Here is a 72,089-nt window from a genome sequence, read left to right as displayed (position 1 = left end):
GACCCTAAGTATAGAGGACGAGAGTGTTACCTTTTCTGTGGATAGAGCCATGCAACAACCGCAAACTGCAGATGATACATGTTATTATATTCAAACTATAGATTCACATGCAGAATTGTTAGAAGAATTTCCAGAATTACAAGGAACATGAGAATGTTCTTTAGGAGAAGGAACTGAACCAATTGATGAAGCTGAAATGTTAGCCTCACTTATAGCTAATGAATATGAACCAACAACAGAAGAACTTCAAATGTTAAAAGAGGAAGACAGATATCGATACAAATCATCGATAGAAGAACCACCGACATTAGAGTTAAAGTCACTTCCAAACAATTTGGAATATGCTTATTTACATGGTGAATCTGGATTACCTGTAATAATATCTTCTTCTCTTACGAAAAATAAAAAATCTCAACTCATTTCTGTGCTAAAAGCTCATAAACCAGCTATTGCATGAAAAATTCATGACATTAAAGGCATAAGTCCTTCGTTTTGCACACATAAAATCCTTATGGAAGAAGGTCATAAAACGTATGTGCAATGCCAACGAAGACTAAATCCAAATATGCAAGATGTTGTTAAGAAAGAAATTATTAAACTGCTAGATGCAGGTTTAATTTATCCAATCTCTGATAGTCCATGGGTAAGCCCAGTTCAATGCGTGCCTAAGAAGGGTGGCATGACTGTCATCACAAATAAAAAATGAGCTTATTCTACTAGGACTGTAACAGGATGTCGTATTTGTATTGATTATAGAAAATTAAATGACGCCACCAGAAAAAATCACTTTCCCTTACCTTTCATTGATCAAATGTTGGAAAGGTTAGCCAGAAATAGTTACTATTGTTTTCTTGACGGTTTCTCCAGATATTTTCAAATTCCAATAGCACCCGAGGACCAAGAGAAAACCACGTTCACGTGTCCTTATGGTACTTTTGCTTACAAACGCATGCCATTTGGACTTTGCAATGCCCTTGCAACCTTTCAAAGGTGTATGATGGCGATTTTTCACGACATGATAGAAGAATGCATGGAAATTTTCATAGATGACTTTTCAGTCTTCGGTGATACTTTTGAAACATGTCTAGTTAATCTTGAACGAATGCTTATTAGATGCGAACAATCAAATCTAGTTCTTAATTGGGAGAAATGCCATTTCATGGTTAAAGAAGGCATCGTTCTTGGTCATAAAATTTCAAAGGAAGGAATTGAAGTGGATAGAGCTAAGTAGATGTAATTGCTAAACTTCCACATCCCACCAATGTTAGAGGAGTTAGGAGTTTTCTAGGGCATGCCGGTTTTTACCGACGTTTCATAAAAGATTTTTCTAAAATTGCCACTCCTTTGAATAAACTCCTAGAAAAGGATGCTCCATTCATCTTTTCAGATGAATGCATCAAATATTTTAATATTCTTAAAGAAAAACTCACTAATACGCCGATCATGATAACTCCAAATTGGAATCTACCATTTGAACTTATGTGCGATGCAAGTGATTTTGCAATGGGAGGCGTTTTAGGACAAAGGATTGAAAAACGATTTCAACCTATTTATTACGCTAGTAAGACATTACAAGGAGCACAAACGAATTACACAACCACTGAAAAAGAACTCCTTGCTATTGTCTTTTCTTTTGATAAATTTCGTTCATATCTCGTTCTAGCTAAAACGGTGGTTTATACCGACCATTCTGCTCTTAGATACCTATTTTCAAAACAAGATGCCAAACCACGATTAATCCGTTAGATCTTACTCTTACAAGAGTTCGATATTGAGATCCGAGACAAAAAGGGAGCAGAGAATCTCGCCGCTGATCATCTTTCTAGTCTTGAAAATCTCGAATTAGAAGTTCTAAATGAATCGGCCATACAAGATAACTTTCCTGATTAATATCTATTGAAGATAGATTATAATGAAATTCCATGGTTTGCAGACTATGCAAACTACTTAGTATGTGAATTCCTTGAAAAAGGGTTGTCGTACCAAAAACGAAAGAAATTCTTTAGTGATATAAAACACTATTTCTGGGAAGATCCACATTTGTTTAAAAGTTGTCCCGATGGAATAATACGCCGATGTGTATTCAGAGATGAAGCTAGTCAAATCTTAAACCATTGTCACACAGGATCAACAGGAGGGCATTATGGGCCTCAACTCACAGCAAGAAAAGTTTACGATGCTGGGTTCTATTGGCCTACAATTTTCAAAGACGCACACCTTCTTTGTAAATCCTGTGATACTTGTCAAAGGGCCAGAAAAATAAGTCAACATGATGAAATGTCACAAAATGTCATTCAAGTATGTGAAGTATTTGACGTTTGGGGTATTGACTTTATGGGTCCATTTCCAAAATCTCATAATAATCTCTACATTCTCGTTGCCATTGATTATGTATCTAAATGGGCGGAAGCACAAGCTCTCCCAACTAATGATGCACGAGTTGTAGTCAACTTCTTAAAATGACTTTTTACAAGGTTAGGAACACCGAAAGCTTTAATAAGTGATCGGGGTACTCATTTTTGTAATATTCAACTTGAGAAAGTTCTCAAAAGATATGGAGTAACTCATAAAATATCAATCGTTTATCATCCACAAACAAGTGGACAAGTTGAAAATACCAACCGAGCATTAAAGCGTATTCTAGAGAAAACCGTAGGATCAAATCCGAAGGAATGGTCCATGAAATTGGAGGATGCACTCTGGGCTTTTAGAACAGCCTACAAAACTCCAATTGGCACCACACCTTTTAAACTCGTTTATGGAAAAGCATGTCACCTTCCAGTAGAAATTGAGCACAAAGCATTTTGGGCTTTGAAGACATGTAATCTTGATTTACATGAAGCTGGATGTCTACGGTTAAGTCAACTAAATGAATTAGAAGAATTAAGATATGAAGCATATGAAAATTCGTTAATATATAAAGAAAGAACGAAGAAATGGCATGATAAAAGAATCAGAAGTTCAAAAGAATTTAAGGAAGGAGACAGAGTTCTTCTTTTCAATTCACGATTCAAGTTATTTCCTGAAAAATTGAAATCAAGATGGTATGGACCATTCATAGTGAAAAGAGTTTTCCCATACGGAACAGTAGAATTAATAAATTCAAATGGGATTGAATTTAAAGTTAATGGTCACAGAGTTAAACATTACATACATGGTCCGATGGAAGTTGACAATGAAGTCAATCATAATTTCACCACCCAAGAAAACCCTCAGAATGAAAACATAAATATGTTATCAACAACATATGAAAAACCAAAATTGGAAGACGGGGAAGCTTCAAATTAGAGTGATGAAGAAGAATTCCTATACAAACCTCCCATTCCAAGAAACGAAGAAAAATGTGAACAAGAAGTTCAAGTAGAATTGAAAGAACCAAGAAAAGATCACTTGGAAAAGGTTAACAAACCAACTCTACTTAATAAAGTAGGAGACCCAAGTGAATTTATCATTTCTTGCTTGCTTAACGATGATGCTATGTATAATGGACTCGCATATTTAGGAGCAAGTGCAAATGTTATGCCTCTTTCCTTATACAAAAGATTAGGTATGGCTAAATTAAGACCAACCAGAATAGGTGTTCAATTATTTGATCAAACCATTAAACACCCGGTTAGAATAGCAAACAATTTACTTGGTAAAGTGGGAAGTTTGACCTTTGTTACAAACTTTATATTTATTAATATAGAGGAAGACCTTGATATTCCTCTAATTTTAGGTCGCCCATTTTTAGCAACCACCGAGGCATTCATTGATGTAAGAGAAGGTAGAATGACACTTAGGGATGGTGACAAATCGGTTACCTTTGTGAATCGAAAGTTTAGATCTCCACCAACTAAAACTGTTGAACCAATAAAAATGCCTAAGTGTGGGGAAGATGAAGAAACGCCTAATGATAACCCGATAACAAAGAACCCCATTATTGATACGAAATTAGATGAACCTGTTTTCAATAGTTCAACGAAGAAACTTTATAAACGGATTCAAGATGCTAGGATTAAGGGGAACTTTAAGTTATGTAACCGATTAATATCCAATTTGTCGCCTAAATAAAAGGCAATGTTAGTTGAATTTGTGAAAGTTACAGAGGAAATCAACAATTGGCTTGAAGCAAAAGTCAGAGATATATAAGTTGTTGACAGTCCAATTGAAAACGAAGTTAATCACAATTTCGACACCACAGCTAACTAAGTGTGGGAAGATTCGAATCTTTTAAGGGTAATATATATTTATGTTAGAGTTAGATATTCTGTTTTCGTGTAGTTTCCGAAAATGGAATCCGAATGGTCTTTCCCTAGCAGACCCTAAAGAACTAGTCTTCTCCCTCCATTCTGAATTTTTATTTCTTTTAGGTTTTACGAGATGAAGAATTCCTTTGATCTGAACCATGGTCTATTACTACATGCTATGATTACTAAACGTAATAATAACATTTTCCCGAGTGAACTGGTATCATTCATAAGAGGCAAAATGGACGAAGTAAGGAAAGAACTTAGGAAAGATCATCATAAGATACATTTTGGTAAAGGAAAATCAAAATCCGCAACAAAAAGAAGAGCACGACACCTTGAAAGATGTCATAAATGCGGAAAATGGTCACACGAAGGTTAATGTTCAAACAATCAAACATATTCAAATACCGAATTTGTTACTCTATGCAGAGAAGGACCGTTCATATGTTTAGAAGAAAAGTTATTGAAGAATTGAGGTTACGCTTATGTAGCTATGAAAAATCAAATCACACGAGTAGCTATGAAAAATCAAATCACACGACTCTCCTATGAGTCGGTTAAAGCAGGTCTCTGAGAATTCTATCTCACAGGTAAGTATGTACAGTTTTTATTTTTATTTATTGCTTTTAACCTTTTGATAATAAACGCTGAATCGTTCGCTATAAAGTATTAAATTGATATTCAATAAAATTAGGTATGCAAAACCGAAATTATTGATATCATACAAAAATTTATTACATCACTGCGAAATTTACCGTTTATTCTTAAGGTATAAATATCTTTAATCAATCAATCCAAAACATTTCAAAAATTCGCCAGGAGTAAATTACCCAAAAGAGGGGCTTATATTTTTGATAATATTTGATTGATTAAAGTGGGATAAAAGACCAAAAATATTTTTAATTTTATTTTTACCTTGTTTTTTTTTTAAATTAATATATAAATATTAAATTATTATTGTAAATCTTTTTAAAATCAATATATTTAAGCTTTTAATTAATATTTTCAATATAAGTTTGTAAAATTAATGTATAAAAATATTAATAATATTAATATGAATTTTTAATTTTATGCATTTTAAATTTAAGTTTGGTGTGAATTTAAAAACAAAGATGTACTTTATTTCATTAAGTTAAAAATGTGATTTCTGAAAATTCGTCGTGAGTTGAAGACTAAGTCGTTGAACCAAAATTGCTTTACCCAAGGGAGGGACGAAAAATTTTATTATCATTATTTTTAATCTCATTGATCTAAAGTATGCGAAAAAACATTAAAAAACCCAAAAACCTTAGCTTTTAAAACAACGCTTAAAAATGCCAAATTTTTAAATTTTGTCGAGGGACGAATTAGGACAACGATCCGAAACGACCTCGTCCTAAATAGAAAAGGAAATAAAATTTTAAATAATTTAATTAATTGTTTTAATAAGTTAAGGGTTTTTATTAAAAAAAAGAAGGGAAATAACCCTATGCGATCGCATGGAGTTTGTGCTGGAAATCCATGCGATCGCATGGAGGCCAAAAACTGGTCAGGTAACAAAAAGCAGTCGAGCTCTCTGTACTCACACAAAACACACACACATCCACGAACACATACACACAAACACCCCTAAAATCACCAATTTTTCACCAAATTCAACCAAATTTCTCACAATAATCCGCTACAATCATGCTTTTTCTCAGATGGGGAAGCAAAAAGGTAAAGATTTCACCCCTAAAACTCTTTAAAATTGAATTTTAGTGTTATTGAGCTAATTTTTACCTAATTTGAATTTGTTAATTTCTAGAGTAATTAGAGTTAAATTGTTAGTATATTATGCTTGTATAACCTAGATTGATGCTATTTAACATGATTTGAAGCCAAAAACTTCAAAATTTTTAGAAATCTAGGGTTTGTGTTCTTGAGCAATTTGGGCCTTTTTGATAAACAGGTTATGGCCGATTTTTGTCATGAATTATTGCTAAATTAAGTAGTGTAACATGTTTAGGTAGCTAAATGATCCAAACTTTGATCCTAAACATGATTTTTGAGAATTAAAGTGGACTTTTTAAGTCTAAAATTCATGAACTTGATTAAATTGATGTAAATGCCATTTGAAACTCATTTAATTGCTAGTAATGGTTATTTTAACATGTTATTTGAGTTGAATGCTTATGAACTTTGTAAATATTTTCATATATGCTTATTTGAAAAAGTGTAGAATTGATAAAAATATGAAAATGAGTATAAGTTTAATATGGATTAAACATGTTATTGTAATTGTTTTAATTTATTATTTTGCTAACACTAATGCATATTTGGATGCACAAATTTTGTGTTTAATGTGTTTTGCAGAGAAATACCGATACTGATGGTGCATCATCATCATCTAGGCAACCTGCTCCAGAACCACAGCCAGAGATGCAATATCATGAACCGGAGCAACAACAGGAACAACAACAACAACAACAACCTGATCAACACGTACCATACTATGAACCGGACCCACAATTTTTTATTGCCTACGTAGTATTTTCCGCTCACCATATAGTAGAGCACCCAACAATTCATGAAGAACAGTTGCATCCCAATTTAAGGATTGATAGAAGTTGGAGAGATTACCCGACGTACCAAAGTAATAAATTTAAACTGGTAACGAAAAATGTAGAAGTACCGAGGGTAATCGATTGGGAGCCTTTGAAAAGGGTCCAACTAGCTAACCCAGTTAGACTGCTACTGATCCAAAGGTATGGCAGCTCTTCTTTTTCCGATTGGGAATGTTTATTTACAACTCGTAGGCCTGTATATAAAGAGTGATGTGTCGAGCTTATGAGTTCTATAGCTTTTAATAAGGATGTAGATAGGTTAGACGATAAGAGTTTTCTTAGATTTTTACTTGGCCGTAGGATGTACAGGATGTCTATGCTGGACATGGCCAGGGCTTTACAGATTTACACTCCTGCTGAATTACTACTACCTGATTGTACAAATTTGATTTATCATGGTGAAAGGGTAGATAGGAATTTTGACGCTGACGCCGTCTGGAGGTGTATGTCAGATTATAATGTTTTTACGCGAGGAGGAAGACACTCCTATTTAGATATTAACAAAACAGAGCTTCGTATTATACATATATTTTTAGCTAATTCGATTACACAAAGAGGTAACAACAAGAAGAAAATAACCTTACACGATTTATTTTACCTTAAGTGTATTCGAAACACTAGAAGCTTTGTTAATATCCCCTACTGTGTTGGTTTTTATCTGTCCAAAATGGTGGAAGGTATACAGGACGGGGGAATAATAGGAGGGAGTATTTTTGTTACTCTCATTGGAGAGTATTTAGGCGTAGATAGGGATCAAGGGGGTCCACTGATGGTGTGTAGGGAATAGGATGAGACTTTAGGATTGCGGGTCTATCAAGGTGCAAAAGTATTAAAGAGCATACGCAATCAGGCAGTACCATATCAGGGCTCTCATCCACAGGTAGAGAGAGGTTCAGATGAGGAAATGGAGGAAGCGGATGACATTAGGGAGGCTGTTACTGACGTTTACCAGCGTATAGATGAGGTAGAAATGACAAACGAGGCTAGACATAGTCAGTACGAGCAGTGGCACGCCGAGAATGTGTACGAGCATTCCAGGCAACGACAAGCATGATAGATGGCACTATCATCAGCATCGCTATTATTCGACGTAGTTATTTGGTACCTGAGATGATAGCTGGCTCATGATCTTTATCTTTTATTATTTTTATTTACTTATGTTTAAAACATATAATATTGTGATACTTTTATGTAATTTTTAACATTTTTTTTACTAATATTTCGTATTTATAATTTGAAAGTGGGATGTTAAGTCCCATTTCAAATTACCAAGCATGTTATTATTTGTATGTATGTATATTGTCAATTGTACACAACAGGGTAAAACAGCGAACTTTCAAAGACTGGCATTAAGTTCAGCAAAAGCTATTAATTTTGACGACAAAATGAAAAACAAATGTGATGTAACAACAAGACGGAATGACCAAATGATGTGCACCATTTATCATTCAACAAACAAACGATAATATGTTTGGAAACTTTGAAAAAATTTAATCATTTTTCTACGCTAATCACCCTCAATAATTTAAATTGTTACTGATTTCTTGCAAATGAGGGCATTGCAAGATCTTAAGTGTGGGAAGGGGTTAAATTCTTTCGGATTTTTTAAAATTTTAAATTTAAACACTTGGTTACCATTAAAAATACTAGTAACGCAGTAGTTGTATTAGAATCTAGTGCTCTCTGATAATAAAGAACAGCCCTAGTCTTATATACTGACTACCCAATTTTAGTAAAATTTTTCAAAATTTTCAACTAAATGAACTCAAAATTATGTTTACACATATTTATGAACGATAAAACTAGGTGTTAACACCGAAATTATTGTTACCTCGGAAAGGACATAAATTGAGAAACAACTCAAAACGCTTGAATTCATTTAAAATGGAATAGAGGAAAATAAAAAGGCAAAGAAAGGAAAATAAAAGCCAAGTGTGAGAAAAATTTACCAAGTTATTTAGAACATATGTCACATATTTTTGTACAAATAATTGAAGATACTTTTGTTTTCGACGATATTAATCAGTTTTACCTAGTTTATTGTAATATAAATGAAATTTAAAAGGAAGTAAAGTCTTCTGAGAGAAAAATACACGCGCTTCTTGATTTAGGTCAGGAAGTTGTCGTCCAGACCAGTTATAGAGTCTACGAAAAACCTTGAAAAGTTTTCTCGAAAATCATTTGGAAATCCACGGACCTCAGCATCAAACAGGGTCGCCAAGTGGTCAGACTTATCCTAACCATGAGAGGATCTATCTCGTAAAATGGGGAGGGCGCCGTGCAAATTAGCTTGATAAGACTAATGAATCAGATCCCCAGAAAGGATAATCTCCTTAAAAGATCAAAAATCAGCTTTTAAGACTGATATTACTCAATCCTTGAGATTGACTTTTAAAGATTGAGAATTCAAACTCATGGAATTCGATGATATCTAAACTCGAGCTTGAACGAGAAAATATTTTGATCAAAATTACAAACCGATTTATTTTCTGAAAACCCATTTTCAATGCGCTCATTACCATTGAACGTAAAATCCTAAGAATTCACCTGGAATTCATTAGGTCACCTGAACCAAATCGAGTGTCAACCGTAAGAACAGTGGTTGCATAGCATGGTCAAAGACAGGACCTTGTGCCAGACCGAAAAAATTATAGGGTGATCTTTACTATTGCTCCTACAAAGGATAGTAATTGCATCCGACACGATATAGACCATAATCAAAAGCATGTCACGGGACATTGCCTTAACAGTTGCTTGTTCAACGCTTTCCTTTATAACTGGACGGTAGTTTACCGAAAGGTAATATACGGAGCAAGTATACTGGACGTGTTGCTTTCCTAATACAAGGTTAGCAAGTGGGTAACACAAAACCTCAAGTTTTGAGCTAAAATCTTCAAATCTGAAACCCACAAAACCCACAAAAATAATTTACAAACACCGGTGAAGGGTTATTCCGAAAAATTTATCTAGGGTAAAAGCTAGATTGAATTTTCAAAAGATCAAATATTTTCATAAAGATCTAATTTCCTAAAGGATCTAAATTTTTATAGTCATGTGGGACTGTAAACTACATCGTTACTACCATTGTTCATACCGCCGTATTAAAATTACTGATGTACAAAGTGTGAAGAATAAAGAAGTGATTCTAGTAAAGTTATATTCAAGTTCTATATTGCTTGAGGACAAGCAACGCTCAAGTGTGGAAATATTTGATAATGCTAAAAACAAACATGTATTTCATAGCATTATCCCTCAAGAAAGACAAGCTTTTAGTTGCAATTGTTCTATTTACAAGTGATATTCGTTTAAATAATAAAAGGTGAAGACAAAAGACAGATTCGACGAATTGAAGACGCAAACGACCAAAATGCTAAAAAGTACAAAGTACAATCCAAGTGGTTCAACTTATTGATAAGAAACGTCTCAAAATTACAAGAGTACGAGCCGCAAAACGCAAAATACAAGATATTAAATTGTACGCAAGGACGTTCGAAAATCCGAAATCGGGACATGAAGCAACTATCAACGCGCGACGCAACGGAGCTAAAATTACAAGTCAACTATGCACATAAATATAATATAATATATAAATAATTCTTAAAATTATATATATATTATATTATATATTAAAAACCGTAGACAAACTAGCAAACAAGCGAATGTGAGCTGTCCCAGGGGGCCATGCGATCGCATGGCCAGGCAGTGTCAAATCCATGCGATCGCATGGCAGGAGAATGCTGGCCACATCTATAAATTGAAGCATTTTTCGGACGAATGATACACACAATATTCAATCTCTCTCACTCTCTACGATATATATATATATATATATATATATATATATATATATATATATATATATATATATATATATATTATAATTTTAATTTTAATTTAAGATTAATAATAATAAGGTTATGTTAGCGAATGTTGTAAGTGTGTAAGTCAAAATTCTGTCCGTGTAACGCTACGCTATTATTAATCATTGTAAGTTATGTTCAACCTTTTTAAATTAATGTCTCGTAGCTAAGTTATTATTATGCTTATTTAAGCCGAAATAATCGTGATGTTGGGCTAAATATTAAAGACGGGGTAATTGGGCTTTGTACCATAATTGGGGTTTGGACAAAAGAACGACACTTGTGGAAATTGGACTACGAGCTATTAATGGGCTTTATATTAACTAAATGATACCTCGTTAATTTAATATAAAGGTTACAATTTGACGTATCTATATATAACCGCATACTCTTAATCGGGTACGGCGGGCGGGATATCTATAAATTAGAATTATTGTTCATTTTACCGGACACGGGAATGGATTAATGGTTAATGGACTCATTAAAACAGGGGTGGATTACATTCAAGGGTAATTGGTGTAATTGTTAACAAAGTAGTAAAACCTTGAATTACACGCAGTCGATAACCTGGTGTATTCATTAAACAAAGTATTAAGACCTTGTTACAGTTCGAATCCCCAATTAGTTGGAATATTTGACTTCGGGTATAAGGATAATTTGACGAAGATTCTCGCACTTTATATTTATGACTGATGGACTATTATGGACAAAACCGTATGGACATATCGAATAATCCAAGACAAAGGACAATTAACCCATGGTAATAAACTAAAATCAACATGTCGAACATCATGATTACGGAAGTTTAAATAAGCATAATTCCTTTATTTTATATCTTATTGCATTTTTAATTATCGTACTTTTTAATTATCGCAATTTTATTTATCGTCATTTTATTTATCGCACTTTAAATTACCGCACTTTTATTATTGTTATTTACTTTACGCTTTAAATTAAGTCATTTATATATTTAATATTTTACATTAGCGTTTAATTGCGACTTAAGACATAAAATCGACAAACCGGTCATTAAACGGTAAAACCCCTGATAATGCTAAAAACGAACATATATTTCATAGCATTATTCCTCAAGAAAGACAAGCTTTTAGTTGCAATTGTTCTATTTACAAGTGATATTCGTTTAAATAATAAAAGGTGAAGACAAAAGACAGATTCGACGAATTGAAGACGCAAACGACCAAAAAGCTCAAAAGTACAAAATACAATCAAAGAGGTTCCAATTATTGATAGGAAACGTCTCGAAATTACAAGAGTACAAGATTCAAAACGCAAAGTACAAGATATTAAATTGTACGCAAGGACGTTCAAAAATCCGGAACCGGGACCAGAGTCAACTCTCAACGCTCGACGCAACGGACTAAAAATTACAAGTTAACTATGTATATAAATATAATATAATATATAATTAATTATATTAATTATATATATATATATTATATTTATAAATAAATCGTCGGCAAGAAAGACTCTAAAAGCTGGTGAGCTGTAATTTCAATCTCCGCGACTCGCGGAGTTTGAAGGCCAAAAGGGCCGCGAGTCGCGGAGGCCCAAACTCTGAAAGTCCCTATAAAAGCAACCGAATTCTGAGCATTTTTTTATCCATCATATATCCATCTCTCTATCTATATCGTATATATTTATATTTTAATTTTAATTTTAATTCTAATAATAAGGGTATGTTAGCGAATGTTGTAAGGGTGTAAGTCGAAATTCTGTCCGTGTAACGCTACGCTATTTTTAATCATTGTAAGTTATGTTCAACCTTTTTACATTAATGTCTCGTAGCTAAGATATTATTATGCTTATTTAAAACGAAGTAATCATGATGTTGGGCTAATTACTAAAATTGGGTAATTGGGCTTTGTACCATAATTGGGGTTTGGACAAAAGAACGACACTTGTGGAAATTAGACTATGGGCTATTAATGGGCTTTATATTTGTTTAACTAAATGATAGTTTGTTAATGTTAATATAAAGATTTACAATTGGGCGTCCCTATAAATTACCATATACACTCGATCGGACACGATGGGCGGGGTATTTATATGTACGAATAATCGTTCATTTAACCGGACACGGGAATGGATTAATAGCCACTAGAATAATTAAAACAGGGGTGAAATTATGTACAAGGATACTTGGTATAATTGATAACAAAATATTAAAACCTTGGGTTACACTCAGTCGACATCCTAGTGTAATTATTAAACAAAGTATTAAAATCTTGTTACAGTTTAAGTCCCCAATTAGTTGGAAAATTTAACTTCGGGTATAAGGATAATTTGACGAGGACACTCGCACTTTATATTTATGACTGATGGACTATTACGGACAAATCCGTATGGACATATTAAGTAATCCAGGACAAAAGACAATTAACCCATGGGCATAAAACTAAAATCAACACGTCAAACATCATGATTATGGAAGTTTAAATAAGCATAATTCTTTTATTTCATATTTAATTTCCTTTATTTTATATTTAATTGCACTTCTAATTATAGCACTTTTATTTATTGTTATTGTAGTTAATTGCACTTTTAATTATCGTACTTTTTAATTATCGCAAGTTTATTTTATCGCATTTTTATTATTTCTCAATTTTATTATCGTTATTTACTTTACACTTTAAATTAAGTCTTGTATTTATTTATTATTTTACATTTGGTTTTAATTGCGACTAAAGTTTTAAAATCGACAAACCGGTCATTAAACGGTAAAAACCCCCCTTTATAATAATAATATTACCTATATATATATTTGTATTTTTATAAAAGTAAACTAATATAGCGTTAAGCTTTGTTTAAAGATTTCCCTGTGGAACGAACCGGACTTACTAAAAACTACACTACTGTACGATTAGGTACACTGCCTATAAGTGTTGTAGCAAGGTTTAAGTATATCCATTCTCTAAATAAATAAATATCTTGTGTAAAATTGTATCGTATTTAATAGTATTTCCTGCAAAAATTACTACTATTTCGTACCCCCTCGCTTTAACATCAAGTATTTTTGGCGCCGCTGTCGGGGAAACTCTTAAACGCCGGAAGCGCAACGCTAATAAAAAAAAAAGATTTTTAGTTTACTTTTATTAAAATTCGTTTTTATAAAAATACGTTTTAAATATTCAAAAATATAAAAAGAAAAACAAAAATATAAATATTTTTAGGAGTTTGATAAATATTTAAGTTTTATAAAGTTTCTTTAGTTTGTAAAAATATAAGTTTTATTTAATTTATTTTATAAATATATTTTATAAATATAAAAACCGAAAAAAAATAAAATATATATATAAATCTAGTTTTACGATTTTTATTTATAAAATTATAAAGTAATTCTATTTTTATTTTAGTTTTTAAATATAAGTTTTTATTATATAAATATTTAGATTATAAAACAGAAAAAAAAAAAACACAATAAAAAAATAAAAAAATAAAAACGCGTCGACTTTTAAACAAGCTGTCAATTGAATTTCTGAACCCCGCGACTCGCGAAGGTTTGCTGCATCGATTACCGCGACTCGCGGAGTAACTCTGACACCGACAGAAACCCTAACTGCAATTAATTACGGGTAATTAATTATTATTATTATTATTTAACCCTAATTATTATTATTATTATAATTATAATTAGTTTTATTTTAAGTTTTACTTTTTATTTATTTTAGTTTTTATTAATATTTTGTTTAATTAGTTTAATTAAATTGTAAAATTAGTAGTTTTATTAAATAAATAATATAAAAATAATACTTTTATAAAAATTGTACTTTTTACAACGTTTTGTATATTTTTATATTTTATCCCTTTTTAATTGTTTTAGCGTAACTTTTGTATTTTTCGCTCATATTTAGTTTTAATTCATAGTTTTTGCCATAGTTATTTTTTTACTTCTAGATTTTTAGGCTTTGCCGTAGAATTCCTTAAGTGTTTTTTTTCTTTAGACTAAGATTTAAGTGCTTTAGAATTTTGCGACGCAGTTTTTAGATTTTAGTACCTTTTTAAGTTATTTCCATTTGGGATTTAGTTTTTCCTGTAAGCTTTAATATTTTTAGACGACTTTTACCTATGTATCAATTATCATTCCAATTAGTAATCTCAATTTGCGATTATAATTTTAAGTTAGTTATAGTAATAAGGTTAGGTTAGTCAAGTGTTTTAAGTTTTATAAGTTTCTTTTATTTTTCCGTCACCTTTTATTTTTTTTAACCATTTTTCTTTTTCGACCTTTTTCGACACACTCTTTTTCTTTCTTATTTCTCGCTATTCTAGTTTTTAGGACTTAGAATTTTCTCTACTTCTTATCTAAATTTCTTAAAATTACGAAAATTTATTTTAAGTGGTTAAATTGATAGACATCAAAATTTCCTGGTTCGTAGTAATAGTTGGATTTGTACGTGGACCGGGTTATTGGAGCCAAACAGTCCTCAATTATATTGAGACCAAACGAATCCTGCCCCTCTGCTGCATCTTTTGGCTATTCGAAACGTGGGCAAAATCAGAAAAGTCTATTGATTGGATAACTTATTATAATTTTTCTTTCCTTTTAAAAACTAATAGGATATTCAGTGAATGCACCGAGCAAGATGTTCACCACCTTTTGTACGTTCACCACCTGTAACTAGATCAAGACATTTAGCAAATATTACTGCCGTTGATTTTTCTTTAGAATCGTCATCCAGTCAACCAAGTACTTCAGTTCAAATTTCCGATAATCCATTTTTTGAACCCGACCTCACAATTGAGAATCCGGAGAATATTCAGGAACGATTCGTAGATCCTGAACCACTAAACTTTCCTCCGGAATCACAAATTATTCAAACAGAGATTGTTGAGGAATGAACCATTAAATCAGAATCCTCTAGTGATTCCGATTCAACAAGTTCAATTATGGAGAATCTGGAACCTTTAAGTATGGAAGACCGAATGAGAGCTAAACGCACTGGCCAAGGTCACGCAATTACACATCCAGACATTAATGCGCCAGATTATGAAATCAAAGGACAAATTCTACACAAGGTGACTAATCAATGCCAATTTGGTGGTGCGTCGAAGGAAGATCCAAATGAACATCTACGTACCTTTAATAGGATCTGCACACTATTTAAAATCCGAGAAGTGGAGGATGAACAGATATATCTCATGTTATTTCCCTGGACTTTAAAGGGAGAAGCCAAAGATTGGTTGGAATCGTTACCTGAAGGGGCGATCGATACATGGGATGTTTTAGTTGAAAAATTTCTTAAACAATTCTTTCCTGCATCTAAAGCCGTAAGACTTCAAGCAGAAATTGTTACGTTTACACAGAAGCCGAATGAAACTCTATATGAGGCGTGGACTAGATATGGAAAGTTATTAAGAGGATGTCCGCAACATGGTTTAGACACCTGTCAAATAGTACAAATATTCTACCAAGGATGCGACATCACTACAAGGAAAGACATAGATATAGCAGCTGGTGGTTCTATTATGAAGAAAACCGAAACTGATGCTTACAAAATTATTGATAACACTGCTTCCCACTCACATGAGTGGCACCAAGAAAAAGACATCGTTAGATCATCTAAAGCAGCTAGAGCCGATTCTAGCCATGACTTAGATTCCATTTCCGCAAAGATAGATGCTGTCGAGAGACGAATGGAAAAGATGACTAAAGATATTCACTCAATACGAATTAGTTGTGAGCAGTGTGGAGGACCACATTTGACAAAAGATTGTCTCAGTATTGAATTAACAATGGAACAAAGAGAGAATATTTCATACATAAACCAAAGGCCTGGAAATAATTATCAGAATAATTATCAACCGCCAAGACCGATTTACAATCAAAACCAGAGTTATAACCGAAATATTCCATACAACAACCAACAAGGTCCTAGCAATCAACAAGTATCCAATAATAATTACAATCAGCAAAGACCTAATTTTCAAAACAAACCACCACAACAAACCGATGATAAAAAGCCGAATTTAGAAGATATGATGACGAAGCTAGTTGAAACTCAAACGCAGTTTTTCACATCTCAGAAACAAACCAATGAACAAAATGCTCAAGCATTTAGAAATCAACAAGCTTCTATTCAAAACTTGGAACAAGAAGTAAGTAACGTAGCAAGGTTAATAGGTGAAAGAAAACCGGGAAGTCTACCTAGTGATACAAATGCTAACCCCCGGAATGAAACAGCTAAAGCCATTACCACAAGAAGTGGTACAACACTTAAACCACCTGAAATACCTGTAACTTCTGATGAAGCTATTCCTACTCCACAAGAACCACAACCTGATCAAGATAAGGAAAAAGAACCGGTAGTTGAAAAGGTTAATGAAGATAACACAGTTAAGGCTAAACCTTATGTTAAACCATACCAACCACCACTTCCTTACCCGAGTAAAATGAAGAAAGAGAAACTTGAAGCCGAGCAATCCAAATTCTTGGATATGTTTAAACAGATAAATGTAAATCTTCCTTTCATTGATGTGATTTCAGGAATGCCTAGATATGCTAAATTCTTGAAAGATCTAATCTCAAATAGAAAGAAAATGGAAGAACTCTCGGCTGTTACTATGAATGCTAATTGTTCAGCAGTGCTGTTGAATAAGATACCAGAAAAACTATCTGATCCAGGAAGTTTCACAATTCCATGTTTTCTGGGTAGTCTTAGTTCAATAGAAGCATTGGCAGACTTAGGTGCTAGTATAAATCTAATGCCGTATTCACTATACGCTAAACTAGACCTTGGAGAATTGAAACCAACCAGAATAAGCATACAACTAGCCGATAGATCAATAAAATATCCTAGAGAGATAATGGAGAACATGCTAGTTAAAGTTGGTACTTTAGTATTTCCAGTAGATTTTGTTGTTTTGGACATGGAAGAAGATTCTCAAGTTCCTCTCATATTAGGAAGACCATTCTTAAACACGGCTAAAGCAATGATAGACGTGTTCGGTAAGAAACTGACCCTAAGTATAGAGGATGAGAGTGTTACCTTTTCAGTTGAAAGAGCAATGCAACAACCACAATCTGCAGATGATACATGTTATTATATTCAAACTATAGATGCACATGCAGAATTATTAGAAGAATTTCCAGAATTACAAGGAACAGGAGAATGTTCTTTAGGAGAAGGTAATGAACCAATTGATGAAGCTGAAATGTTAGCTACACTTATAGCTAATGGATATGAACCAACAACAGAAGAAATTCAAATGCTAAAAGAAGAAGACAGATATCGATACAAATCATCGATAGAAGAACCTCCGAAATTAGAGTTAAAGCCACTTCCAAACCATTTGGAATACGCTTATTTACATGGTGAATCTGAATTACCTGTAATAATATCGTCTTCTCTTACTAAAAATGAGAAATCACAACTCATTTCTGTGTTGAAAGCTCATAAACCAGCCATTGCATGGAAGATTCATGATATTAAAGGAATAAGTCCTTCGTATTGCACACATAAAATCCTTATGGAAGAAGCTCATAAAACGTATGTGCAACGCCAACGAAGACAAAATCCTAATATGCAAGATGTAGTTAAGAAAGAGATTATTAAACTGCTAGATGCAGGTCTAATTTATCCAATCTCTGATAGTCCATGGGTAAGCCCAGTTCAATGCGTGCCTAAGAAGGGTGGCATGACTGTCATTACAAATGAAAAAATGAGCTTATTCCTACTAGGACTGTAACAGGATGACGTGTGTGTATTGATTATAGAAAATTAAATGACGCCACCAGAAAAGATCACTTTCCCTTACCTTTCATTGATCAAATGTTGGAATGATTAGCCGGAAATAGTTACTATTGTTTTCTAGATGGATTTTCCGGATATTTTCAAATTCCAATAGCACCCGAAGATCAAGAGAAGACCACGTTCACGTGCCCTTATGGTACTTTTGCTTACAAACGCATGCCATTTGGACTTTGTAACGCCCCAGCAACCTTTCAAAGATGTATGATGGCGATTTTTCACGACATGATAGAAGAATGCATGGAAGTTTTCATGGATGAATTTTCAGTCTTCGGTGATACATTTGAATCATGTCTAGTTAATCTGGAACGTATGCTTATTAGATGCGAACAATCAAATCTAGTACTTAATTGGGAGAAATGCCATTTCATGGTTAAAGAAGGCATCGTTCTTGGACATAAAATTTCAAAAGAAGGAATTGAAGTGGATAGAGCTAAAGTAGATGTAATTGCTAAACTTCCACATCCCACCAATGTTAGAGGAGTTAGGAGTTTTCTAGGGCATGCCGGTTTTTACCGACGTTTCATAAAAGATTTTTCTAAAATTGCCACTCCTATGAATAAACTCCTAGAAAAAGATGCTCCATTCATCTTTTCAGATGAATGTATCAAATCTTTTAATATTCTTAAAGAGAAACTCACTAATGCGCCGATCATGATAACACCAAATTGGAATCTACCATTTGAACTAATGTGCGATGCAAGTGATTTTGCAATGGGAGCCGTTTTAGGACAAAGGATTGAAAAACGATTTCAACCTATATATTATGCTAGTAAGACGTTACAAGGAGCACAAACGAACTATACAACTACTGAAAAAGAACTCCTTGCTATTGTCTTTGCTTTTGACAAATTTCGATCATATCTCGTTCTAGCAAAAACGGTGGTCTATACCGACCATTCTGCTCTTAGATACCTATTTTCAAAACAAGATGCTAAACCAAGATTAATCCGTTGGATCTTACTCTTACAAGAGTTTGATATTGAAATCCGAGATAAAAGAGGAGCATAAAATCTCGCCGCTGATCATCTTTCTCGTCTTGAAAATCCCGAATTAGAAGTTCTAAATGAATCGGCCATACAAGACAACTTTCCTGATGAATATCTATTGAAGATAGATTATAAAGAAATTACATGGTTTGCAGACTATGCAAACTACTTAGTTTGTGGATTCCTTGAAAAAGGATTATCGTACCAAAGACGAAAGAAATTCTTCAGTGATATAAAACACTATTTTTGGGAAGATCCACATCTGTTTAAAAGTTGTCCCGATGGAATAATACGCCGATGTGTATTTGGAGATGAAGCTAGTAAAATTTTAAACCATTGTCACACAGGACCAACAGGAGGGCATTATGGGCCTCAACTAACAGCAAGAAAAGTTTATGATGCTGGATTCTATTGGCCTACAATTTACAAAGACGCACACCTTCTTTGCAAATCCTGTGATGCTTGTCAAAGGGCCGGAAAAATAAGTCAACGTGATGAAATGCCACAAAATGTCATCCAAGTATGTGAAGTATTTGACATTTGGGGTATTGACTTTATGGGTCCATTTCCAAAATCTCATAATAATCTATATATACTCGTAGCCATTGATTATGTATCTAAATGGGCGGAAGCACAAGCTCTCCCAACTAACGATGCACGAGTTGTAGTCAACTTTTTAAAACGTCTTTTTGCAAGGTTTGGAACACCGAAAGCTTTAATAAGTGATCGGGGAACTCATTTCTGTAATAATCAACTTGAGAAAGTTCTTAAAAGATATGGAGTAACTCATAAAATCTCCACCGCATATCATCCACAAACAAGTGGACAAGTTAAAAATACCAACCGAGCTTTAAAACGTATTATAGAGAAAACCGTAGGATCAAATCCGAAGGAATGGTCCATTAAATTGGAGGATGCACTCTGGGCTTTTAGAACAGCCTACAAAACTCCAATTGGAACCACACCTTTTAGACTTGTTTATGGAAAAGCATGTCATCTTCCAGTAGAAATTGAACACAAAGCATTTTGGGCTTTGAAGACATGTAATCTTGATTTACATGAAGCCGGACGTCTACGATTAAGTCAACTAAACGAATTAGAAGAATTAAGACATGAAGCATACGATAATTCGTTAATCTATAAAGAAAGAACGAAGAAATGGCATGATAAAAGAATCAGAAGTTCAAAAGAATTTAAAGAAGGAGACAGAGTTCTTCTTTTCAATTCACGATTCAAGCTATTTCCTGGAAAATTGAAATCAAGATGGTCTGGACCATTCATAGTCAAAAGAGTTTTCCCATACGGAACGATAGAATTAATAAATTCAAATGGGATTGAATTTAAAGTTAATGGTCACAGAGTTAAACACTACATACATAGTCCGATGGAAGTCGACAACGAAGTTAATCACAATTTCGACACCACAGCTAACTAAGTGTGGGGAGAATCAAAGGGTTTATGTATTTCTGTTAGAGTTAGATTGTCTGTTTTCGTGTAGTTCTCGAAAATGGAACCCGAATGGTCTTTCCCTAGCAGACCCTAAAGAACTAGTCTTCTCCCCCCATTCTGAATTTTTATTTTTTTTAGGTTTTTACAAAATGAAGACTGCCTGTGAACTAAACCATGGTTTAATGCTACACGCTTTGATCACTAAACGTAATAATGACACACTTCCGAGTGAAATAGTATCAGTAATCAGAGAAAGAATGGACGGAGTTAGAAAAGAATCCAGATGCGAAGATAATAAGTTACAATTTGGTAAAGGAAAATCAAAATCCGCAGCGAAAAGAAGAGCACGACACCTAGAAAGATGTCACAAATGCGGAAAATGGTCACATGGAGGTAAATGTTCAAATAATCAAACCTATTCAAACACCGAATTTGTTACTTTATGCAGAGACGGACCGTTCATATGTTTAGAAGAAAAGACACTGAATGCTCGAGGTTACGCCTATGTAGCCATGGAAACCAATTAAACCGACTATCTTATGAATGGGATAGATCATATAACTAAGAAATATATTTCACAGGTATGTCTGTACAGTCTTTATTTTTATTTTTATTTTTAACCTTTTGATAATAAACGCTAATTTGTTCGCTATAAAGTATTAAATTGGTATTGAATAAAATTAGGTTTGGCGACCGAAATTATTGATATCATTCAAAAATTTATTACATCACTGCGAAATTTAACGTTTATTCTTAAGGTATAAATATCTTTAATCAATCAACCCAAAATATTTCAAAAATTCGTCATGAGTTAAATTAGGTCTTGGAACCGAAATTACTTTACCGAAAAGAGGGGCGCATATTTTTGATAATATTTGATTGATTAAAGTGGGATAAAAAGCCAAAAAGATTTTTAATTTTATTTTTACCATGTTTTTAAAATTAATATATAAATCTTAAATTAATATTGTAAACTTTGTAAAAACAATATTTTTAAAATTATAAATATTTGAAAAATTAATAAAAGTTTGGTGTGAATTTTTAATATTAATTTTGAATTTTATATTTAAATTGTGTGAATTTAAAAACAAAAATTTACTTTATCTCATTAAGTTAAAAATATGATTTTTAAAATTCGTCGTAAGTTGAAGACTAGGTCTTTGAACCGAAATTGCTTTACCCGAGGGAGGGACGAGAACTTTTATTATCATTATTTTTAATCTTATTGAATTAAAGTATGCCAAAAACATAAAAAAAAACCCAAAAATCTTAGCTTTTAAAACAATCGCTACAAAAAGACAAATTTTAAAATTTTGTCGAAGGACGGACTAGGACATCGATCCGAAACGACCTCGTCCTAAATAACAAGGGAAATTTTTTTTTAAAATTAATTACTTAATTGTTTTAATTAGTATAAGTTATTAAAAAAAAAAAAAAAAAAGCCAAACTCCGCGACTCGCGGAGTTTGAGGGTTTAAACCCCGCGACTCGCGGGAGGACCAAAATACAGAAAAAAATAAAAACAAGCTAAACTGATCAGTTGCACACCACACCAAAAATACTGCGAAGAACACAGCAAAAATACTCCGAAAAAACCCTAAAAAAACCCCCAAAATCACAATTGTTAACCGTTAATCATCAAATCTTTTACTAAAATCATGTTGAGAAGGATGCTATCAAGGAATTACTCAAGAAAAACGGTAAATTTCTACACCTAAACACCATTTAATCCGAAAATTAGTGTTCTTGAGCAATTTTTTCCCCAATTTGATTTTGATGCTTTTTAGTGTAATTATGCTTAAATTGTTTATGTATTATGCTTGTATAACCTAGATTGATGCTATTTAACATGATTAGAAGCCTTAAACTTCAAATTTTGAGTAATCTAGGGTTTGTGTTCTTGAGCAAATTTGGGGCTTTTTGATATAAACAGGTTATGGCCGATTTTTGTCATGAATTGTTGCTAAATTAAGTAGTGTAACATGTTTAGGTAGTTAAATGATCCAAAATTTGAGCCTAAACATGATTTTGAGAATTAAAGTGAACTTTTTCAAGTCTAAAAATTCATGAACTTGATTTTTGAGAGATAATGCCATTTGAAACTTGTTTAATTGCTAGTAATGATTATTTTGACATGTTATTTGAGTTGAATGCTTATGAACTTGGCGAACATTTTCGTATATGCTTGTTTGAAAAAGTGTAGATTTGATAAAAATATGAAAATGAGCTTAAGTTTGATATAAATTGATCATGTCATTGTAATTATTTTGATTGATGATTTTGCTGACACTAATGCATATTTGGATGCACAAAAATTGTGTTTGATGTGTTTTGCAAACTGAAAGGGGTGAATCTTCATCCCAAGCCCGCAATGCTCCTGCTGAGAATGCAGAACAACAGGAGGTGGATAACTACTACAAGCAAGATATACCTCATCCAGTCATGACCTTTTCTGATATGCACTTGGAAGATTTGCACCCGAACCTGAGATTTGACAGACTTTGGATAGATTATCCAAAATACCAAAGGGGTTTGCATACTCTTCATTCTAAGGTTGTTGAGGTACCGAGGGTCATAGAATGGGGACCCTTAGAAGCTGTAGAATTGGCCGGGCCAATTAGGGAATTACTTGTACAGAGGTATGGTAATTCTACTTTTAATGACTGGGTACGTTTATTCACCATGCGTAGACCTGTATATAAAGTATGGTGTGAAGAATTGTTATGTAGTATAGAATTAAATGATCGGGTAGCTAGTTTAACCGATCGATCTTTTATTAGATTTTTGTTAGGAGGTTCGATGCGCCACATATCTTTACTAGACATGGCTCAGGCTTTACGTATATATACATCTGAGGAGTTAGCATCTGCCGATTGTAGAGGGTTGATACTAAATGGTAGAAAGATAGATGAAAATTTTGATACACACGGTGTATGGAGTCAAATGACAAGCCATCACCGATTCAAAGGGGGAAATTACTCTTATTTGGATATAGATAGAGCTGAATTAAGAGTGATTCATAGGTTTTTAGCTAATTCGATTACACAAAGGGGTAAGAACAAGGAAAAGGTAAATGAACAGGATTTGTTTTACCATATGTGTATTCGAGACCCACAAAGCGCTGTAAGTATACCTTATTGTGTGGGTTATTATTTATCAGCTATGGTTAGGGGGATGAGACCGCATAGCATAATAGGAGGTGGTATTTTTATTACTTTGATTGCTGAATATCTCGGTGTGGATATAAGTCGGGGGGGATTATTAGTCGAAGAACCAGAACCCCGCGATACGATAGGTTTAAATGTATACCATGGTGCGAAAGTTTTGAAGAGGCGAAATAACGCCGCAGTACAATACCATGGTAGACATCCACAGGTTGAGAGAAACCAACAGCAAGGTAATGTAGGAGGGGGAAATGAAATGCAAGAAATGCAAAGGTTTATAGCTTCACAGGAGTACGAAAATGCTAGACAGAGAGCATTTGAAGATTGGCAAGTTCATCAATGCCAAATCATAGCTCATTGCCAACATATAGATAGAAACTATATTCCTACACCAAAACCCATCTTCCCTCCCTGGTCTATAGAGATGCAACCACCGTATCCTACGTATAACCCTGCCGAAGCATTCTATAGCACCTATGGTTATGCTTGGAACCCCTATTGGTACCAGTATCATCCCTAGTCTACTTAGTTTTATTTATTTTGTAATTTGTAATATTGATACGTTTAATACTTATGTTAATATTGTAATAGTTTTTATAATTTTCTAACTTTTATTCTTAGATTTTAATAATTTTTGAATGTGGGGTAATATACCAAACTTCAAAAATATGTGTATATGTTTGCAGTTTATCTTATGTACACAACAGGGTAAAACAACGCATTTTCAAAGACTGGCATTAAGTTCAGCAAAAGCAATTAATTTTGACGACAAGATGCAAAATATATGTGAAATAACAACAAGACGGAATGAACAAATGATGTGCACCATTTATCATTCAGCAAACAAACGCAAATATGTTTGGAAATTTTGGTAAAATTTAATCATTTTCACACAAATCACCCTCAATAATTTAAATTGTTACTGATTTCTTGCAAATGAGGGCATTGCAACATCTTAAGTGTGGGAAGGGGTTAAATTCTTTCGGATTTTAAAATTTTTATCTTATACACTTGGTTACCATTAAAAATACTAGTAAAGCAGTAGTTGTATTAGAATCTAGTGCTCTCTGATAATAAAGAACAGCCCTAATCTTATATACTGACTACCCAATTCTAGTAAAATTTTTTAAAATTTTCAATTAAATGAACTCAAAATCATGTTTATACATATTTATGAACGATAAAACTAGGTTTTAACACCGAAATTATTGTAACCTCGGAAAGGACATAAATTGAGAAACAAACCAAAATGTTAAAATTCATTTAAAATGGAATAGAGGACGATAAAAAGGAAAATAAAAGCCAAGTGTGGGAAAATTTACCAAGTTATCTTAAACATTTATCACATATTTTTGTACAAATAACTGAAAATACTTTTGCTTTGGACTAAACTAAAAAGTTTTACCTGATTTACTGTAAGAAAGATGGATCTACACGATGAATCAATTCCATCATTAAAAGGAAGTAAAGTCTTCCGAAAAAGACACGCGCTTCTTGATTTAGGTCATGAAGTTGTCGTCCAGACCAGCTGTAGGTTGACGAAAAATCTAGAAAAGTCATCACTAAAATTAGCAGAAAATCCACGGAACTCAGCATTAAACAGGGTCGCCAAGTGGTCAGATTTATCCTAACCATGAGAAGGATTTATCTCATACAATGGGGGGGCACCATGCAAATTAGCTTGATAAGACTAATGAATCAGATCCACAGAAAGGATAATCTCCTTAAAAGATCAAAAATCAGCTTTTAAGCCTGATATTACTCAATCCTTGAGATTGACCTTGAAGATTGAGAATTACAAACTCATGGAATTCAATGATATCTAAACTCGAGCTTGAACGAGAAAATATTTTGATCAAAATTAAAAACCGATTTGTTTTCTGAAAACCCTATTTTCAATGCGTTCATTACCTTTGAACGTAAAATCCTAGGAATTCACCTGGAATTCATTAGGTCACCTGAACTAAATCGGGTGTCAATCGTAAGAACGGTGGTTGCATAGCATGGTCAAAGACAGGACCTTGTGCCAGACCGAAAAATCATAAGGGTGAGCTTTACTATTGCTCCTACCAAAGATAGTAATTGCGTCCGACACGTTATAGACCATAATTAAAAGCATGTCAGGGGACATTGTGATAATGCTAAAAACGAACATATATTTCATAGCATTATTCCTCAAGAAAGACAAGCTTTTAGTTGCAATTGTTCTATTTACAAGTGATATTCGTTTGTATAATAAAAGGTGAAGACAAAAGACAGATTCGACGAATTTTAGACGCAAACGACCAAAAAGCTCAAAAGTACAAAAGACAATAAAAAAGGTTCCAATTATTGATAAGAAACGTCTCGAAATTACAAAAGTACAAGATTCAAAACGCAAAGTACAAGATATTAAATTGTACGCGAGGACGTTCGAAAATCCAGAACCGGGACCAGAGTCAACTCTTAACGCTCGACGCAACGGACTAAAAATTACAAGTTAACTATGTATATAAATATAATATAATATATAATTAATTATATTAATTATATATATATTATATTTATAAATAAAAAACCGTCGGCAGAGAAAAACTCCAAGGACTGAGCTGTAAAAGTAACCTCCGCGACTCGCGGAGTTTGAAGAGGTTTTCACCGCGAGTCGCGGAGCCCCAAAATTGAAAACTGCCTATAAAGCCAACCGAATTCTGATCAAAATCATCATTTTTTTCTTCCTCATTCATACGTAAAATTAATATTTATATTTATAATTTATATTTTAATTTTAATTATAATTCTAATAATAAGGGTATGTTAGCGAATATTGTAAGGGTGTAAGTCGAAATTCTGTCCGTATAACGCTACGCTATTTTTAATCATTGTAAGTTATGTTCAACCTTTTTACATTAATGTCTCATAGCTAAGTTGTTATTATGCTTATTTAAAACGAAGTAATCATGATGTTGGGCTAATTACTAAAATTGGGTAATTGGGCTTTGTACCATAATTGAGGTTTGGACAAAAGAACGACACTTGTGGAAATTAGACTATGGGCTATTAATGGGCTTTATATTTGTTTAACTAAATGAAAGTTTGTTAATGTTAATATAAAGATTTACAATTGGGCGTCCCTATAAATTACCATATACACTCAATCGGACACGATGGGCGGGGTATTTATATGTACGAATAATCGTTCATTTAACCGGACACGGGAATGGATTAATAGCCACTAGAATAATTAAAACAGGGGTGAAATTACATTCAAGGGTAATTGGTGTAATTGTTAACAAAGTAGTAAAACCTTGGTTTACACGCAGTCGATAACCTGGTGTATTCATTAAACAAAGTATTAAAACCTTGTTACAATTCGAATCCCCAATTAGTTGGAATATTTAACTTCGGGTATAAGAATAATTTGATGAGGACACTCGCACTTTATATTTATGACTGATGGACTGTTATGGACAAAAACCAGACGGACATATTAAATAATTCAGGACAAAGGACAATTAACCCATGGGCATAAAACTAAAATCAACACGTCAAACATCATGATTACGGAAGTTTAAATAAGCATAATTCTTTTATTTCATATTTAATTTCCTTTATTTTATATTTAATTGCACTTCTAATTATCGCACTTTTATTTATTGTTATTTAATCGCACTTTTAATTATCGTACTTTTTAATTATCGCAATTTTATTTTATCGCACTTTTATTATTCGCAATTTCATTATCGTTATTTACTTTACGCTTTAAATTAAGTTTTTTATTTATTTAATATTTTACATTAGGTTTTAACTGCGACTAAAGTCTTAAAATCGACAAACCGGTCATCAAAAGGTAAAAACCCCCTTTATAATAATAATATTACTTATATATATATTTGTATTTTTAATAAAAGTAAACTAATATAGCGTTGAGCTTTGTTTAAAGATTTCCCTGTGGAACGAACCGGACTTACTAAAAACTACACTACTGTACGATTAGGTACACTGCCTATAAGTGTTGTAGCAAGGTTTAAGTATATCCATTCTATAAATAAATAAATATCTTGTGTAAAATTGTATCGTATTTAATAGTGTTTCCTTGTAAAAATTAATAGTATTTTATACCCCTCTGCTTTGACATCACATTGCCTTAACAGTTGCTTGTTCAACGCTTTCCTTTACAACCGGACGGTAGTTTACCGAAAGGTAATATACGGGACAAGTAAACTGGACGTGTTGCTTTCCAAATACAAGGTTAGCAAGTGGGTGACACAAAACCATAAGTTTTGAGCTAAAATTTTCAAATCTGAAACCCACCAAACCCACTAAAATATTTTGCAAACACCGGTAAAGGGTTATTCCGGAAAACTTATCTAGGGTAAAAACTAGATTTAATTTTCAAAAGATCAAATATTTTCATAAAGATCCAATTTCCTTAATGGATCTAAATTTTTATAGTCATGTAGGACTATAAACCATATCGTTACTACCATTGTTTATACCACCATATAGAAATCACTGATGTACAAAGTGTGAAGAATAAAGAAGTGATTCTAGTATTTCAAGACGATATTGCTTGAGGACAAGCAACGCTCAAGTGTGAGAATATTTGATAATGCTAAAAACGAACATATATTTCATAGCATTATTCCTCAAGAAAGACAAGCTTTTAGTTGCAATTGTTCTATTTACAAGTGATATTCGTTTAAATAATAAAAGGTGAAGACAAAAGACAGATTCGACGAATTGAAGACGCAAACGACCAAAAAGCTCAAAAGTACAAAATACAATCAAAGAGGTTCCAATTATTGATAAGAAACGTCTCGAAATTACAAGAGTATAAGATTCAAAACGCAAAGTACAAGATATTAAATTGTACGCAAGGACGTTCAAAAATCCGGAACCGGGACCAGAGTCAACTCTCAACGCTCGACGCAACGGACTAAAAATTACAAGTTAACTATGTATATAAATATAATATAATATATAATTAATTATATTAATTATATATATATTATATTTATAAATAAATCGTCGGCAAGAAAGACTCCAAAAGCTGGTGAGCTGTAATTTCAATCTCCGCGACTCGCAGAGTTTGAAGGCCAAAAGGACCGCGAGTCGCGGAGGCCCAAACTCTGAAAGTCCCTATAAAAGCAACCGAATTCTGAGCATTTTTTTATCCATCATATATCCATCTCTCTATCTATATCGTATATATTTATATTTATATTTTAATTTTAATTTTAATTTTAATTTTAATTCTAATAATAAGGGTATGTTAGCGAATGTTGTAAGGGTGTAAGTCGAAATTCTGTCCGTGTAACGCTACGCTATTTTTAATCATTGTAAGTTATGTTCAACCTTTTTACATTAATGTCTCGTAGCTAAGATATTATTATGCTTATTTAAAACGAAGTAATCATGATGTTGGGCTAATTACTAAAATTGGGTAATTGGGCTTTATACCATAATTGGGGTTTGGACAAAAGAACGACACTTGTGGAAATTAGACTATGGGCTATTAATGGGCTTTATATTTGTTTAACTAAATGATAGTTTGTTAATGTTAATATAAAGATTTACAATTGGGCGTCCCTATAAATTACCATATACACTCGATCGGACACGATGGGCGGGGTATTTATATGTACGAATAATCGTTCATTTAACCGGACACGGGAATGGATTAATAGCCACTAGAATAATTAAAACAGGGGTGAAATTATGTACAAGGATACTTGGTATAATTGATAACAAAATATTAAAACCTTGGGTTACACTCAGTCGACATCCTAGTGTAATTATTAAACAAAGTATTAAAATCTTGTTACAGTTTAAGTCCCTAATTAGTTGGAATATTTAACTTCGGGTATAAGGATAATTTGACGAGGACACTCGCACTTTATATTTATGACTGATGGACTATTATGGACAAATCCGTATGGACATATTAAGTAATCCAGGACAAAGGACAATTAACCCATGGGCATAAAACTAAAATCAACACGTCAAACATCATGATTATGGAAGTTTAAATAAGCATAATTCTTTTATTTCATATTTAATTTCCTTTATTTTATATTTAATTGCACTTCTAATTATAGCACTTTTATTTATTGTTATTGTAGTTAATTGCACTTTTAATTATCGTACTTTTTAATTATCGCAAGTTTATTTTATCGCATTTTTATTATTCGCAATTTTATTATCGTTATTTACTTTACGCTTTAAATTAAGTCTTGTATTTATTTATTATTTTACGTTTGGTTTTAATTGCGACTAAAGTTTTAAAATCGATAAACCGGTCATTAAACGGTAAAAACCCCCCTTTATAATAATAATATTACTTATATATATATTTGTATTTTTATAAAAGTAAACTAATATAGCGTTAAGCTTTGTTTAAAGATTTTCCTGTGGAACGAACCGGACTTACTAAAAACTACACTACTGTACGATTAGGTACACTGCCTATAAGTGTTGCAGCAAGGTTTAAGTATATCCATTCTCTAAATAAATAAATATCTTGTGTAAAATTGTATCGTATTTAATAGTATTTCCTGCAAAAATTACTACTATTTCGTACCCCCTCGCTTTAACATCAATCCCCTTTTTATAATAATAATAATATTACTTATATATATATATATATATATATATGTATATATATATATATGTATATATATATATATGTATATATATATATGTATATATATATATATGTATATATATATATGTATATATATATATGTATATATATATATATATATATATATATATATAGCGTTAAACTTGGCTAGCTCCCTGTGGAACGAACCGGACTTAGTAAAAACTACACTACTTTACGATTAGGTACACTGCCTATAGTGTTGTAGTAAGGTTTAGGTATTTCCACTTTATAAATAAATAAATAACTTGTGTAAAATTATATCGTATTTAATAATATTTCGTAGTAAAATTAATAGTATTACGTACTATACCTCGCACATATCAATTGTTTTGCATTTTGATTGCATTAGCTACCGTTGGTGAGATGGTTTTGCATATTGATTGCATTAGCTACCGTCGGTGAGATTGTTTTGCATTTTTGCATTAGCTACCGCCGTTGAGATTGTTTTGCACTTTCCATATTCCCATCAGGTGTTCTTCATATGAATGATTTTTAGCCGTGAGCAGACCGGCATACTATTTGAAAATTGAAATTTTGTGGTCTATTAAAATTATAAAATGATTATTTATGATAAACTAATGAACTCACAAACCTTTTGGTTGACACTTGTAAGCATGTTTATTACATCACTGCGAAATTTACCGTTTATTCTTAAGGTATAAATATCTTTAATCAATCAATCTAAAATATTTCAAAAATTCGCCAGGAGTAAAACTTGGTAATATAGCCGAAATTACTTTACCCAAAAGAGGGGCGTATATTTTTGATAATATTTGATTGATTAAAGTGGGATAAAAGACCAAAAATATTTTTAATTTTATTTTTACCTTGTTTTTTTTAAATTAATATATAAATATTAAATTATTATTGTAAATCTTTTTAAAATCAATATATTTAAGCTTTTAATTAATATTTTCAATATAAGTTTGTAAAATTAATGTATAAAAATATTAATAATATTAATATGAATTTTTAATTTTATGCATTTTAAATTTAAGTTTGGTGTGAATTTAAAAACAAAGATGTACTTTATTTCATTAAGTTAAAAATGTGATTTCTGAAAATTCGTCGTGAGTTGAAGACTAAGTCGTTGAACCAAAATTGCTTTACCCAAGGGAGGGACGAAAAATTTTATTATCATTATTTTTAATCTCATTGATCTAAAGTATGCGAAAAAACATTAAAAAACCCAAAAACCTTAGCTTTTAAAACAACGGTTAAAAATGAAAAAAATTTAAAATTTGTCGAGGGACGAATTAGGACAACGATCCGAAACGACCTCGTCCTAAATAGAAAAGGAAATAAAATTTTAAATAATTTAATTAATTGTTTTAATAAGTTAAGGGTTTTTATTAAAAAAAAGAAGGGAAATAACCCTATGCGATCGCATGGAGTTTGTGCTGAAAATCCATGCGATCGCATGGAGGCCAAAAACTGGTCAGGTAACAAAAAGCAGTCGAGCTCTCTGTACTCACACAAAACACACACACATCCACGAACACATATACACAAACACCCCTAAAATCACCAATTTTTCACCAAATTCAACCAAATTTCTCACAATAATCCGCTACAATCATGCCTTTTCTCAGATGGGGAAGCAAAAAGGTAAAGATTTCACCCCTAAAACTCTTTAAAATTGAATTTTAGTGTTATTGAGCTAATTTTTACCTAATTTGATTTTGTTAATTTCTAGAGTAATTAGAGTTAAATTGTTAGTATATTATGCTTGTATAACCTAGATTGATGCTATTTAACATGATTTGAAGCCAAAAACTTCAAAATTTTTAGAAATCTAGGGTTTGTGTTCTTGAGCAATTTGGGGCTTTTTGATAAACAGGTTATGGCCGATTTTTGTCATGAATTATTGCTAAATTAAGTAGTGTAACATGTTTAGGTAGCTAAATGATCCAAACTTTGATCCTAAACATGATTTTTGAGAATTAAAGTGAACTTTTTAAGTCTAAAATTCATGAACTTGATTAAATTGATGTAAATGCCATTTGAAACTCATTTAATTGCTAGTAATGGTTATTTTAACATGTTATTTGAGTTGAATGCTTATGAACTTTGTAAACATTTTCATATATGCTTATTTGAAAAAGTGTAGAATTGATAAAAATATGAAAATGAGTATAAGTTTAATATGGATTAAACATGTTATTGTAATTATTTTAATGTATTATTTTGCTAACACTAATGCATATTTGGATGCACAAATTTTGTGTTTAATGTGTTTTGCAGAGAAATACCAATACTGATGGTGCATCATCATCATCTAGGCAACCTACTCCAGAACCACAGCCAGAGATGCAATATCACGAACCGGAGCAACAACAGGAACAACAACAACAACAACCTGATCAACACGTACCATACTATGAACCGGTCCCACAATTTTTTATTGCCTACGTAGTATTTTCCGCTCACCATATAGTAGAACACCCCCAATTCATGAAGAACAGTTGCATCCCAATTTAAGGATTGATAGAAGTTGGAGAGATTACCCGACGTACCAAAGTAACAAATTTAAACTGGTAACGAAAAATGTAGAAGTCCCGAGGGTAATCGATTGGGAGCCTTTGAAAAGGGTCCAACTAGCTAACCCAGTTAGACTGCTACTGATCCAAAGGTATGGCAGCTCTTCTTTTTCCGATTGGGAACGTTTATTTATAACTCGTAGGCCTGTATATAAAGAGTGGTGTGTTGAGCTTATGAGTTCTATAGCTTTTAATAAGGATGTAGATAGGTTAGACGATAAGAGTTTTCTTAGATTTTTACTTGGCCGTAGGATGTACAGGATGTCTATGCTGGACATGGCCAGGGCTTTACAGATTTACACTCCTGCTGAATTACTACTACCTGATTGTACAAATTTAATTTATCATGGTTAAAGGGTAGATAGGAATTTTAACGCTGACGCCGTCTGGAGGTGTATGTCAGATTATAATGTTTTTACGCGAGGAGGAAGACACTCCTATTTAGATATTAACAAAGCAGAGCTTCGTATTATACATAGATTTTTAGCTAATTCGATTACACAAAGAGGTAACAACAAGGAGAAAATAACCTTACACGATTTATTTTACCTTAAGTGTATTCGAAACACTAGAAGCTTTGTTAATATCCCCTACTGTGTTGGTTTTTATCTGTCCAAAATGGTGGAAGGTATACAGGACGGGGGAATAATAGGAGGGGGTATTTTTGTTACTCTCATTGGAGAGTATTTAGGCGTAGATAGGGATCAAGGGGGTCCAATGATGGTGTGTAGGGAACAGAATGAGACTTTAGGATTGCGGGTCTATCAAGGTGCAAAGGTATTAAAGAGCATACGTAATCAGGCAGTACCATATCAGAGCTCTCATCCACAGGTAGAGAGAGGTTCAGATGAGAAAATGGAGGAAGCGGATGACATTAGGGATGTCATTAGGGAGGCTGTTACTGACGTTTACCAGCGTATAGATGAGGTAGAAATGACAAACGAGGCTAGACATAGTCAGTACGAGCAGTGGCACGCCGAGAATGTGTACGAGCATTCCAGGCAACGACAAGCATGATAGATGGCACTATCATCAGCATCGCTATTATTCGACGTAGTTATTTGGCACCTGAGATGATAGCTGGCTCATGATCTTTATCTTTTATTATTTTTATTTACTTATGTTTAAAACATATAATATTGTGATACTTTTATGTAATTTTTAATATTTTTTTTTTTACTAATATTTCGTATTTATAATTTGAAAGTGGGATGTTAAGTCCCATTTCAAATTACCAAGCATGTTATTATTTGTATGTATGTATATTGTCAATTGTACACAACATGGTAAAACAGCGAACTTTCTAAGACTGGCATTAAGTTCAGCAAAAGCTACTAATTTTGACGACTAAACGAAAAACAAATGTGATGTAACAACAAGACGGAATGACCAAATGATTTGCACCATTTATCATTCAACAAACAAACGCCAATATATTTGGAAACTTTGACAAAATTTAATCATTTTTCTACGCTAATCACCCTCAATAATTTAAATTGTTACTGATTTCTTGCAAATGAGGGCATTGCAAGATCTTAAGTGTGGGAAGGGGTTAAATTCTTTCGGATTTTTTAAAATTTTAAATTTAAACACTTGGTTACCATTAAAAATACTAGTAACGCAGTAGTTGTATTAGAATCTAGTGCTCTCTGATAATAAAGAACAGCCCTAGTCTTATATACTGACTACCCAATTTTAGTAAAATTTTTCAAAATTTTCAACTAAATGAACTCAAAATTATGTTTACACATATTTATGAACGATAAAACTAGGTGTTAACACCGAAATTATTGTTACCTCGGAAAGGACATAAATTGAGAAACAACTCAAAACGCTTGAATTCATTTAAAATGGAATAGAGGAAAATAAAAAGGCAAAGAAAGGAAAATAAAAGCCAAGTGTGGGAAAAATTTACCAAGTTATTTAGAACATATGTCACATATTTTTGTACAAATAATTGAAGATACTTTTGTTTTCGACGATATTAATCAGTTTTACCTAGTTTATTGTAATATAAATGAAATTTAAAAGGAAGTAAAGTCTTCCGAGAGAAAAATACACGCGCTTCTTGATTTAGGTCAGGAAGTTGTCGTCCAGACCAGTTGTAGAGTCTACGAAAAACCTTGAAAAGTTTTCTCGAAAATCAGCTGGAAATCCACGGACCTCAGCATCAAACAGGGTCGCCAAGTGGTCAAAATTATCCTAACTATGAGAGGATCTATCTCGTAAAATGGGGAGGGCGCCGTGCAAATTAGCTTGATAAGACTAATGAATCAGATCCCCAGAAAGGATAATCTCCTTAAAAGATCAAAAATCAGCTTTTAAGACTGATATTACTCAATCCTTGAGATTGACTTTTAAAGATTGAGAATTCAAACTCATGGAATTCGATGATATCTAAACTCGAGCTTGAACGAGAAAATATTTTGATCAAAATTACAAACCGATTTATTTTCTGAAAACCCATTTTCAATGCGCTCATTACCATTGAACGTAAAATCCTAAGAATTCACCTGGAATTCATTAGGTCACCTGAACCAAATTGGGTGTCAACCGTAAGAACAGTGGTTGCATAGCATGGTCAAAGACAGGACCTTGTGCCAGACTGAAAAAATTATAGGGTGATCTTTACTATTGCTCCTACAAAGGATAGTAATTGCATCCGACACGATATAGACCATAATCAAAAGCATGTCACGGGACATTGCCTTAACAGTTGCTTGTTCAACGCTTTCCTTTACAACTGGATGGTAGTTTACCGAAAGGTAATATACGGAGCAAGTATACTGGACGTGTTGCTTTCCTAATACAAGGTTAGCAAGTGGGTGACACAAAACCTCAAGTTTTGAGCTAAAATCTTCAAATCTGAAACCCACAAAACCCATAAAAATAATTTACAAACACCGGTGAAGGGTTATTCCGAAAAATTTATCTAGGGTAAAAGCTAGATTGAATTTTCAAAAGATCAAATATTTTCATAAAGATCTAATTTCCTAAAGGATCTAAATTTTTATAGTCATGTGGGACTGTAAACTACATCGTTACTACCATTGTTCATACCGCCGTATTAAAATCACTGATGTACAAAGTGTGAAGAATAAAGAAGTGATTCTAGTAAAGTTATATTCAAGTTCTATATTGCTTGAGGACAAGCAACGCTCAAGTGTGGAAATATTTGATAATGCTAAAAACAAACATGTATTTCATAGCATTATCCCTCAAGAAAGACAAGCTTTTAGTTGCAATTGTTCTATTTACAAGTGATATTCGTTTAAATAATAAAAGGTGAAGACAAAAGATAGATTTGACGAATTGAAGACGCAAACGACCAAAATGCTAAAAAGTACAAAGTACAATCCAAGTGGTTCAACTTATTGATAAGAAACGTCTCAAAATTACAAGAGTACGAGCCGCAAAACGCAAAATGCAAGATATTAAATTGTACGCAAGGACGTTCGAAAATCCGAAATCGGGACATGAACCAACTATCAACGCGCGACGCAACGGAGCTAAAATTATAAGTCAACTATGCACATAAATATAATATAATATATAAATAATTCTTAAAATTATATATATATTATATTATATATTAAAAACCGTCGACAAACTAGCAAACAAGCGAATGTGAGCTGTCCCGGGGGGCCATGCGATCGCATGGCCAGGCAGTGTCAAATCCATGCGATCGCATGGCAGGGGAATGCTGGCCACATCTATAAATTGAAGCATTTTTCGGACGAATGATACACACAATATTCAATCTCTCTCACTCTCTACGATATATATATATATATATATATATATATATATATATATATATATATATATATATATATATATTATAATTTTAATTTTAATTTAAGATTAATAATAATAAGGTTATGTTAGCGAATGTTGTAAGTGTGTAAGTCAAAATTCTGTCCGTGTAACGCTACGCTATTATTAATCATTGTAAGTTATGTTCAACCTTTTTAAGTTAATGTCTCGTAGCTAAGTTATTATTATGCTTATTTAAGCCGAAATAATCGTGATGTTGTGCTAAATATTAAAGACGGGGTAATTGGGCTTTGTACCATAATTGGGGTTTGGACAAAAGAACGACACTTGTGGAAATTGGACTACGAGCTATTAATGGGCTTTATATTAACTAAATGATACCTCGTTAATTTAATATAAAGGTTACAATTTGACGTATCTATATATAACCACATACTCTTAATCGGGTACGGCGGGCGGGATATCTATAAATTAGAATTATTGTTCATTTTACCGGACACGGGAATGGATTAATGGTTAATGGACTCATTAAAACAGGGGTGGATTACATTCAAGGGTAATTGGTGTAATTGTTAACAAAGTAGTAAAACCTTGGATTACACGCAGTCGATAACCTGGTGTATTCATTAAACAAAGTATTAAGACCTTGTTACAGTTCGAATCCCCAATTAGTTGGAATATTTGACTTCGGGTATAAGGATAATTTGACGAAGATTCTCGCACTTTATATTTATGACTGATGGACTATTATGGACAAAACCGTATGGACATATCGAATAATCCAAGACAAAGGACAATTAACCCATGGTAATAAACTAAAATCAACATGTCGAACATCATGATTACGGAAGTTTAAATAAGCATAATTCCTTTATTTTATATCTTATTGCATTTTTAATTATCGTACCTTTTAATTATCGCAATTTTATTTATCGTCATTTTATTTATCGCACTTTAAATTATCGCACTTTTATTATTGTTATTTACTTTACGCTTTAAATTAAGTCATTTATATATTTAATATTTTACATTAGCTTTTAATTGTGACTTAAGACATAAAATCGACAAACCGGTCATTAAACGGTAAAATCCCCTTTTTATAATAATAATAATATTACTTATATATATATATGTATATATATATGTATATATATATATATATATATGTATATATATATGTATGTATGTATATATATATATATATATATATATATATATATATATATATATATATATATATATATATATATATATATATATATATATATATATATATATATATATATATCGTTAAACTTGGCTAGCTCCCTGTGGAACGAACCGGACTTAGTAAAAACTACACTACTTTACGATTAGGTACACTGCCTATAGTGTTGTAGTAAGGTTTAGGTATTTCCACTTTATAAATAAATAAATAACTTGTGTAAAATTATATCGTATTTAATAATATTTCGTAGTAAAATTAATAGTATTACGTACTATACCTCGCACATATCAATTGTTTTGCATTTTGATTGCATTAGCTACCGTTGGTGAGATGGTTTTGCATATTGATTGCATTAGCTACCGTCGGTGAGATTGTTTTGCATTTTTGCATTAGCTACCGCCGTTGAGATTGTTTTGCACTTTCCATATTCCCATCAGGTGTTCTTCATATGAATGATTTTTAGCCGTGAGCAGACCGGCATACTATTTGAAAATTGAAATTTTGTGGTCTATTAAAATTATAAAATGATTATTTATGATAAACTAATGAACTCACAAACCTTTTGGTTGACACTTGTAAGCATGTTTATTCTCAGGTATTAAAGAAATCTTTCGCTGTGCATTTGCTCATTTAGAGATATTACTTGGAGTCATTCATAGCATATTTCAAAAGACGTTGCATTCAAGTCGTTGAGTTCAATAAAGATTATTATTAAGTAGATGAAAGATTAAGTCATTTATAGATTGGATAAATTATGAAATGGTATGCATGCCTGTCAACTTTCGATGAAATGAAAGTTTGTCTTTTAAAAACGAATGCAATGTTTATAAAATGTATCATTTAGAGGTCAAATACCTCGCAATGTAATCATAAGTTATTGTATTCGTCCTTATGGATTTGGACGGGTCGTCTCAATTGGAACCCATTCCTTGTGTTGCAGCCATCTAGCTTGATTTTGGCTCTTGAGATAAATCCTATATCGAATTTTAATGTTTGATTCCAATTTTGAGTTAGTGATGTGTTATAAACCCCATTTCTTGTGAAATTTGGGGATTTTGGTGTATGATGAATTTGGACTAGATTTTCCTTATTTTGGGTGGTCTAGTGCAATTTGGGTCAAATTGCACTTTTATCGTTTGGTGTCTGAGAGGTGATTAGTGTATAGTTACTATCTAGTTAGTGACTATGAGTTGGGACTTAGGTTTGGTCAATTGTGAAATCAAGTACAATATGTGTTAGACTGTACTTGTTTGTGAGGGTTTAAATTACCACCCGAAGTGGTAATGAGTTGTGTCCATTTTGGTGTCCAAGGGTGGGTTTGGCGAGCAAGGAGAAATCCCTAGGCTGAGGGATGATTGTGTCAGATTCTCTTATAGAGAATGAGTTTCTTTTGTGTGTTGTATGCCTATGTGTTATATAGGTGATTACTTGCTCGGATGAGATGACAGAGATCGTGCTTACATTACACTTGCTTTATGGAGGTGAGTACGAGGTTATATGTACATGGGCATGGGCCGGAGGTGTGGACTATGAGATGGATCGCACCGTATGTGTACTATGAGTTGGACCATGTGTTTTTTGGACTATGAGTTGGAACACGTGTTTTGTGGACTATGAGTTGGACGATACGGGAGGTGGACTATGTGTTGGACCACTAGAGTGGACTATGCGTTGGACCACTCGTTAGTAGCTACTAATTGTTGGTAGGAGCGCCCATTGATTGTTGATAATATTCGTAAGTGTTATGAATGTGTATGTGTGCTTATGAATTATGGTATGCCAAGTTGTGCTTATTAAGTATGTGCTTATCATTTAGTGATGATACAGATTCATGTTTGTGTATGTATAACCTTATACTCACTAAGCGTAAGCTTACGCTCTCGTTGTTTACCTTTTTATAGGTACCGGTTGAAGATGCGTAGATATCTTGTTGCTAGACCAGATAATTATCCATGCTTGAGTTCATAATGAGATTGTTATTGGATATTTGGACTCGGGATGAGGATGGACGAATCCTCGGAATCATGCTTTTGGTATCGGGATGTGTTTTGAGTCTTAACCCACCAAATTGTGTGGTTGGGTCATAACTACTCTTGGTTTTTTTTAATTTGGGTCGGTATTACACTATTTTGATATATAACGGGTCATCGGTCACCCGATTGGTGTTTTGAACCTGGTTAAGTGTTGGCTGTCTTATTTTGATGTGATATTTGAGATTAAAACTGAGTGTTGATTAAAGTGTGCTTATAGGTGTCAAATGGATAATTTTAAAAGGTCAAAAAGGGTTTTAACACCTGCAAGGGGTGCGTCGCACCACAATGTGGGATTTTGCGACTGACTTTGAATTTTCAAAAATCAGGGTTAATGTGCACCGCAATAGGCATCTGGGGTGCCGCATTAGAGTTGAGGTGCGCCGAACCTGTTGCCGTTATAAAAAATGTGTCGGGTTTTTAAATAAACGGGAAGAGTTGTTTCACGAATCAACCAAAGTTTGTCACTTTCAAAATTCCCATTTCCTTATACCAATCTCACATACCTAAATCCCTCCTTTTTCATCTTTTTATTTAAACCCTTAACCAAATTTAACCTATGTTTTTGCAGACCTAGTCGTGACTACGGTCACAAGCAGAACTCGCAGCAGAAAGTGCACTAGATAACTTCCTAGCCTTGATGATGGTAACAATATAAAAAAAGGTAATTTTGGATTTTGCGACCATCATCATGTCCAGATTGTTTATTATGTTTATCGTGACCCTTATGTCCAGATATTTTGGTGTGATGACCCGGAAAATTTCGACTTATTTAAACCAATTCTCTATATGATTTAATATTTTCGACATGATAAGCAATGAATTTTGACAAGTTTTAAAACTTTTGAAAATGATTTTTTATATAACGGTTGACCACCTATTTGTCCAACGATTCACGAACGTCATAACATGTATTATATACATATTTTAATAAATATAAGAGTTTTCGATATATACGGAATCATGTGAATAATATTTATATACGAAATGATTAAAAATTTACTATTAAACGATGCTATTTCAAATTAAAAATTTTACGTATTAAGTCATTTTATTTTTATGATATATTTTTTGTATTTTTTTAAGAAACGAAGTTAAATTAATAATGTACAATTTGTAAAGCACAACGTACAACGTGTAGCTTAAATAGTTGAATTTAAATTAATTCATTTACTTTTCACATGAAAATGACATAATAGAAATTATTAATTATAAGTTACATAGAATACCCCTGAAGTATTTAATAAATACAACTTTTTAAAATTTTAAATTCGATTTACGTATTATATTATTATGTCGACAAGCGTAGGACAAAAAATGATGTGAGCTGTAAAATGAAGCCATGCGATCGCATGGCCTACACACTAAAACCCCATGCGATCGCATGGGGAATGATTCCATAAAACATCTATAAAGTCGATCAGTTTTGGCTTCGAGACACATACACAAATACATCTATCTCTCTCTGTAAACATATATATATATATATATATATATATATATATATATATATATATATATATATATTTATATTATTATTATTATTTTTATTATTATTATTATTATTTATATTATTATTAAGATTAATATTATTATTAATCTTATCATTATTAGTAGTATTAGTATTATTATTATTTATACATAAAATAGTACGACGAGGTTATGAGCGTGTCACTTTCAAAATGAGTTTTCAAACGGGATAGAGCTAAGAAAATTATGGGTTATAACTATGAAAGTTATGGGTAATATTCATGGGTATTGTTTGCAAATCAAACCTAGTGTTTATCATCTTTGTTGCGTCTACGTACTTTCCTGCAATATTGAATCACAATATTGATACGTAAGCACTCATATTTTATCTTTTATATATTAATTGTGTATCCATGTCTAGTGCTCGAGTATATATATTTATGCATGCTAGTATGCTAAATTTCGTCATTAAACATCTTATGATGAATCACGAATTAAATACATATATTACTGATAAAAGGTATATGATATGCATGTTTTTGGAAAGCTGGTGAAAAATCAATAACTTTTCATTTAGAAATCGCGTAATTTCGATGAACGAATCAAAAGATATGGTCAACTGAATTATGATTGACGTTAATTGGAATTGCTTTTGAATCTGCAATTAATATTTAAACAACTTGTTTGTAAGATTGATAAATTGGATTTTTGAATATTACCAACCGAGTAAATGAATCCTTATATAAGGTACGTATCGTTTTGTTAAACAACTGTCAAAATTGACTTTTTGAAACGACTTTGGATAACTTTTGTATGTCGATATCGAGCATTAGGATTGTGATACACTATGACTAGACCTAGCTGGATAAGACATTTATTGACCAACATATGTTCTCTAGGTTGAGATCTACGGTTAATTGGTATTCCGAGTTTCAGTCACGTTTCGGTGAACGACTTTATGTACTCTTAAGGTGAGTTTCATTTGCTCCCTTTTTAATTTCTTTTGCAATCTATATTTTGGACCGAGAATACATGCATTTTATTTTAAACGCAATGGATACAAGTACATACTAAATTCTACACTGAGTTTGAACCGAAAATTCCTTAGCTTTGGTAACTAGTAACTGCCAGTTATAAGAACTGGTGGGCGCGAGTAGTAGTATATGGATCCATAGGGCTTGATATCCCCGTCCGAGCTAGAGCGTTAAAAAGAGCGCTAGCCTTTTAACGGACGTATGCTATTTGAGAAGCGTACACATTGGTTTGCGTGTATTATTAAGATGATTATACAAAGGGTATAAATTACATATACGTTAAGTTTAGTTACCAGGGTGCTCAATTTCGTAGAATATTTTGATAAACGTTTCTGGATGAAACAACTGAAATCTTGTGATCCACCTTTATGTACAGATTATGCAAAACATTAAAACTATGAACTCACCAACCTTTGTGTTGACACTTGTTAGCATGTTTATTCTCAGGTTCCCTAGAAGTCTTCCACTGTTTGCTTATATGTTAGACAACCTATGTGCATGGAGTCTTATATGGCATATTTTTCAAGGAAACGTTGCATTCACCAAATCATCACCATGTATCTTATTTTGACTGCATTGTCAACGGAAGTACTATTGTAAACTATTATTTACGGTGACTGTCTATATGTAGAAATCATCAGATATCGAAAACCTTTGATTTAAATATTCATTTATGGTGAGCCTTTTCAAAAGAATGCAATGTTTACAAAACGTATCATATAGAGGTCAAATACCTCGCTATGAAATCGATGAATGACGTGTTCGTCCATATGAATTTGGAGCGATCGTCACAGTTGGTATCAGAGCGTTGGTCCTAACGAACCAGGTCTTGCATGAGTGTGTCTAACTGATAGTTGTTAGGATGCATCAGTAAGTCTGGACTTCGACCGTGTCTGCATGTTAAAAGTTTTGCTTATCATTTCTTGTCAAAAATTACATGCTTATCATTCTTAAGTCTAGACACGTTTTCCTGCATTTATTGCATAAATAATGTATAGACAAAAATTTATATCTTAGCGTATCTGTTACTATAAACTTTTCCTGACATCTTTCGAAAATTTTTCCGTAATTTATGGAATTTGGTATTATATATACATATGTAAATTATGTATTGAAGAATACCAAACTAAATTCTATAATCCAATTCATATCAAAAATCATCTCCCTAATTATACAAGATGGATCCCGTATCTAGTTCAAATTCCTTAAACCCTGACAGCTATTCCGATATGGATATTCACCTGAATTCCGAAGACAGTGTAACCGGAATGGATCAACCAATTAGCCATCATCTATTCTGGATGAATTGGAGATGGGTTCGTAGCCTACTTAATTATTGGAGACAAGAAGAAGGCGATCCCTTCCATCCACCACATTGCCCTCTTGGCGAAGAACCTGAAGCACTTACCGGCGAACCTATTCGAGACACCATTTTCTCTCTCATTTCTAGAGTATCTCATCATGATAATATACTATCTCAAATTCTGGATCTTATTCATCCGCTCGTCCGAACCGTCAATCATCCCGGTGTAGTAGAAGAAGTCAACGAGCTTCGCGCTCGGGTAGTGGCTTTGGAGAATATGGTGCAAAGGTTACAAGCACCAACAGAATCACCGGCATCAACAGTACCACCAACAACAACACCAACAGTACCATTACTACCACCAACAACATCCGCATCGCAAACCTCAACTTCACAATCTGTTCCACGAGCATCAACGTCATACGCACCGTAGTTACCAAGAAATACCAGCAACAATAACCGATGAAGTATTAACTCCTTTCCTCTGAAGAAATTTTATGTATATTTAATATATATGAATTTTGAAATCAAAATAAATCTTTTCGTACTAAGCTATTACATGTGAATCTTAACTGGTAGGTACTACTCGATTAGTTAATATTACTAATATGCAATGATGTACATCCTTCCTTAACAACTTAACCATTGTTAACTACAATCTCTGTTTCAACCCAATGAATTTCATTTCATAATAAACCAAGTGTATTAATCAATTACATAATTGATTTTACATATTCAATTTCGATATACTCGAAACTTTCCAGAAAACATCATCTGTGTCTTGTAAGGTTCACAAAAATTCCATGAGCACCAACATCCTTCACCGAGGAATATCAATAAGAATAAATAATAAAGTGTTGATTTCATTAGTGAAAAACTCCGCAAAGATTATGTAATCTTTAATGTTTTAGAGATTAATCATTTCTAAGTCAAGCCGAAAATCAAATGAGCTTAATATGATATTAACTCATTAAATCCGTATTGCATCTGAAGATATATACATACATATATTTTCATAAAGACTGTAATGAAAATTCTTTTGTACAAAATATTACTTGTGAAATCTTTAACGGGTTGGTAATTCTCGGGAAATATATAAGTTCACAATTAATATGTTATACTGTACATTCTTCAACTTTGAAAAAAAAAATTATTAACTATGCTCACAGCGATATACAATCGTTTTCATACAAATTCAATTACATATTCTGATATTGACGGATCAGAATCCAAGTCAAGATTTAACAGGTAACATCATTCTTAGATTTCTACATCTTTCGAAGCTATACTTTGACTTCAAAACTGTGCTAGAACATCATAGAACCCAGAAAAGTATTTGTATCATACAAATTCCTAGAACATCATATGAATATTAACGATTACAATCTATGTTCAAATCCCTCAAAATTCCTAAAGACACTTCAAATAATGAATCATTGAGATGATGATCCAACCACATGTTACCGCAGTCTTGTACCTGAAAAACCCTCAAAATCAAAGTCATAGTTTAACACGTATCCGTGTCAGACCCTTTGGCATTTATTAGCTAAAATAACTTTTCAATCCCTTTTCAAAATAGACAGTTTTGTCACCACTCCAGCAAAATCACCTTCAATTGTTCATTCGAATAAGCCTTATTATAACGATTAACCCTTCATCGTTGTTACCGGGGAACCTTTCATATTCCACCACATTAGCAGTAAACTTATCAACAAATTCATTGATCATTAAGCCTCTCCGAAAAATCACGATAATTATTCATTGAAACTCTATCAAGTACCCATATACAACTTGTAACAACAATTGTCATACCAACTACTGGGAATTAGCAAATCAGTATTTCGAATTTCACAGCAATTCTTTTCCAACAGTTATATATAAACATATAATGTCTATCTCCTAGACTTATTTACTCCGAATGTGAAGTTTCTGAAAAACATCCCAAACTATGAACTAGTTCTCTGAAATTGGAACAATGCTGATGAAGCAGCAAAAACTGTAAACGACCTTAACAGTCAAAAGTTTGATGATAAAGAATAGTATGGTGGTAAAGCTGAGAAAAAGAGAAGGTTTGAAACTGGAAAATGGATTGAGAAAACCATGAAGGAGGCTGTGGACAAATCACAAGGAAGAAATCTACATTCAAAGGATCCAAATGAATCAGTGTCTGCCAGAGTCGTTAGCAAACACCTTACTCCTCATTCTAAACCTTCACAGACAGATTTTCTGCATCATCCTCTGATATTAGAAATTCTAAGATATCATCGTATCTTTCATTATAAATATCCTCGATATTTCTGGAGATATCTTTATAACTATTCTTATCTGAAATCATTCATCTCTTCGCGCTATCTGTATTACATCATAAAAGAAACTATTTTAGTTTCTAAATTCTGAAACCTTCAAGTTTAAAATATGAATGTTTTGAAGTAGTGTTGGGAACTGAAGCATGAATTAGTATAATATAATGACACTTGATCAACGTGATTATATTACAGTAAGTCATGCTGAGTTTCTAATGGAACGTGATAAAGGTTCACAGATCCCACCCTCATCATGAACCATGTTACATAACTCTTTTATTCTATATAATCTCTAAATATATCAAGAAAATATATTTCTTGATGCTTCGGTCTTTTCCGGATATTCTAGTAATTTGACAAATCAAGATCGTGCCATTACAATTCCCTTCTTAGAACATTAACTATGTTCATTTCAAAATCCATACCTACGAATTCTGGACCATTATTCGATTGACTTGGAGGCGGGAAGAGAGAACGAAAGCATGAAGCTTCGAAATATAACGGAGAATATAAAGCCCGATAAAAACACATAAATTACAAACCATGAATATCAATAAGTATTGCAACGTAAAGACACGGGAGAACTAAAAACACTATAAAGCCAAGAGTATAGTAAAAGTGAATAGATTCCTACGGCGGCAGATGAAAAAGAAGAATGATAGATATAAAAGTTAGGAGTATATCAAGAATCAGAACTGGATGAAGCATTTACACAATCTATTAAGAAGTATTAAATAAGGAAGAAGATTATAGGAGTAGTGAAAATAAATGAAATGGAAGAGGTCAATTTATAGTGAAATATCATACATAGCAATCGAGGCAGATTACGCATTTAAAGAAAATCTTAATTTCCGCAAATTCCGAAGAATCAAATCTTATTTAGATTATGAAGATTTTCTATTCTTTAAATTCCGGAAATCAATCGTTACTATGTCAAGAGATAAGACGCATCTCTATTCTTCATTTCACTCTTTTACGACAACTTCCCCTCATACGCTTCGAGTAATTGGATTGTTTTATCCATATTATTCAACGGTGATAGAAATTCTATTTACCAACTCATATTCGTCATAAAAACATTTTTATTGTTAACCATGATGACCTCACTCAAATTTTGGGACGAAATTTCTTTAACGGGGAGGTACTGTGATGACCCGGAAAATTTCGACTTATTTAAACCAATTCTCTATATGATTTAATATTTTCGACATGATAAGCAATGAATTTTGACAAGTTTTAAAACTTTTAAAAATGATTTTTTATATAACGGTTGACCACCCTGTTTGTCCAACGATTCACGAACGTCATAACATGTATTATATACATATTTTAATAAATATAAGAGTTTTCGATATATACGGAATCATGCGAATAATATTTATATACGAAATGATTAAAAATTTACTATTAAACGATGCTATTTCAAATTAAAAATTTTACGTATTAAGTCATTTTATTTTTATGATATATTTTTTTTATTTTTTTAAGAAACGAAGTTAAATTAATAATGTACAATTTGTAAAGCACAACGTACAACGTGTAGCTTAAATAGTTAAATTTAAATTAATTCATTTACTATTCACATGAAAACGACATAATAGAAATTATTAATTATAAGTTACATAGAATACCCCTGAAGTATTTAATAAATACGACTTTTTAAAATTTTAAATTCGATTTACGTATTATATTATTATGTCGACAAGCGTAGGACAAAAAATGATGTGAGCTGTAAAATGAAGCCATGAGATCGCATGGCCTACACACTAAAACCCCATGCGATCGCATGGGGATTGATTCCACAAAACATCTATAAAGTCGATCAGTTTTGGCTTCGAGACACATACACAAATACATCTATCTCTCTCTGTAAACATATATATATATATATATATATATATATATATATATATATATATATATATATATATATATATATATATATATATATATATATATATATATATATATATATATATATATATATATATATATATATATATATATATATATATATATATATATATATATATTTATATTATAATTATTATTATTATTATTATTATTATTATTATTATTATTATTATTATTATTATTTATATTATTATTAAGATTAATATTAATATTTTTATTAATCTTATCATTATTAGTAGTATTAGTATTATTATTATTTATACATAAAATAGTACGACGAGGTTATGAGCGTGTCACTTTCAAAATGAGTTTTCAAACGGGATAGAGCTAAGGAAATTATGGGTTATAACTATGGAAGTTATGGGTAATATTCATGGGTATTGTTTGCAAATCAAACCTAGTGTTTATCATCTCTGTTGCGTCTACGTACTTTCCTGCAATATTGAATCACAATATTGATACGTAAGCACTCATATTTTATCTTTTATATATTAATTGTGTATCCATGTCTAGTGCTCGAGTATATATATTTATGCATGCTAGTATGCTAAATTTCGTCGTTAAACAGTTTATGATGAATCATGAATTAAATACATATATTACTGATAAAAGGTATATGATATGCATGTTTTTGGAAAGCTGGTGAAAAATCAATAACTTTTCATTTAGAAATCGCGTAATTTCGATGAACGAATCAAAAGATATGGTCAGCTGAATTATGATTGACGTTAATTGGAATTGCTTTTGAATCTGCAATTAATATTTAAACAACTTGTTTGTAAGATTGATAAATTGGATTTTTGAATATTACCAACCGAGTAAATGAATCCTTATATAAGGTACGTCTCGTTTTGTTAAACAACTGTCAAAATTGACTTTTTGAAACGACTTTGGATAACTTTTGTATGTCGATATCGAGCATTAGGATTGTGATACACTATGACTAGACCTAGCTGGATAAGACATTTATTGACCAACATATGTTCTCTAGGTTGAGATCTACGGTTAATTGGTATTCCGAGTTTCGGTCACGTTTCGGTGAACGACTTTATGTGCTCCTAAGGTGAGTTTCATTTGCTCCCTTTTTAATTGCTTTTGCAATCTATATTTTGGGCTGAGAATACATGCATTTTATTTTAAACGCAATGGATACAAGTACATACTAAATTCTACACTGAGTTTGAACCGAAAATCTCTTAGCTTTGGTAACTAGTAACTGCCAGTTATAAGAACTGGTGGGCGCGAGTAGTAGTATATGGATCCATAAGGCTTGATATCCCCGTCCGAGCTAGAGCGCTAGCCTTTTAACGAACGTATGCTATTTGAGAAGCGTACACGTTGGTTTGCGTGTATTATTAAGATGATTATACAAAGGGTATAAATTACATATACGTTAAATTTAGTTACCAGGGTGCTCAATTTCGTAGAATATTTTGATAAACGTTTCTGGATGAAACAACTGAAATCTTGTGATCCACCTTTATGTACAGATTATGCAAAACATTAAAACTATGAACTCACCAACCTTTGTGTTGACACTTGTTAGCATGTTTATTCTCAGGTTCCCTAGAAGTCTTCCGCTATTTGCTTATATGTTAGACAAGCTATGTGCATGGAGTCTTACATGGCATATTTTTCAAGGAAACGTTGCATTCACCAAATCATCACCATGTATCTTATTTTGACTGCATTGTCAACGGAAGTACTATTGTAAACTATTATTTACGGTGATTGTCTATATGTAGAAATCATCAGATATCGAAAACCTTTGACTTAAATATTCATTTATGGTGAGCCTTTTCAAAAGATTGCAATGTTTACAAAACGTATCATATAGAGGTCAAATACCTCGCTATGAAATCGATGAATGGCGTGTTCGTCCATATGAATTTGGAGCGATCGTCACATTTGGCTTTAGTCATGGTTTTATAGTTTTAATTATGTTTTATTTTATTTTGGTATTTGATTTGATTTGAAGTACATGTGGTGTTTATGTAGGCGGTTCATGGTATTGAGGTTTTGAAATGGAAGATGCAGGTGAGGGTTTAGATGATTTAGAATTGGGAAAGATGATGATGTTTAGAATTGAAGACGAAATAAGCTAAAATGACAAAAACTAACAGACATTATGTTGAAGGACTAACTGAGTCAAAAAATTAACGTTAGCAATACCTGTTGTATAAGTCAGGGCTTGCATACAATAGTACATTTTTAAAAAATGAATTCATACAATAAGAGATCTGAAAATTATATATGCATACAATAGAAATTCGATGAAAGTTCACTACATTTTAAAATAATTTTTCCTAATGATTTATATTTGTTGAAACTTGAATCCAAAGTAAATCAATGTAGATACCCGACCAAAATAAGTCTAATATTTGGATTGATAGTGTGACTAAGCTATAGTGGTATTATAAATCGTTGGTCTACAAGAATCAGATCTATGATTATTTCATATACTTATACTAAGATTATTATAATAATATATGTCTGAAAATTTGTTACCATGAAATATGTTAGGCCACCGTTTTGTTTTTTTTTCTAATAAATAAGTTAAGAAAATAAAAAATAACATAGGAATCACAAATCTGGATCCAATAAAAACATGGGTTCCAAATTCCAAGGTCCCAAACTCAATTCTATATTATGAAGCCACCAACCCAATTTCACAACTTAAATGCCGTTTTTAACACAAACAATAAAACCCGGTATCATGCATAATAAATTCAATTCATCAAAATGGTTCAAACTATGGTTTTCAGGAAGATTTAAGCTACTTGAGAATATTTAATACACACGTATGCAAAATAAAAAAGAATTGACTATAATCAAGCCAAAATTCACCATTAAGGTGAATTCCATATTAAGTGGAATGAGGTGGTGACTGTTTTGATGTTTGAAGGACTCTACGACGACGATTCTCTAATTTTAAGCCGGTAGAGATCGTCTATAGCCATGTACGATCATTGAGAATCCTTAGATATTTCAATTATCTATATTCAAACGGTACATTCTTATTCACAATTCATGTTATAAATTTACCTTTTCGGGAGTAGTTGGAAAATTGTGTCTAAATAATATTCTCTTCAAATTCGACAACCCTTAAAATGATGGATCTTTTCCTCTATTTATATGAGTCGCTCATTTAGAAATTTGTCTTAGACATAGCTTCATCTGCGCAAGTATTATGCGCTATACAAGTCTTGTTGCGCATTGCTTATTATATATGCATTATCCGTATTTTATTCTACACTCTAAGAGTATAGAATAAACGTAAATAAAAAATAAATAACTAAAATTTAGTTATATTGGCAAAGACAACAGCTTGACCACATTCTTATTATGCGCTATACACCGTTTTTAATTCAATTTTTAAACGTGTCTTTAATAATTGTGATTCATTCTTAGCAGAAGCATCATCGTCACGTAATTCAATTTTTTGATACACCGTTTTCTTTGCCGGAGGATGATCTTTGAGATTTGTTTTTTTCGAGGCATTAAAGTCGGTGACACGAGCCTTCAGCTTTCGCATTTCATCTACGCAGACGACGTGATCATTTTTTCTGATTGGCAAAGACAACAGCTTGACCACATTCTTATTATTTTACACATCTTCTATTTGGTTTCAGGTCTCAAAATTAATGTGACTAAATCACAATTATTTGGTGTTGGCGTGAGCTTTCATGAAATCAGTAGATTCGCTTTTGATTCGGGTTGTAGAGCAGGTACGTTTCCTACAAAGTATCTTGGTATTCCCATAGGCTCGAATATGAAACAGGTGGCGAGTTGGAATTCAGTCATTGATAAGTATCATTCGAGACTTTCATCCTGGAAATCAAATTTATTGTCGTCGGGAGGTCGTTTAACCTTGCTAAAATCTGTTATGTCATTTATTTCATGTCTATTTTTAAATGTCCAGAAACAGTCCTTAAACGTCTTGAGGCCATTCGGTCCCGTTTCTTTTGGGGTGGATCCATTTCTAAAAAAAAAAATGGTATGGATTAAGTGGGATAATATTTTAGCGTCTTTTGATGAAGGTGGGTTAGATGTTGGGAGCTTAAAGGCGTTCAACTTGGCCTTAATCTTAAAATGGCGTTGGAGATACCTAACGTCTACGGGTGACTTATGGATCATGCTTATTAAGGCTATTCATGGAGATTTATTTGACCATACTCACTGCCCAGGTGTATGGAATAGCATTGTCAATACCTGCAACAACATTATTTCGGAAGGTGTTCTTCCCGCTAACACTTTCAAGATGGAGGTGGGAAATGGGCAATCGATTCGTTTTTGGCATGACCAATGGCTTGGTGATTCATGTTTATCGAGCAGATTTAACCGATTGTATCACTTAGATTCGGGCAAATCTGATGTTATTGCAAACAAACTGGTTGATGGCATTTGGAACTGGTCTTGGATTCGTAATTTCAATGGTGGCAGAAACGAACAATTATTTGACATTCTTCGCCATGAGCTGCTAGACGTCCATTTACAACCACAAGATGACCGGTGGACTTGTTCTTTGTCGACTGATCATTCGTTCACGGTTAAGACTGCGAGAGATATTATGGATCGAAATATGTTGCCTTCACTCTCTCCTAAAACGGTATGGTTTAATTTTATTCCAAGGAAGGTTAATATTTTTTGGTGGCGTTTCAAACTTGATGCATTACCTCTTCGTTGGAATTTATCTGCGAGAGGTATAGATATTGATACTATTATCTGCCCGGTTTGTTTAAACGGGGTGGAGCATCGTGATCATCTCTTCTTCAATTGTTCTTTTGCTTCGGATGTTTGGCGTCTTATCCGCATATGGGCCAACTGCAATTTGCCTTCTTTTTCATCTTTGGAAGACTTGTCGAATTGGATCGAGACTAGTCCTTTCGCTTACCAGTCACAGCAAAAGATCATAGCCATTATTGTTACTCTCATTTGGGCAATTTGGCGGTACCGGAACGGGATCATTTTCAAGGAGCCATTTAGTTGTAGAGCTAACTTTTTTGATGTAATTAAAATTTATTCTTTTAGATGGCTTAAAAATAGAGGTCATGTGGTTTCTAATTGGAACTCATGACTTCTATCTCCGTTGTAACTTCTCTCTTAGCGGTTTGCTAGGGAGCGTTTTTTTTTCTATTTATATATTATTCTTTGGCCGTTAAAAAAAAAATTAGTTATATTAAAATATTTTTTCAATGAACTTTCTACTTTCCTTGCATATATACATATTAATTACAAATCTAATTTTTCATAGAGAATTTTACTTATTTTCCGCTATAGGATATAAGTTCAAAAATCTCATGATAAAAATTATCTCATGCAAACTCACAATTAATTTTGCAAATTAAAGTCGAACATTACATTATTAGGTCTTCTTATAGTTGGAAAAGAGAATTTAATTTTATAATCTAATTATGAAAGACCCAACCAATCTAATTTATTGAATATTAATCATAGATCATAATCATAATCATTATTAAACACAATCATCATCATCATTCATTATAACACACATCATTCAGCATAAAATAAGTATATATACCATTACATGTTTGTTCAGTGCTATCTTCACATCTTGTGTGTGGGGCTTGAGTTTAGGTCATGAATTCAAGTCTCGCTCTGCCCCATCCCATTAATCAATCTACCTGAAATATGGAGCTCCAGATTGAGCATTGGGGGGTTTTCACCAAAATCCATTCAGGATTAAAACCCGGTCCGCGTGTCCCTTGAGATGATTTATGGATCGAGTTCTTGCAATGCTATTCGGATTTTCTCCCGAAAGCGCGTGCGTAACATATGATCGCGAAGGTGGTTAAGTCCCCTCTTGGTGATGCCGACAACTTGTCTTTCAATATTTTTGTGTGTGTGTGTGTGTGTGTATATATATATATATATATATATATATATATATATATAAATAAAATAAGTATAGATAGAAAATTACTCACATTTAGTCCTTGTGATTTAATTTATATTATTATTTGAATGCTCCTTGCGCTTTCAGTATCATATTAATAACGATAATTATGTTTTCCGTTATAATTAGTCATGTGTCTTGCGCACAAGGGTAAAAATGATATTTTCAAGTAAAGAATTAACCGATTGGCTTTTGTAAATCACTACTTTTATTTTGATGAAAAATAAAATAAAAATTCTCTTTTTTTTTTTTGGGTAAGCAAGGAAACCCTCCTATGAACGAGCACATTGGCTCTCCCATAGAAGGTAAAACCTCGGTTAATCAAGCCCCCCGAGCGCGAGACCTGGTACTGGTTGAATTGCGCATTATGCGCACCCTCTTGTCACACTCCCTTTTTGAACAATTTGGCAGAGTCAAGGATTGAACCCGGGTGGTGTGCTTCATTAAGCAACTCGGTTCTTGAACAGTTAAATAACAAAAAATCTCCAACAACCTAAAAAAAACATGGATACTCCACGTGATTATCAAATTTTGGTTTTGTAAATTGCTAAACAAGTTAAAAAAACAATAAAACTAAAAAACATCATGGTTCATCAAATTCAAAAGGGATATTCCAGCCAGAGAAAGAAAGAAAAGGCATGCAATATGAATTTGACTTAATTATACGGATACTCCATGTGATTTGTCGAATATAACATGTTTTTGTCATGAACTTTTTTATTACATGGTAAGTCCTGTACTTTGTATATCTTGCACGGATGGTTCTCGAGTATAATGATCGTTAAATTTTTTTCGTTAAATAAGATTATGTAGCTTGTATGCAAAGGGTGTAATCGTCAAAATTCATTTCCCCTTCAACAAAACTTACAAAACCCATTTCACACTTTAGGGAGTAAAAACAAAAAAACATGAAATTCACAAGAGCATTCGCAAGCCAAATTCGCAGTTGGTTGAAAAGTCTCGAAGGATGAACATAATCAGTAAGTAAAGTTTTGAATCGCTCTTATTGGGAGGTTGTTCCACCATAATAAACCACATATCATAGCCAATAAATCCACAAACATTATGTTTTCAGCATATGGAGATTATGTTAGGAATATTAGTGAGCCTCAACAAGAACCTGATAACCCCAAGTTATCAAACCCACAAACAATAAACAAATAATTCAAGTGAACAAAGAAAATAAATTGCAATAGCGTAAATAGACACAAGAATATAACGTGGTTATATCCAATATTGCTATTGATTTAATCCACGGCCAACCAAAGAGTATTCTTATTATTGAAATTTTGTGGTACAATTTACAGGTTACATATGGGGTTATTTATAGGAGAAAACAATAGCTTAAGGAGCAAGTCAGGATATTCTAGAACCAACGAGTCCTAATTCTATACGGAGTAATAATTCATAGCCGACATATTCATGAAATAAGTCATCTACGGTGAGAACCAAACTTAGATGTCACCAATGGTGACATTATGTCACCAAATGTGACATCAAAGTTTCCATCAACTCCAAAACTAACTATATGCTCGATCTTAATTCTCACGTGGTGACAAAAAACCTTCACGTTTGTAACCATGCTCAAGAATCCGTATTTTCTTTTTTCTCCTTTTATTTTATTCTTGTTTAAATTTACTTCACCTTCAACAATCTCCCACTTGAAGGAACATTTAAACACACCCATTTTTAACCTGACTTCATCACCATCAATATCATCCCACAATAACAAATTGACCCGCTAATTATACCTCCTTTTGATACCGCCGGATTTGCACCCGAATCACGCCTCACTTCACTCGATAACCTTCGAGCAAGAGAAGTCTTTCGACACCAAAAACTACCGCTGAGCTATAATTCGATCTTCTATGTTACTAGCTTAGGACCAAGAACTACTCTTTGGTTATGGCACCTACCTCCTTAGTTTAGGAGATAACGGGTCGTTTGAGTCCGACCCGACCCAATCAACCCCATCGCCCAAGAGATCCACCCGTACAAAACCCATCCACCCGATTTATCTTTCCAACAAAGAATAAACCCGCTGGTAGAACGAACATGTGGATAACACCATCAAGGCAGCCGTGTGAGAACGCAATCACACCCTTGATCTTCCACAAAACCGCCTTAGCTTTCACCATTGGAACACCGACCACATACGTGGGCACGTCTTTTGACAAACCCGATTTTCCATCCCGAACCAACTTCCACTGTACGGATGTATCTTTAATAGCGACTCTCATGAAAATCCCTTATTCATCTTCTTCAGCCGATTGCAACAAAGTTGCCATTGGAGATGATCTATCCGAACTGACGAAAGCTCTAGTATACCCAATTCGACCCGAATTTTCACTCGCTTCAACTTCCTTTGAGCTCCCACTCAAACAAGACCTCTCAACAATACCGAAAAGCATTAGCACGCTAGGACTTTTAACACCCACAAAATCACCTAGCCATTCCTCCTTAGGAACATCAACCATATACATGGTTCCTCTTTTAAACCCGCGAGCGACTACATAATATCCCTTAAACACTACCCACTTTTGATCTCCAAATAGAACATGACAATTATCGTCATCCAATTGCCCAACCGAGATCAACCTACTCTTGAGCTTTGGAACGAACCACACATCCCTCAAGATCCAAGCATAATTCAAGTATCTAACCACGAGATCACCAATACCCACGATATCAAGTGTACTCCCATTCGCAACTCGAACCTTACCGGAGTATTCTTTAAAGTTCACCATCTCGTTCATGTATGGGGTAACATGATACGAGGCACCCGAATCTAAAACCCAAGATTCGTCAAGAAACTCTTTTTGGCACATCAACGCATCCTCGATCACCATAGTCGATACGCTCCCACCTGACTTATGACTCGGGCACTTTGACTTATAATGACCAACTTGTTGACAATTCCAACACACCACGTTCTTGCTTCTTGATGGACTTCTTGACCTAGCTCTTCCCCGACTAACACTTAGAACCGAACCCGAACTCTCATTCGAATCTTTCCTACGAATACCTTCGCTAAGAATCAAATCCAGGATTCCTTCAAAAGTTAACTTAGTAGTTCCGGATGAACCACTAACCGTCGTCACCGTACCGGCCCAACTATCGGGTAATGAAGATAGCAAAAACAAGGCTTGTAGCTCATCATCGAATTTAATATCAACCGATTTCAACCGGGTCAAAATTAAATTAAATTCGTTCACATGATCCGCCGCCGAAGAACTCTCCTTCATCCTAGCATTCACCAATTACCTTATCAAGAAAACCTTACTCAAAGCGGATGGCTTTTCATACATGTTAGATAAAGCCGCAAGCAATCCCGCCGTTGTGGTTTCACCCACGATGTTGTAAGCAACGCTCTTGGCCAGAGAAAGTCGAACAACTCTTAGGGCTTGCCTATCCAACAACTCCCACTCGCCTTGATCCATTCCTTCCGGCTTACCACCGGTTAACGGTTGGTAAAGCTTCTTTTGATAGATTAGATCTTCAATTTGCATCTTCCAAAAGCTAAAATCGGTTCCATCAAGCCGATCTATCTTCACATCACTTTTATCTGCCATTGTTCCCGAAAATACTCGTAACCCGAGCTCTTCATACCACTTGTTAGGAATATTAGTGAGCCTCAACAAGAACTTGATAACCCCAAGTTATCAAACCCACGAACAATAAACAAATAATTCAAGTGAACAAAGAAAATAAATTGCAATAGCGTAAATAGACACAAGAATATAACGTGGTTATATCCAATATTGCTATTGGTTTAATCCACGACCAACCAAAGAGTATTCTTATTATTGAAATTTTGTGGTACAATTTACAGGTTACATATGGGGTAATTTATAGGAGAAAACAATAGCTTAAGGAGCAAGTCAGGATATTCTAGAACCAACGAGTCCTAATTCTATACGGAGTAATAATTCATAGCCGACATATTCATGAAATAAGTCATCTACGGTGAGAACCAAACTTAGATGTCACCAATGGTGACATTATGTCACCAAATGTGACATCAAAGTTTCCATCAACTCCAAAACTAACTATATGCTCGATCTTAATTCTCACGTGGTGACAAAAACCTTCACGTTTGTAACCATGCTCAAGAATCCGTATTTTCTTTTATCTCCTTTTATTTTATTCTTGTTTAAATTTACTTCACCTTCAACAATCTCCCACTTGAAGGAACATTTAAACAAACCCATTTTTAACCTGACTTCATCACCATCAATATCATCCTACAATATGACTAGTCCGTCCCGTCTCGAAGAAAACCGTCTAATATGACAGTCAACGGTCAAAATTCAGATCAAAGTTGAAAAAAATCAGGTCAAACTCTCTTAAAACTTCAGAAAAGCCAGAAAGTCGGTAAAATTGGTAAAATTTGTTGTATTTTAGTTTGAATTTTCTGTATCATATTAACGGTGATAGCGATTATAGGTACAAATTAGTCAATTAAAGTTTTTGGCTTTAAAATATGTACACATATATACATTTATATACTTATATATTTAAAAGTCAACTTTGATCAACGTCCGTCTCGACCCCTGTCTCGAACATCTCGCCCTTTTTAGAACCCGGCCGTCTTGACCCCGTCTCACATCTTTTGCAACCTTGAGTACATATGATATAAATAAAGATTCAAACGAATTCATACAATCAACATAAAAGCTAACCCAATTAATATTGAATATAGATGTTGGGGTTTGTTTACTTTTTTTTTAATTAAGTTTTGTATAAATATAGAAGGCATAATGAATATAGATAACTGCATACAATAGCTAGTGAATAAATAACATTGTTTATTTTATAGTTATTGAATAAAACATCTCAATAGTGATAACTAGTTGGGCGACCTGGCTTTGCGCCGATTCTTCACCCTTGATTAAAATTAACATTAATTACATAGCTAATAATAAAGTGATACCTATATCAACGACTGATACAAACTATTTAATAAAATATGAAAAACTATTTATGTTATATATATATATATATATATATATATATATATATATATATATATATATATATATATATATATATATATATATATATATATATATATATAAAACAGTTATTAGAAAATAAGTTACGTGGTTAATTTGTAATTAGAGAAAAAGTTAAACAAAAATAAAGTAAAAATTATGTGATTTAATAATAATAATAGTAATAATATAATAACAATAGTAATAGTAATAATAATAATAATGAATAGTTATTAGATAGTAAAAAATATGTGGTTGATTTATAATGGGTGAGCAGTTTTATGGTTAAAGTCCAAAATGTGAAAAGTTTGTAGTAAGTTTGTAAAAACTATAAAGTTAAGTATTATAAAGGATGAGGTTGAAGTATAATAAATGAAAAGTTTATTGTAGATTTGTGAAAGTTATAAAATTAACTATTCACTTGACTATATATATATATATATATATATATATATATATATATATATATATATATATATATATAACAGTTATTAGAAAATAAGTTACGTGGTTAATTTGTAATTAGAGAAAAAGTTAAACAAAAATAAAGTGAAAATTATGTGATTTAATAATAATAATAGTAATAATATAATAAAAATAGTAATAGTAATAATAATAATAATGAATAGTTATTAGATAGTAAAAAATATGTGGTTGATTTATAATGGGTGAGCAGTTTTATGGTTAAAGTCCAAAATGTGAAAAGTTTGTAGTAAGTTTGTAAAAACTATAAAGTTAAGTATTATAAAGGATGAGGTTGAAGTATAATAAATGAAAAGTTTATTGTAGATTTGTGAAAGTTATAAAATTAACTATTCACTTGACCTCTATCTTTAGATATATAGAATAATAATATTAATAACTATTTTATCCTTATTACAAAGTAATTAATTATTTATGATTTAATAACAACTTAGTCATAGAATCTTATCAAATCTAACACAAGTTTAAAACATATGTTAAATGTTACAATTACAATATCACATGAGTGACATCCGTTTAATATTATTATCAAGCTTATGTGTACAACATATTATAAATTGTAAATGTATGTAAATTGAAAAACAGTTTACAGTAAACAACAAAATCCATATGCTTCTACGTAGGGATGACAAAGGATCAGATGATTTCGTATTCATATTCATATCCATTTAGTTTTTGCTCATCCATATTTATATCCATATCCGTTTAATGTTTGTTCATCCATCCATATCTATATCCACTGAATTAAGTGGGTTATTGGATATCTAGTGGATGTTAAAAAAATGTTATAATATTTTCTAATATGCGATAAAAATAAAAACGTAATATAGTAAAAATAAATATAACATGACATAATCAAATTTTATTCAAAAGAACGTGTAATATTTGTCAAAGATAGAACACAATTTGTTGAACTTACTATTAAACGTAGGTTATGAAAAAGCAAATATGTAATTTGTATATTTATTTTGTTGAATATACGTATTTTATTCAGATATATCATAGTTATTTTATTATAAAGTTGAAAGGAAAATATAAATCTAATTATAAATGCATTTTAAGAGTAAATATGTATACATATATCTATACTTATGCATTTGTATATGTATTTCGGGTTTTAATGAATATATCCATGGATGGAACTTTTCATCCATGTCCATATCCATATCCACTTAGGTTCATCTATCCATATCCATTTGGGTTCATCGATATCCTCACGAAGCGGGTAGATCGGATGGATATCCAACGGATCAGGTGGTCATTGTCATCCCTACTTCTACGTACATAATTATCATCCACAAAAAAATTTCTCTTTGTTTGCTTCAACTTCAACCTTTTTGACTCCTCTTTCTTTTACCTACATCGCATCTACAACTTCAACTGAATAATCGTAATACACTTCCCTCGCGAAATCCTTTCAATTTCACTGGAGAAATCCAAATCCACCACACATCACATCGCCAAATCAAAAGCCCTAAAATTTTGCACATAGGGTTTGATAAATTTAGCAGAAAAGGTCTTGATTCAAGTTTTTGAAGAAGAAGATTAAAAGGGATTGGAAATAATGTCAATATAAGATAGAAGATTGTAGCCGAAAAGGATGTGGTGGTGGATGCTACATAAGATGATCGACCATGTGGGTGAATGGCCTGAACGGCATGAATAATTGCGAATTAAAGTTTTATTTTCTTCGGAATACATAAAAAGATGAGTGAGGGTATTATTGGGACTAGTGGACCTTTCTTGGTAACCGATTGAGCCTTTCACTAAATTAAGATTAATATTTAAGTTGTAAGTAAACACCACAAATTTATGACCGAATAATCCATTGATTCAGTTCAGTCAAATAATACCTAAAGAAAGCGGCCCTTAGTCTTAGTTATGAACACATTGTTTTTAAAATGTTTTTTTTTTCGAACAGCCGAGATAATATATAGAAAAAACTAGCGAGACGCTAAAAGAAAGATACAATTACAAAATTTTAAAGCAATGAAAAAAATTACAAAGAATTTAAAGGATCTTTCAACCACTCCGACCAATTTAACTTGGATTTGTGGTATCTCGAATATAACCAAGAGAAACTCGACGAAACGATATTGTCAAACACGTGAGACTTCCGTTGCTTATGTTCCTTAAAGATAATGCCATTGCGAAGATTCCAAATGGATCAAAAAGTCGAGTAAATAATAAACAAAATTACGAGTTTCTTCTTCCTGTGAATAGAAAAAGAATCCATCCAGCTCCAAACTTCGTCAACTGATTCCCATACAGGAATAGAAATACCAAGTCAACATCCTACCCTACAGCATATTTGGTAGGAAGTATCACACCGAACAAACAAATGATTATGAGATTCTTCCGTAACATCGCATAAACCACAACACGAGTTATCAAAAGTCAGACCTTTAGCTTCCAAGTTCCGAAGAGTGGTAAGTCTATGAAGTTTGTGATGCCAAATAAAATATTAATTTTGATCGGTACAAAATTACACCAAACTATTTGAGACGGGAAAGGAGCATGATAAGTGGAATTAATGATTTTTCTAGAAGTAGCCACACAAAAACACCATCATTAGAATGATCCCACCAATAACGGTCCGCATCATCCGAAATAGAAATCGAATCGAGAAGAGAAAGAAGCTGAACATGTTGCGATTGTTCAGCCCCAAGTCCATCCAGAAATAGAATTGTAACCGCCTTGTTTTGAGCCTAGTAGTAATAACTCATTTACCCTTGTGGGTTGGTATAGTGATTTTAATAATTATGTGTTTTATAATTATTGTGTATGGGATAATGTGCGTTTTGTGACAAGGGTCACAGAACATATTTCCTTTTGTGAATTGGACATAGAGTAAATGTGATGACCCGATAAAATTGCCATTGACGGTGCCGTCAACTTAGGTCCCGTTACGTGGTCATAGTTCCTAAATGACACTCGTTTGACCAAAATTATGTCGCATTCATTTGAAACGTGTATAACTTGCAAAGTTTTAAGTAAACCAAACAGTTCGACAATAAGTGTAAGTTTACAAAAGTTAATAAGTATAAATGAAATAACTTGCGACATAATATAAGTTGAAAATCACGAATGCTATCAATAGCGTATGCATGTAAACATTAAGTTTGAATCCAAATGTGCTATCACTAACGTATGCATGTATGCTTGACCCCAAGCAAGTAATCAAAGTGTGCGGAAGCATGTATCATGTAGCCAAGTATGAACCTGAGAAACATATAGAAAAATGTCAACGAAAAACGTTGGTGAAATCATAGGTGTATTTGTAAACGTTGTTCTTGAACCACAAGATTTTGTATGAGTTGATTATCCAAATCGTTTGCATTCCAAAGTTGTTGTATGTTCGCGAGCACCCAATTATCAAGACTAGACTGTTTTGTACCCTGTTACGTAGTGTTAGAACATACACTATACCCGAAAATATATTTCATCCGCTAACGGTAACGAACCGTCCGAATGAGGGCGCATCAAGCCCGTATGGATCCACACAACATAAGTTCACGTTTACACCCTACAAGTGTAACTAATGATAATTGAATTGAGGCTTTTTGTTCTAACTCGCTGTGGAATGTTTGTTTTCGTACTTGTGTTCTGAGATGACCCGTCCTAATATATAAGGACGAATACCATAACATATGGATACATTGCGAGGTACCTGACCTCTATATGATACATTTTACAAACATTGCATTCGTTTTAAAAGACAAACTTTCATTACATCAAAAGTTGACATATATGTATACCATTTTATAATATTCAACCTATAAATGACCTATACTGTCATTTACTTACTAATAATCTCTATTTAACTCAACGACTTGAATGCAACGTCTTTTGAAATATGCCATGAATGACTCCAAGTAATATCTTTAAAATGAGCAAATGCACAGCGGAAGATTTCCTTAATACCTGAGAATAAACATGCTTTAAAGTGTCAACCAAAAGGTTGGTGAGTTCATTAGTTTATCATAATCGATCATTTCCATAATTTTAATAGACCACAAGATTTTCATTTTCATTTCTCATAAATATACATCTCATATCAGGCATTTTGCAAACTGCATAGAGATAAAAATCATTCATATGGTGAACACCTGGTAACCGATATTAACAAGATGCATATAGAATATCCCCATCATTTCGGGACACCCATCGCACATGATAAAAATCGAAGTACTAAAGCATTTCAAATTCCAGAATGGGGGTTGTTAGTTCCCGTAGATCTACCTTTAGGATTCGCGTCAATTAGGGGCCAGTTCCCTAATTCTTAGGCTACCAAGCTAAAAGGGGCATATTTGATTTCGATCATTCAACCATAGAATGTAGTTTCAATTACTTGTGTCTATTTCGTAAACATTTATAAAAGCGCATGTATTCTCAGTCCCAAAAATATATATTGCAAAAGCATTTAAAAAGGGAGTAATGAAACTCACAATACTGTATTTTGTAGTAAAAATACATATGATGAAACTGAACAATGCAGGGTTGGCCTTGGATTCACGAACCTATATCATTTGTATATTTATTAATATTCGTAGTTGTAATTGAACACACACACACACACACACACACACACACACACACATATATATATATATATATATATATATATATATATATATATATATATATATATATATAAATATATTAGTTATATCATTTTTATGTTAATAATATATATATGTTTTATATGTTCATTTTGTATATAAAATATTAAATTTTGTTATGTTATATGTGTTAAATATATATTTTTGTATTTCCTTTGTTTATCAAAACAGTAGTTCTAATTATACTAAGTTAATATTAGTAAAAATAATGATAATAACATTAATAATATACTTATGTTAATAATAACTCTATTAGTGATAATAACAATGATATTAATAATAATACTTGTAAAAATATTAATTTTACTGTTTATGATAGTTATGATATTAATGATTTACTAATAATAATAATAATAATAACTTTATTAAAAATGATAATATTAATATTAATAATGGTATTGTTTATAATGATACATTTGTTTAATAATAATAATAATAATAATAATACTAATAGTTACAAAAGTGATACTAATACTAATATTAATGAAAATAATGATAACTTGTATTATTCTCATAATAATAATAATATTAATAATTCTATTCATAAGAATAATAATACAACTATTAGTGATACTAATAATAATATTCATATTTGTATTTATAATCATAATAAATGAAATTTTTTATCATAATACATATATTAGTAATAATAATATTAATAATTATACTACTAAAAATAATAACAATTGCAAAGACCCATTCTAATCCATCTGGACGAATACATTACATTTGGTTACATCGCGAGGTACTTGACCTCTATATGATACTTTTTACAAACATTGCATTCGTTTTTAAAAGACAAACTTTCATTTCATCGAAAGTTGACAGGCATGCATACCATTTCATAATATATCTAAACTATAAATGACTTGATAATATTCTTGATGAACTCAATGACTCGAGTGCAACGTCTTTTGAAATATGTCATGAATGACTCCAAGTAATATCTCTAAGAGGAGCAAATGCACAGCGGAAGATTTCTTTCGTACCTGAGAATAAACATGCTTTCAAATGTCAACCAAAAAGGTTTGTGAGTTCATTAGTTTATCATAAATAATCATTTCATAATTTTAATAGACCACAAGATTTCATATTTCCATTTCTTATAAACATACGTCCCATGCATAGAGACAAAAATCATTCATATGGATTGAACACCTGGTAACTGACATTAACAAGATGCATATAAGAATATCCCCTATCATTCCGGGAAATCCTTCGGACATGATAAAAATGAATTTGAAGTACTAAAGCATCCGGTACTTTGGATGGGGTTCGTTAGGCCCAATAGATCTATCTTTAGGATTCGCGTCAATTAGGGGTGCACTAATTCTCAAAATTAGTGATGTTCCCTAATTCTTAGGCTACCAAGCAAAAAGGGGCATATTCGGCTTCGATTATTCAACCATATAATGTAGTTTCAATTACTTGTGTCTATTTCGTCAAACATTTATAAAAGTGCATGTATTCTCAGTCCCAAAAATATATATTGCAAACTCATTTAAAAAAGGGAGTAATGAAACTCACTATACGATATTTTGTAGTAAAAATATGCATACGACGGAACTGAACAATGCAGGGTTGGCCTCGGATTCACGAACCTATAACAATTATATATATTAACACATTGTAATATTAATCAACTAAGTTTATATACATTTGATAATATATATAGATTAATATCCTTATATATTATCATATTAATCCTTATTATTTGTTATAATACTTTTATGATATATATACTTTAATAAATGTGAGATATTTAGTTAATATATTAAAAAAATATCTAATAATAGTATACTTATGATATATGCAATAAATATATAGTATACTTATGATATATGTAATAAATATATATATTTTATATAGATATCTTTTTTTGTAAAAATTATAATAATAATAAAATAATATTTGAAAATAATAATAATAATAAAACTAATAATAATTCTTATAAAAATAAGATTAACAATAATAGTGATAATAATGATGATAATAATAATACTGATAATAATAGTAACTATAAAACTAATAATTTTATTGCTAATGATAATTTTGTTAGTAATTTAGTTGTAATAATAATAATAATAATGGTAAAAGTAGTAATAATGATAAATAATAACTATATGTAATACTTAATAACAAATAATACTAAGGATAATAATAATAATAAAACTTTTGATATCATGACTTAATTATAATCATATATATATATATATATATATTATCTTAATCGTACACGTACTTATAATTATATTTCTCGAATGTATTTTCATTAACTAAATTCATGGCCTTACTCATGATCTTACTCATCTTTTTATTTCCTAACATCAATTACTTCTTTTACAATATAGTCTTAATATTATTTATTAGTAGTAATAACAATATTTACATTAATATTTATAATAATAATATTAATAAAAATGATAATAGTAATTATATTATAAGAGTTTTACCCTCCTAATCGTCATCGTATAGGGGCATCGTTATCGTCATCGAACACCACGACATCGTCACCATTTTGTTATCATAATCATCATCATCTTAGTGATCATACATGTATATCATCGTTACCTACCCATAACATTATTAACTTGCCATCATCATCATGTTCTTGCCACCATTATTATCATCAACACCATAGCATGATCATCATCGTTGAATCTTAACAGAACAATATGAGACGTTTAGTATATAACTGGACCAACAAGATAAACCAAGTCCATCTAATAATTCGATGGTTATTAGGTTTCCACAAAATGCTCGACTGAAGTAAAGATTACAACAGCCCAACATGAAATGGTTGAAGCTCAGCTCAACAACTAAATTATAATTTTTGGCCCATAAACATGTTTTAACTTGAACGATGAATTGAGGTGTGTTGGGGATTTCAGTTTAGATTAGATAAAAGAAAAAGTGCAATAGCTAGTCATCCACCTCTTAATCATCCTCATCATACAACATCATTATCATAATATTGTTAAAGAAAACAGAAAGATTACACAGCAATAGCTGCTGTATATGAAAAAAATATATAAAGAAAGCAGTGGCTGGTTTGCAGGTTTCATAGGTTGATCCCGTAGTCCACTAAGGCCCAAGAGATAAGTAATCCAATAACAAACAGGGTTACGGTCCATAGTCATTGAATTCCAAAAGTCTATTATATTGTACCGTATCAAATCAAACGTGGATTATGGAGCTTAAAGGTTGTCGGTTGGTTTAAAGAAAAAGAAAAAGTAATAGCGCATGTGTTGATGGCAATTATTAAGTGGACCTTAAAACAAATATCCGTTGTATCCTTCTTTATTAAAATCATAATTGTTTCGGTATCATAAGGTAATAAAAGAGAGAGAAAAATAAACAGATAGCAGCAGGCGTAGCTGCTCGACAGGAAGCAGGTTCGAATAGAAGTAACAAATTTTGAGAGTTGATCGAATGATTTAATCAGTCGCAAACAAAAAGAATAGCAGTTTACAAAAAAAATGTTTATCAAAGAGTTAGAATGAAGATTGTTATGTGGTTTGGAATCGTGTAGGTGGCGTCTTAAATGGGTTAGTTTTTGATGGTGATATGGGTGTTTAATCGAACTGAAACAGGAGATACAGTAGTTATAATAGCAGGTTACATGGTTGTGTTCTACAAGGAAAAGAAACAGAAAAAGATTTTTAAAAGGTGGTAATATGGTTTATTTGTGGGTTTCTTTGAACGAAACCAAAATAAAGTAATTGGGTTTGAGGATGGTGAAAGGTGGTGTAATCGATTTGTTTTAGTTCTTGGGTGGTGTCATTCGAATGGAAACAGAAAACAGAAACTATATCAGCAGCTGCAGCGAATCTAAACAATCAAGAACGCAACAGCATGTTTATGGTGTTTTGGGTTCATGACTTCAAGAAAAAAAATAAAGTGGAGAGAGATATATATAGAGAGAGAGGTGGTCATGAAAACCGTAAACAAGTATAGCGGCGAACCAGTTGGTTGTGATGATCGACATATAGTTTGAAGATGGTGGTTGTTTTAATTGAAACATAAAAATATAACCTGTATCAATAGCCGCGACTTGACGCGAGTGAGAGTGGTGATTTGTAATGGTTGAAGTGATTTGGAGGAAGATGGTGATGGTAATAAGTTGAAGATGAATGGCGATATTACATAATCGAAACAGTGAGAGAGGATGGGAGATGAAAGTTTCTTGGTTATAACAATGTGGCATGTGATGGTGGTGTAATGATTTTCGATAGTGGTTCTAACAACGGGTTCTAACCGAAATACTAACAATCAATATGGGTTCATTGATTGTTGGGTTTGGGGTGGGCTGTTTAGACAGAAAAACATATATCAAATTTACTAGTTTTAATGGTGTTCGGTTCTTGACTATAATAGAAAAGGAAGAGAGATAGATAGATGATTATGCAAAAGCTAGTAGATTTTTATAAACCTCCAAATACAGACCCACTTTACCCAATTTAACTTCTACCTTGTGAATCAAATCATGGCAATTAGGAGCAGGAAAAATAGTAAAAGCAGAAAGTGATATGAAACTAAATTTGTTCTTGTCTGATTGATTGGGTCGACATGAGGAATCAATAATGTCATGGTTCACGGATGTAATATAAGATTTAGATTCGATAGATTGATAAGTGAAATAGAAAGGTGCAAAATTATGATAATAAAATAATTTAAGCAGTCTCAATTTTTAGATTACAATATGTCAACACTAGTTCACGGGAAAACATGAATCTATACAACATGATTATGATATCTAACAACACTCTTTCTTTGTAAAGAGATATATACATATATATATATATATATATATATATATATATATATATATATATATATATATATATATATATATATATATATATATATATATATATATATATATATATATATATTACAAATAATAATAATATCAATAATACTAATATTAATTTAATTTTATCATTGATAGTAACAATGAAAGTAGTAATAATATAACAAATATATTTTAATTTGTAATTATTTACATATAAATAAATATTATGAATTTCCACATATAACATTTATAACATTTATGTATAGAAATTATAAATTCGAATTAAACTGGTTAAATGTCAATTGAAGCGACACATGAGTATAAATCATCTAATATTTATGTTTAATACACTTTATTTATACATATAGATATGTTTTAAATAATAATTTTTATAATATTCTATTTTTATTTTATTTTACATAATGAAATTTTAATAACAACAACATATAATATTTTAATGTATACATCAAATTTTTATTTATATCTATCTATATATTAAAACATATATGTATCCATTTACAAATAGTTGTTCGTGAATCGTCGGGAATGGTCGAATATCAATTGAATATATGAAACAGTTCAAAAATTTTGAGACTCAGCTTTATTGACTTTGCTTATCGTGTCGAAATCATATAAAGATTAAGTATAAATTTGGTCGAAAATTTCCGGGTCGTCACGGTACCTACCCTTAAAGAAATTTCGTCCCGAAATTTGATCGAGATCGTCATGGCTAACAATAAGAATGTTTTTCTGACGAATATGAGCTGATAAATAGAGTTTTATTACTGTTGAGTAATATGGATAAGATAACTCGATTACTCGAAGAGTACGAGTGAAGCTATCATAAAAGAAGGAAATGAGGAAAGTCAAGTTTGTCTTAACTTTTGACGTAGTAATGGTAGATTTTCGAAATTCAAGGGATTTAAAAGAAATTTTCGTAATAAGTTTTGATTCTTTGGTAATTAAGGGAATTAGGATCCTCTTTGGTTAACTGCGATGATCTGTCTCGATTGCTCTGTCTGACATTTCATTATAAATCCATTCACTTCATTTCCTTATATTTTAGAGTTCCATCCTTTTGTTTTCTCTTCCTGACTTTAAGTCAAGCGAATAATGGTCAAGAACTCGTATGTATGAAGTTTCGAATGAGCATGACTAATGTACTAAGAGAGGAATGATAATAGCACGATCTTGATTGGTTAAATTACCAGAATTCAAGAGAAAAGATAGGACTATTAATAAATTATGTTCTTGATATGTTTGGAGATTAAGTAAAATGTAAGAGTCGTGTAACATGGCACATGATGACGTTATGGTCTGTGAATCATCACGTTTCATTAGAAAACTCAGCGTGACTTACTGTAATATAATCACGTTGATCAAGTGTCCTTATATTATATTAACTCATGCATCAATTTCCAACACTACTTCAAAAACATTCATAATTTAAACTCGAAGGTTTACAGAATATAGAAACTAGCAGTTTCTTATATGATGTAATACTGATACTGATAGCGGGAAGAGATAAATGATTTCAGATAAGATTAGTTATGAAAATATCTTTAGAAATATAGAGGATATTAATAAAGAAAGATATGATAATATCCTAGAATATCTAAGATCAGAGGATGATGATGAATATTGTCCATAAGGGTTTAGAGTAAGGAGCAAGATATTCGCTAAAGACTTCAGCAGGCATTGAATCATTTGGATTCTTTGAAGGCATATTTAGCCTTTGTGTTTTGTCCATGGCCTTCATCATGGTTTGCTCAATTCGTTTTCCACTTCCAATTTTTCTGAGTTTTTCCAACATACTATTCTTTATCATCAAACTTCTGAGGGTTAAGGTCGTTTACAGTTTTTGCTTCTTCATCAGCAATTTCTAAATTTGGAGTATTGATTCGTAGACTGGGTGCTTTTCAAAACTTCAGAATTGAAGGTCATAATTCTAAGAGGTAGATGCTATATATATTCACATAACTGTTGATGTAGCAATGCTGCGAGATTCGAAATACTGATTGCTAATTCCAGGTAATTGCTGTGGTAATTCTCGTTATAAGATGTGGATGAGTATATGAATAGGTTTTAACGAACCAATATAATGGTTCTTCGGAGAGATTTAAGCCAATGAGTAATGAAGTTGCTGGTAAGTTTACTGCTAATGTAGTGGAATATAAACGGTTCCCCGGTAACGATGACGAAAGGAAACTTATATATCAAGCTTATAATAGAGTTTATTCGAAGGATAAGTCGAAATTGATTTGCTGAAGCTGTGACAAATTTGACTACTTTGGAAAGGGATTGCAAAGTTATTTTCGGTAATAACAACGCCAAAGGAGTTAGCACAGATACGTGTTAAATGTTTACTCAGGTTATGAGTGTTTTCAGGTGCATGACTATATGCATCAATCTTTTCTTCCGTAGATGAAGTGCGGTTGGTTCATCCTCTCGATTGAGGTATTTTCAAGATTCATGAAAGGTTTGAACGCAGATCGTAATCGTTAAGATACAAATGAGGTTTAAGATGAAATCAAGTGGCAACGTTGAAGAAATGTTTAGTTTCATATGTTATAATCAATATTTTAATTCATTTTAATTGTCCAATGTTGGTAGTCCACAGTTAATAGTCCACAGTTAGCAATTCAATAAATCATATATAGTTTAATATATAATATTTGAATTAATTAATAAGTATCATGACCCGTACACATGTCTCAGACTCGATCACAACTCAAAGTATATATATTATTGTAGAATCAACCTCAACCCTGTATAGCTAACTCTATCATTACTGCATATAGAGTGTCTATGATTATTCCAAATAATATGTATAGATGCGCCGATATGATATGTCAAAACATTGTATACGTGTCCCGATATTTAAAATGCGTAAATAACAGTATTTAAATGACGATAAATAAAGTGCGTAAAATAAATAACAGAAATTAAATGACAAAAATAAAATCGCGAGAATTAAATTGCGATAAAATAAATTGCGATAAATAAAATG

Source organism: Rutidosis leptorrhynchoides, chromosome 4 (genome assembly GCF_046630445.1).
Source record: "Rutidosis leptorrhynchoides isolate AG116_Rl617_1_P2 chromosome 4, CSIRO_AGI_Rlap_v1, whole genome shotgun sequence".
Lineage (NCBI taxonomy): Eukaryota > Viridiplantae > Streptophyta > Magnoliopsida > Asterales > Asteraceae > Rutidosis > Rutidosis leptorrhynchoides.
This window is presented reverse-complemented; position numbering follows the sequence as displayed.